Source organism: Tripterygium wilfordii, chromosome 17 (assembly GCF_013401445.1).
Source record: "Tripterygium wilfordii isolate XIE 37 chromosome 17, ASM1340144v1, whole genome shotgun sequence".
Taxonomy (NCBI): domain Eukaryota; kingdom Viridiplantae; phylum Streptophyta; class Magnoliopsida; order Celastrales; family Celastraceae; genus Tripterygium; species Tripterygium wilfordii.
This window is the reverse complement of record NC_052248.1, coordinates 5,965,781-6,037,869: the sequence shown is the minus strand read 5'-3', so window position 1 is coordinate 6,037,869 and position 72,089 is coordinate 5,965,781. Positions and strand designations below refer to the sequence as shown.

General features: G+C 37.8%; 3 protein-coding genes across 3 annotated transcripts; 2 read left to right on the top strand and 1 right to left on the bottom strand.

Moving 5' to 3' along the window:
• The first annotated feature begins 27,652 nt into the window (after positions 1 to 27,652).
• On the top strand, positions 27,653 to 29,508 carry LOC119981670 (F-box/kelch-repeat protein At3g23880-like). The gene has a single exon (XM_038824755.1). The coding sequence runs from the start codon at positions 27,783 to 27,785 to the stop codon at positions 28,938 to 28,940; it is 1,158 nt and encodes a 385-aa protein (XP_038680683.1). The 5' UTR covers positions 27,653 to 27,782; the 3' UTR covers positions 28,941 to 29,508.
• Positions 29,509 to 51,964: 22,456 nt separating this feature from the next.
• On the top strand, positions 51,965 to 56,528 carry LOC119983073 (PHD finger protein ALFIN-LIKE 7-like). Its single transcript, XM_038826730.1, has 5 exons — positions 51,965 to 52,361; positions 52,499 to 52,531; positions 54,452 to 54,680; positions 55,820 to 55,958; positions 56,039 to 56,528. Exons 1-5 carry the CDS (start codon positions 52,265 to 52,267, stop codon positions 56,309 to 56,311), a joined length of 771 nt encoding a protein of 256 aa, XP_038682658.1. The 5' UTR covers positions 51,965 to 52,264; the 3' UTR covers positions 56,312 to 56,528.
• A 730-nt stretch (positions 56,529 to 57,258) lies between these two features.
• On the bottom strand, positions 57,259 to 69,144 carry LOC119981744 (delta-1-pyrroline-5-carboxylate synthase-like). The gene is made up of 20 exons (XM_038824858.1): positions 68,912 to 69,144; positions 68,581 to 68,652; positions 68,213 to 68,316; positions 67,841 to 67,943; positions 67,574 to 67,735; positions 66,812 to 67,089; positions 65,849 to 65,999; positions 61,005 to 61,169; positions 60,841 to 60,918; positions 60,504 to 60,593; positions 60,046 to 60,132; positions 59,854 to 59,940; positions 59,663 to 59,759; positions 59,455 to 59,558; positions 59,234 to 59,309; positions 58,418 to 58,568; positions 58,212 to 58,280; positions 57,905 to 57,971; positions 57,752 to 57,822; positions 57,259 to 57,600 (listed from the first exon to the last, which is right to left on the bottom strand). The coding sequence occupies exons 1-20, from the start codon at positions 68,960 to 68,962 to the stop codon at positions 57,519 to 57,521; spliced, it is 2,145 nt and encodes a 714-aa protein (XP_038680786.1). The 5' UTR covers positions 68,963 to 69,144; the 3' UTR covers positions 57,259 to 57,518.
• Positions 69,145 to 72,089: the final 2,945 nt, after the last annotated feature.

The window sequence follows — 72,089 nt, the reverse complement described above, 5'->3', positions numbered from 1 at the left end:
ATGAAGGTTATTTTAGGAATATCAATTGCCCCCTACACTTGTACCGAGGCATCTTAAATGATGAACTGGGTATGAGTGTAATAATGTTTAGACGTCGGTTCATCTTTGCGGATGAGATAGAAGGATATGAAGCGTCACCAACTTCTGTCCATTAGATCAGATCTTTTACCTTGTATAAATACAAGATTTGTTGTTCTCTTCGACTTTTACTAGTCCTTATTACTGTTTCAAGAGTCATCCATCAGACCGATCGACCGAAGCCTCTTTCATTCGACCGAACATACTTCTTTCCAGTCCCTTCAGTCTTCATCAGGTCAGTCCCCTCTTCCTTCTCATTTTAAAGTGATGTCTTTAAGTTCCTCCTCCACCTCGTCCTCCTCTTCGGGGGATACATCCCCCTCTTCCTCTTCGAGTGAGCGGACTGCATCCGGCTCTGAGGTGAACATTGTTGATTCACCTCAGACTGGTCTTACTGAAGCTTCGGTACTTCAGTCGGCTCACCCAGAAGTTGCTGCTTCAAATGAGATTCCTCCCAATCAACAGGAAGGGGGAGACGAGGCTGATTCTGAACTGACCTGTTTATCGGGTTCGGGATTAGATGATCATGGGGTGTCCAACATTAGGAGAGAGTACGGTATCCCCTGGCCATGTCGTCACATCCTTCCAGACGAACACCCCCTTCATCCAAAGGAAGGGGAGTTCGCCGTCTCATTACACTCTTTGAAATACGGTGCTAGGATTCCGTATCCACCTACGTTGACCAGCTTCTTCCGTTTCTTCGGTATTTGTCCAACCCTCCTGACCCCAAATTCTTGGTTCTTCCTCAATACCATTATCAACCTTTGTGCCAAGTATAAGGCACCCTTCAATTCTTTTATCATTCAACACGTCCTTAGAATAAGTAGACATGGTAGGGAGGCCGGGCTGTACTACTTTCAGTTTCGGCCTCCCATTGAAGCCCCTCACTACCAAGCTTCCATTAAGGATTGGAAGAATGGTTACTTCTTCGTGAAGGCCCCTCTTCATCCCGAAGAGAACCTTCCATTCCGAACAACCTTCGGTATTCCACTCGTTCTTCAGTTCAATAACCCCCTTGAACTCAGACTTGAAACTGATAGAGAACTATTAGATCGACTGAAGTCTTACCTTCCTCCCAATCCTTCGGTCCCTCTATCATTCAGTAGAATTGATTCAGCTTATGCATATTCTTCGGTTATTCTCCAAAGAGGTGTGCTATATTTGGTCCTTTTGGACTTAGAGAAATTTTCTTGTCCATATTGCCTTTGCTAATATGTTCGGTCATCATTTTTTGCAGATATGGCGAGCATGGAAGATTATGTGAATATGTTCAGTGCGGGGGCTTCGAAAGGCAAGAAGCACGGCATTGGAAAGGGAAACCGAAGGAAGCCGAACCCAAAGCGTTCCCGAAAAAACACAACCGGGGAGACTTCTGCCGCAGCGGATGTTCTTAACGCTCCAACCACTGTTCACAGTTCGGTCAGAGTGACCCAACTAGGCTCGAATCCTTCCCGAACCTCTGATTTTGCCAACGTTCCTCTTCCAGTGACCCAACCTCCTCGAAGGATGGATATTGAAGACCTCACCATTCATACACCAAACTGGGATGTTCTGGTGAGTGACTCTGCCAGTAACCCAACTATCGCGGGTAGGATGGTTGCAAAGGCCCCGACTCCAGCTGACTTCAGTCGATATGAGGCTCTGGCTTTGTCAGACAAAGTGTCTGAGCTGAACGTCGCGGCCATGAAGGTATGCTCAAATGGAGTTAGCTTCGGTTCGGTCTTCTTTACTTGGACCATTTTTATGAATTTTAAATGTATGTGAAGTAATTAAGTCCACGTTCTTGGACGTGTAGGTAGTTTCGGTTCTGGCCACATTGCCTGGGGGAATAGCGAATTTGGCTCACAACGAAACAGCTGCTATTGAGCGAGCCGAAGCAGCTGCGTTGGCCAAAGTAAAGGCGGAAGCCGAACTAGAGACATTTCGGGCCGAACTTACTGAGAGGACCGAAGCTCTAAATGCGGCCAATGCCAAGGAGCTGAAATATCGGAAGGAGAAATCCAGGCTGGAGGCTAAGGTCACTAGGCTTTCCCAAGCTGCTGAAGTTGAACGAGTGAAAGCTATTGCCGAAGGCAAGGCCCTGGGGGTTCAAGAATTCAAAGCTTCTGAGGAGTTCAAGTTGACTCTTCGTCAAGAAGGCTACTTCGGTGGTCGTGGTGCCTTTAAAATGGCCAGGAAGTCTGTAATTGAGGCTGGGCAGGATCCAAGTGTTCTTGACAAGCTTTGCCCGGTTTTTGTTGGAAATGACGGATTGGAGGAGTCCAAAGAGGAGATATATGTTGAACTTGCTAGGGCTGAGGAAGAAGTTCGTCGACAGGCTGAAGATGACGAGAATTCTGAAGAAGATTTCGAGGATGGGGATGAACATCCTTCCACTATTGATCTTACCATAGTTACTTCGGATGAAGATCCCCCTCATGTCATCCCTACCGAAGGTGATTCTCCCATTCAATCAGCCGAGCTTGGCGAAGTTCGTCCCTTTACGCCAGAGGGTATTCCTCCTCCAAATCCTCCTGAACCTATCTTGCCAGAAGCTACCCTGCATGAGCCTTCAGACACCGAGCTGCCCCCTTCAACAGAAGACATTTAACTTACAAAATCCTCTTCTTTCTCTCTCTCTCTGTTTTTTTTTTATGTATGAACAATTTAGTACCATTTTGTAATAATATTTCTCTTTTTAGTTCTTTCTATTCTGACTTGTAAAATTTTTTTTTTTGATGCTCGAAGAGTACTTTATTACCTAACGTTAGTCCTTTGACTGAAGTAGCTTCTTTTGATGAAGAACCTTACATGGCCGAAGTGTACTTCAGGCATGGGGTATTTTTTTGTAGCTGAAGTGTTGGCTTCGGATGAAGTCCACTTCAAGACTTAAGCATACCCTAAGTGTTTATGGGCCAAAGGGCCTGATTGGACCGAAGGGTCTTAGTGGACCGAAGGGTCTATATTTTAGACTTAGAATATTTTTCTAAGTTTTGGGCCAAAGGGCCTGATTGGACCGAAGGGTCTTAGTGGACCGAAGGGTCTATATTTTAGACTTAGAATATTTTTCTAAGTTTTGGGCCGAAGGGCCTGATTGGACCGAAGGGTCTTAGTGGACCGAAGGGTCTATATTTTAGACTTAGAATATTTTTCTAAGGTTTGGGCCGAAGGGCCTGATTGGACCGAAGGGTCTTAGTGGACCGAAGGGTCTATATTTTAGACGTAGAATATTTTTCTAAGTTTTGGGCCGAAGGGCCTGATTGGACCGAAGGGTCTTAGTGGACCGAAGGGTCTATATTTTAGACTTAGAATATTTTTCTAAGTTTTGGGCCGAAGGGCCTGATTGGACCGAAGGGTCTAATTGGAGGACTGATTGTGACAACTTCTGAACTGTTGTTTTATTGAACTAATGAAAAAATTACAACTCTTTAAAAAATTATTGTTCAACTAAATAAAATATCTACGTAGATTGTCAGCATTCCAAGGACGCATCTTCTTCCCAGGGTTTTCTGGGTCTTTAATTCGGTATGTTCCTTCCTTGAATGCTTCAATTACTTTGTAAGGTCCATCCCACGTCTCCCTTAACTTTCCGGGGTTCTTTCTTGCGGCCTCCTTCTTTCTTAAGACCAGGTCCCCTAGGGTGAATTTTCTTTCTTTGACCCTACGGTTGTAATACTGGGCAGTCCTCTGCTTATACGCAGCAGTTCTGATTCGAGCTTCTCCTCTAACTTCCTCCACCAGGTCTAAATTATTCAGAAGTGTTTCATTATTTTCCTGGATATTGAAGTTAATGATCCTTGTAGTTGGGATTCCAATTTCTACAGGTATCACGGCTTCGGAGCCAAATGCCAGGGAGAAGGGTGTTTCTCCAATAGAAGTCCGTGCTGTGGTTCGGTAGGACCTTAGCACACTCGGTAGTTCTTCCACCCATCTTCCTTTGGTACTATCTAGTCTTGTCTTCAAACCTTGGAGGATCACTCGGTTTGTCACTTCTGCTTGCCCATTAGCTTGTGGGTGACTGACCGAAGTGACTCTGAGATCAACCCCCAACTCTTCACATACCTTCTTCATCTTTCCTCCGACAAATTGTCTGCCGTTATCAACAATAAGGGCCCTTGGTATCCCATATCTACAGACAATGGTTCTCCAGATGAAGTCTATTACCTTGTTCTCAGAAATAGTTGCAAGTGGCTCCACTTCTACCCACTTAGTGAAGTAGTCCACGGCTACTATCAGATATGTCCTTTGACCCGATGCTGGTGGGAATGGTCCAAGAAGATCCATACCCCATTGAGCAAATGGACAAGGACTCTGAATAGGAACCATCTGACTAGGAGGAAGGTGGGGTACGTTGGAATGCCTTTGACACTTATCACATTTTTGAACAAGCTTTTTGGCGTCTGACACCATTGTAGGCCAGTAGTATCCACAACGTAGCACCTGATAACTTAATGTTCTTCCCCCTATGTGACTTCCACAAATTCCTTCATGCACTTCCCTTAGGGCATAATCAGCCTCTCTGGGCGCCAAACATCGCAGGTATGGAAGTGTGAAGGACCTTCTGTATAATTCTCCATCAATCAGAGTATATCTTGCTGCCCTTTTCCGGAGACTCCTTGCTTCATTCCTATCTTCAAGAAGTTTCCCTTCAAGTAAGAATTCTCTGATCGGGTCCTTCCAGCTTGGTTCAGCTTCAACCGGAATAACTTCTAGTTCAGCTGAAATACTTGGTTGAGGAAGTACTTCAATTCTGACCGAAGTAGGCCCTTTGGCTGAACAGGCTGAAGCTAATCGTGCAAGGACATCTGCTTTTGCATTTTCCTCTCTAGGTATTCGATTGATCTCTACCTTGGGAATCTTGGCCAATAATTTCTTGACCGCAGCTAAGTACTTGACCATGTTTGAGCCTCTCGCCTCATAGTCTCCCTTCATTTGTTCAGTCACTAGCTGAGAGTCGATGTTGATCAACAAATTCTTAATTTCAAGCTCGGCAGCAAGTCTCAATCCAGCTAGTACTGCTTCATATTCTGCTTCATTATTTGACGCTTTGAAGTGAAAATGAAGTGCATGTTCAATACATATGCCCCCCGGACCGAAGAGGAGTACTCCAGCTCCGCTACCCTCTTGATTAGAAGAACCATCAACGAAAAGGTTCCATTTTGGGTAGTCCTCTTCGGTCAGTGTTATCATGGTTGGTCGAAGACATTCTACAACAAAATCGGCTAAGGCTTGAGCCTTAATCGCCTGTCTTGGTTTGTATTGAATGTCAAACTCACTCAACTCAATGGACCACTTTATCAATCTGCCTGATGTATCCGGCTTCTGAAGTATGTTCTTCAATGGTTGATCAGTCAGAACTACTACAGTATGAACTTGAAAGTAAGGCCTTAATTTTCGAGCAGCAGTGACCAAGGCTAAAGCAAACTTCTCTGCTTCAGTATAACGAGTCTCAGCATCTATCAAGACCTTACTGACATAATATACTGGCTTCTGTATTTTATCGTCTTCCTGTAAAAGGACTGCACTTACTGCATGATCAGTCGTAGCAAGGTACAAGTACAATACCTCTCCTTCTTTTGGACATGTTAGTAGAGGAGGATGTCCGAGGTATTCCTTCAAACCCTCAAATGCCTTCTGACACTCTTCAGTCCATTGAAATTCCTTGGCCTTTTTTAAGGCCTGGAAGAAGGGTCTACACTTATCACCCGACCTAGCAAGGAATCTCCCAAGTGCTGCTGCTCTTCCCGTTAATCTCTGAACCTCTTTCGGAGACTTCGGAGGCTCCATCTGAAGAATGGCTTCTACCTTCTCTGGGTTCGCTTCGATTCCTCTACTAGTGACAAGGAAGCCAAGGAATTTTCCTGAGCTTACTCCAAAGGCGCATTTATCTGGGTTCAGTTTCATTTGAAACTTATCTAAAGTGTTAAACACTTTTTGAAGATCTGAAGGGTGATCTTCCGCCATTCTACTCTTCACGACCATGTCATCCACATATGCTTCTACTGATTTTCCTATCTGCTCAGCAAAGACATGGTTTATTAACCTTTGATAAGTGGCACCAGCATTCTTAAGTCCGAAGGGCATAACTTTATAGCAATATGTCCCTTCTGGAGTTATGAATAAGGTGCTCTCCTCATCTTTTGGGTTCATCTTGATTTGGTGGTACCCCGAATAAGCATCCAAGAAGCTAAGGAGTTCATGGCCCGAAGTTGCATCCACCAATTGATCAATCTTGGGAAGAGGGTAGCAGTCCTTAGGACAGGCTTTGTTTAGATCTGTGAAGTCAAGGCACATACGCCACTTTCCATTCGCCTTCTTTACCATGACCACATTGGCCAACCAGTCTGGATATTGCACCTCTCGGATGAAGCTTGCTTCAAGTAACTTCCCCACTTCTTCCTTGATAGCAGCTTGTCTCTCTAGGGCGAAGTTACGCTTCTTCTGTTTGACCGGTTTAGTCCCCGGTATGATGCTCAAACTGTGGGAGATGACTTCCCTACTAATTCCTGACATCTCGTGCGCACTCCATGCGAAGTTCTTTATGTTAGAGAGGAGGAGCTTGGTTACCTCCTCAGCTAACTTTTTATTTAACAGAGACCCTAGAAATAACTTCTTTTCAGTTCCTTTCTCCACAGTTATTGGAAGAAGTGCTTCAACCAGTGTTGGCTTTAGTATATTCTCTTCTTCCCGAACATCTACGCTTCCAACTGATATGGAGGTCTTCTTCTTGTCCTTCAAGTCCGTATAGTACATCATTCGAGCTAACTTCTGATCTCCTCTCACTTCTCCTATCCCATTAGAAGTTGGAAACTTCATTTTGAGGTGGTAAGTAGAGACCACCGCCCGAACCTTGTGCAGCAATGGTCTGCCAATGATGGCATTGTAGGGGGATTGAACATCTACTACAAGAAGATCGATCATATGCATAACTGTCCTTGGATAGGTTCCCAGAGTAACAGGTAGGGATATGACTCCCTTGGGAATTATGGATTCCCCTGCGAACCCATATAAAGGAACCGAAAAGTTCTTCAATTTTTCGTCTAAGATCTTCATCTCTTTGAAGGCGTGATAGAATAGCACTTCCATTATCCACCAGAACCTTTTTCACCGTGAAATTGGCAATGACTGCTTCTACGACTAGGGCATCATCATGTGGATCCTGGATATCTTCAGCATCTTTTTCTGAAAAAGTAATTTTTTCTTCATCCCTTCTTGGCTTCTTTCTTTCCTTACTTACTTCATTTATTCGAGCATAAGCCCTTCTTGCTGAGGAGCTTTCTCCTCCTGCGGCCAGACCTCCTACAATAACTCCAATTGTCCCAGTAGTCCCCCTTTGGTGACGAGGAGACCTATCCCTTCTTCTTTGTCTCCTTCGGTCGTTATCCTTATCATCACTATCGGTTCTTCTCCTCTTTTCTTCTCTATCTGAAGTGAACTGCTTCAGGTAGCCTCTCCTAATGAGGCCTTCAATCTCATCCTTGAGATGCCTACATTCTTCAGTGTCATGACCATGATCCCTATGGAACAGACAATACTTATCTGAAGTACGTTTTTCTGCCGGGGCCCTCATTTTCTTAGGCCACTTCAATATATCCCTGTTACTTATTTCAAGAAGGATATTATGCAATGAATTATTAAGAGGAGTATAGGAACTATACCGAGGGACTGGACCCTGGTCAGTCTTCCTACCAGACTGATCATCCTTCCTCTTGTCATTCTTTCCTTCTACTCTTCCTTGCTTCTTGCTTGGAGGGGGTAAGTCTTTCTCAGTCTTTCCCAAGGCGCTCGAGCCTTTTTTGGCAGGGGCCGAGGAAGAATAGAACTGGGAAATTTTCATCATGTCCTCAGACTGCATGAATTTATCCCCCCTAGCGTAGAGTTCTCCCATGCTCTTCGGGCGCTTCTTCGTTAATGAACGTACATATGCTTCATCCCTTACCGTTCTTACTAGGGCCAAAATAGCTACCTCTACTTGGACATATGGGATCTCCAAGCATGCTCTGTTGAACCTAGCAAGAAAAGATCGAAGTGATTCTCCTGGCTCATGGTCTAGATTCATCAGGTCTAAACTTGTCTTTGCTGTTCTACGTGCGGCGGAGAAGTGAAGGGCAAGTTTCTCGGACAAGTCCCCAAAACTAGTTATACTATGTCTTGGTAATTGATTGAACCATGTTCTTGCTGGCCCGAAAAGGGTTGATGGGAAGATCTTACACATTATGAGTGCATTTGCCCCCCGACACTCCATCATTGATTTGAAACCCTGGATATGGTCACAGGGGTCAGTCAACCCTTCATACTTCTCCAGTTTTGGAACAATAAGGTGATGTGGCATTTCAGCTTCAAGTATCTCCGAAGCTAAGGGTGTTAACGTACTGTCCCACACTCCCTCCATTGGGGACACTCCTTGTAGTGCTGCAATCTTTTTGTTCATTTCATCTAGGTGTCGACCGACATCTTCATTGTAGTTTGTTCCCCTTCTAGTACTTTCTCCAACAGTACCCTCGGGGTTCACTCTCCTGGTTGTTTCTTTAGATTTATCGGAGTGCGAACTTCTTACTTCCTCATTATCCCGAATTTCTTGGTTTTGTGGGGGAATTTCTTGTCGACCTCCAGGCTGATTCGCTTGTGACTGCTGGTTCATGATTAGTTCGGTCAACATTTGCACCTGATGAGAGAGTTGTTGGAACTGTTCCTGAGTGTAAGGTACTTGGGACGGTCCAGCTTCCCGGTTATGCCGGTTGGTTCGGTCAGCAGCATCCCCCTGGCGTTCTACCTCCTGACGGGGGTGATCACCCTGTTCCCGGTCGGGATCATTAGGGTCAGCAACTCGACGGCTTGTTTCTGAAGTAGTAGCGGCGTTCCTTCTCGATCTGACCATTGTGAGTTTCTTTGGGAAAGTGTACCTTCTTTCCCACAGACGGCGCCAAACTGATGACGTCCGAAACAGGTCTACCCTATTAGACGGATCAGCCAAGTCAGACTGAGCAGGAATAACTAACTTCTCCTTTGCGGGTACGTGATCTCTTCCTTCCTTCCTGCACAAGAAGCGAACGTAAGCTTCGGTAGGGCCCCGAGGGTGTACTCGGGGGGACCTCTCCGACGCTCAAGTCAGTACAGTACTAAACTTGGGAGGATGGCTCGTTGCTTCGAGCGTTGCCTCTTGCTCAGTAAGTATTTTAGAGTGCAGGAGTTAGATTGATTACCTGAGGGCAGAGGTTCCCCTTTTATATGAGTTTGAAGTGTTTGAGTTGTAGTAGGAGTCAGACTCTCTCTCATTGGTTTTCCAGAGGGTTTCTCGGATGGTAAATTCCATCCGTATCCCTTTCCAAAGGGGAGTAGGACTCTTCTATAACTGACCCTTGTTTACCGAAGTAGCCCCTTTCGTCATGCATTGAGATGGACACTTCGGTTGAACCGAAGCATCTCATTGCTTGTAGTACCGAAGTGTATACTTCGGCTAAGAACCGAAGTACACCCTTCGGTTCACCTTCAGCCACAGCTTTTCTGGCGTTCTTTCCGCCACGTGGCCTTCATTGATTGATGAGGGTTATTTTAGGAATATCACATGGAATAACGGAGTCTTGGGTTAGGCAATGGAGTATTGAACCCTTTGTGAGGCCCTTAGGATTTTTTGGAAATTTTGGTCTGTTTTTGGAAGGTTATGACCAGCAGCCATTATTGTATGGCAAGAATACTCATGTGTTGAAAAATCTCGGACTTTATGCGCCTGAAGATCAGACGCACGTTGGGAAGTATGTGGAAAGTCTAATTCCAATAGATGGTAGACAATAGTATGATGATCAGGTTAAAGCTTTATACATATAAACTTTTGTTCCTTTTAGTGTAGAGAAATTGTGGTCTGTTATTTATCAGGTTACTGCCTTTGGGTAGGCTCATATGAAAATGGTGCTAGGGTTGTGGTTTGGTTCATAAGCTTTTGGGTTGTCCTTCTGTGTTTGCGTACCTTGGATGTCTGCTGTTCTCTGCTTCTGCAGTTCTGTTTCTCCTTTCCTGGTGCTTTCCTTCCTTGCTCTCCTTTGCACGATTGCTGAGGCTGTTTTGGGCTGAGCTTTCCTTGTTATTGTTGGGAGGGTTATCTCTCTTCCATGGTGTTTCTTTGACGCATTTGGCTTGGGCTCCTGTTGAACATGAGACATCGGATTTTTCTGCTTTGATGGGTTTGGCTCTCTCCTTGCTCTCCTGGATAGTAGATTGGTTTTCTTGCGCACACCATTCTAATTTAGGTTTTCTATTGACTGTTAATTGTTAGTCCTTGTATCACATTCTCCTTTGGGAGTTTCCTCTCTAAATGCCTTTTGCTTGTAATTATCTCAATGAAATAGATGGTTTGCCTGAAATAAACGAGTTAAAACTTCCCCAATTGTGTACTTGATTTACTTTACTTAATTGTGAGAATGTGCTATCTTGTTGTGGTAATTTGACAAAGGTAGCTGCTTTGTTCATTGTTGAGTAGAGATTGTTGATTGCTAAATCTACTTTCATATTCTTAAGGTGCAAGGATCGATGCCCTACTAGTACTACTTATGAACAAAAAAAAATTTCTCAAAGCATTTGGCATGGAAGGTAATATCTTGGCCACATATTTGAAGAAATTTGAAGTAAAGCTTGGGAACAATTATGTCTGAACTTGTATATAGAACATTAAGGGAACAGAAGTGTCCGTTTTTAACTAGAGATTGAAGACAACATGAACAGCTAATGTATGCACGGGAAAATAAAAAATAAAAAAAAAAACAGTTCGTCATCCGCATTTTGGACAACCTTACAACAATATCCTCAGAAATTCATCTGTCAACTAGAAAATGATCCCACTATGAGTCAATCTACACCCACAAATTGCTCAGTGGGATTTATATGGGAAGACAACCTTAACTTGAGCCAGTCAAGAAATTACATGCCATTCGACAACTCCTCTATTGATAAACAAAACTTGATTTAGATATAGAGGATTAGGAATATATAAAATGTTAAACTTACATGGAATATTCCTCCATAACCATACATAATCAAGGTGGCAAGCCAGGTTAGTATGCCACCTCGATATTTGGAAAAAAAAAAGAGTATATTCAAGCGCAATGCGAACTTCCCCCTCCTCATCTCTTTTTCTTGACAGATCCGATCGGGTGTTCATAATCTGGAGCAAAAAGGACCTCACTGACCATGGATAAGGAGGATGATCTTTGGTTGTCGTTGGTATCCCACTACCTATGGCTGGAGACCGGTGGAAGGTATGGAGGAGTCAGGGCATGGATGTCGCTGTTGGTTTTGAGAAGGGAGAGAAGTAGAGAGCCGAATAAAAGTTCCTTCTGCATGGCATTGAAATCTTCTGCCCTTGAGATACTATATCATGAGTATCAAAGCCATAAAACTTCACTCTCTCTCAAAACCCTTCCTCATGAGGCTATTATAAGATCCTGGAATTTCAGATCATTGAAGTTGATAAATGTATAAAAGTCTATATATAAACAGTGTTATAGGTAGATATATACATATATAAGTCTATATATATAGTTGTATATATGTGTGTGTGTGTGGTACGAAAGTCAAAGTAATAGTTATATATATAGATATATATATGTATGTGTGTATATATATATGCAAAAGTCCAACGTAATAGTTATACGTATAGATATATATGTATATGTATATAAGTTTCTGACATTAATCTTTGTATTGATATTTCATGTATGCAGCCCAACTTTCCTCTAAAGTCTTCAAAATACGACATTCGTGAAACTTATCAGTAACTTTTCACTTCTATAAAAGGACCAGACACTGAGACAAAAAGAGAGGAGTCTCTCTGGAGAAAGAAAAGAGCAAGAGAAGAAAAAATATCAGAGAGTGAGCTAGAATCATAGAGAGAGTTCTGGAGTTTCATTTTCTCTTTTACAGCAATTCTATCACATACTCTTTCTAGAATTTTGTGAGATAAATTGCTGGTTGTGTAACCTAGTATGAGGAACTAATCCTCTTACTAGGGTGATGATGGATCCACTCTATTATGTTTAAATAAATTTGGTTTGATTAATTGTTAGTTTATTTATGCTATGTATTCTTTATTGATAATTAAATCCTGATGCTTAGCTATCATCTAGGGTTGATTACCATGATGCAACTTGAGACATATGCCCATGTCCAATTTGAGACCAGCTTCTTGCAGTTGACACCGGAGTTACTCAGACATAAATGCCATATGCTAGGATCTCTGTGATCGCTACATAAGTTACCATAGGTCCTAATGCATTTTTTATTGTCCTAGCCAATCCATATACCCATGGATGGTTGCAGTTGAGAATAGACGTGGTAAGTCAGATGCCCATGACTATTACATAAATTAGGAGACTTGATCTTTGACATGCATGACTGAAATGAGAATTATTGGCTAAATAATTTAAATACAATAGAGTTGGTGAAATCGGATCCCTAGTGTTTGTCTAGTTGTGTTAATCTTTATTCATTTTGTTTCTACTGATAATTACGAAGAGTTGGAATTGCATATATTTAATATTCAGTCCTTGTGGGTACGACACTCGTATTTACCACTTCTATGCTACAATTGATTCGTGCACTTGCGAGTATAATTTGGGTTTGAAATCGCTATATTTTTAGTAGGTCTTAAATTTCATATCAAGTTTTTGGCGCCGTTGTCGGGGACTGATTTAATATATTGTTATCTAACTTTTGTGTATATATATATTAATATTAGTATCCTACACCTCCTTAATGGAAGGTTTTTCAGTTTTTTTTTGTGGATGGCTTAACCGCCCCATCTAACTATATATTATTGGCTGGTTCTACTGCTACCGCCTATATCTGTTTATAATAACTGTCACTAACACTTACTAACTTACTAACATTTAAATTTCTGCCACTAACAATAACGTTTATTTATTTATTTCTTTTACAGTATTATTTATATTTGTGGTTGGCTTTACACTGCCCCACCTTTATATATATATATATGCTTATGTGGTCGGCTGAGCCGCCTAATATAACTTTTTATTTCTGTTAATACTTATGGTTGGCCTATATGCCCCATTTTATTGTTTTTTATATTAATTTCTTATTTTGTGTATATTCACTCTTTTAATTTTGTTAAAAAAAAAAGGATTATTATTGCTTACATTTTCTTTTATGCAAGGACGTCGATCTCAAAGTTCAAATCTTCTTAAATACAATCCAGAGATTGAACAAACTCTTGCACAACTGAGAAGAGAAGTAAGAGGAAAAATGGCAGAAGAGAATCCTGAGAATGCTCTTGCTGGAATTGCAAATCCACCAATCAATGAACCTGCTCGGAGGCCAATGAAGAATTCATTTGTACCTCAGAATATGGAGCAACCATCCAGCATAGCATTTCAACCCAATGTTCAAGGCAATGTCACATTCTCTCTAGTTCTACTCAATGCAGTCCCACAATTTCGAGGCACAACATTTGATGACCCTTACCTACACATCAGAGAATTCTTTGAACTCTGTAAGACACAATCTGTTCAAGGTTTGACGTCGGAAGAAGTACGACTCATATTGTTTCCATTTTCTCTCAAAGACAATGCAAAACTGTGGTTCAATTCTTTGACCCCAGGATCGATCACTACATGGGAGGAAATGGCAACAAAATTTTTGAAGAAGTTTTTCCCAGCCCAGAAGACGAAGCAATTAAGAAGGGAAATTCAAACATGGCAGCAAAAAGATGGAGACTTATTTTATGAAGCTTGGGATAACTTTAAACAGCTACTGCTCAAGTGTCCACACCACAACTTGTCACAAGATGATCAAGTTCAAGCTTTTTATGAAGGACTCGACGCAACAAACACAAGCATTGTAGATTCAGCTTGTGGAGGCATATTAATGGAGAAAAGCAGTGAAGAAGCTTTTGAACTATTTGAAACTTTAAATGAAAATTCTCAACAATTTTCATCTAGAGTAAAGCAAGGGGTAAAGCTTCCAAAAGGTGTGTATGAAGTTCACACCAGAGCAGAAAATCAACCTCAGATGCAAGCCATGGAGAAGAAGATTGACATGATAATGAATGCAATTTCATCTTCCCAACAAGCAGGCCAAGTTGAGATGTGTGCCATTTGTTCTCAATCTAACCACACCATGGAGACATGTCCTATGTCTTCCAACTCTGAACAAGAACATACCAATTATGTGGGGCAAGGTGGTTTCCAACCCAACAACAATCCATTTTCAAATACATACAATCCAGGATGGAGAAATCACCCAAATTTCAGTTGAGGAGGACAAGGCCAGAGTAAGCAATACAATCAGAAGATGACGCAACAAGTCCCTGCCGAACCAAAGAAGTTTTCTTTGGAGGAGCAAATGGCTTTTCTAGCTTTCAACACCAACAATTTTATTCAGAAAACGACGGAGCAAAATAGCAGGTACGACCAACAATTTAGCAACATACATGGATCTATTCAGAAACTTGAAGTTCAAGTTGGTCAAATTGCTAAGCGATTAAGTGAAAGAGAACTGGGCAGATTGCCGAGTCAACCAGAAGTCAATCCAAAAGGAAAGGAACAAATCAACGCCATTACCACCAGACGCGGAACAACTGTGGGATTTTTAGAGAATGATGGTGAAGAGGCCAAGAAGAAAACAAAAACTGATGAACAAAAGCCTGATGATGCAACTCAGCCCAAGCCGGCTGACTTATCAAAGCATAAAATGAATGAATCTCATGTGCCCTTCCCTAGCCGGTTGGTGAATGAGAAGAAGATTGACCAGATGCGGCGAATAATGGATATATTCAGAAAGGTGGAGATCAACATTCCTCTCCTTGACGCAGTTCAACAAATTCCTTCCTATGCAAAATTTCTCAAAGACGTCTGCACCAGAAAGAAGAAACTGGCACCATACGAGAAGGTTATGCTGTCTGAACAATGCAGTGTCGTTCTAAATAAGAAGCTACCACCAAAGCTGAAGGATCCAGGGAGTTTCACTATCCCTTGTGTTGTTGGGCAAGTTTCTTTCGAGAAAGCTTTTCTAGACCTGGGTGCTAGCATCAACCTGATGCCATATTCAGTTTTTGTGCAACTTGGTCTCGAAAAGGAATTGCAACCAACTTCGATCACTTTGCAATTGGTGGATCGGTCAATAAAATTTCCACAAGGTATCATAGAAGATGTTCTTGTCAAAGTTGACACATTTCTCCTTCTAGCAGATTTTATTATCCTTGATATGGAGGAAGACAGAAACATACCAATCATTTTGGGGAGGCCTTTCTTGGCCACTGCGGGAACTATTGTGGATGTACAAAAGGGTTGTTTGTCCATGACTGTGCAAGGACAAACGGTGGAATTTAATCTGTTCGAAGCTACTCGACATCCTTCAGATATAGGGGAGTGTTTTAGCATTGAAGTTTTTGATGGCTCAATTTATGAATCATTTTTGGAGCATCAATCTACTGACCATTTGGCAACTTGCCTTGCGTTTCCTGAACTGCAAGTTGAAGAAGATGGTGAAGTTGCAGAATTTTGTGTATATTTGCAAACACACGAACCAGTGAATCATAGGTGGATCCGTACATTTGAAGCTCTCGGTCCTCCACTTCCGAAAGTGGTTCCTTCAATTGCAAATCCACCAAAGTTAGATTTGAAGCAACTTTCGGAGCATTTGAAGTATGTTTATCTTGGTGCTGAAGAAGCGTTACCTGTCATTGTAGCCGCTAATCTTACCAATTCGGAGGAAGAAAGTCTCTTGCTGGTGCTACGGCAATACAAAAGTGTTATTGGCTGGTCCATTGCTGACATCAAAGGCATCAGCCCTACTATGTGCATGCACCGAATTTTACTGGGAGATGATTCAAAATCCTCACATGAAGCACAAAGACGCCTCAATCCAGCGATGAAGGAGGTAGTTCGATCTGAAATATTGAAGTTGTTGGATGTAGGAGTCATCTATCCTATTTCCGACAGTCAATGGGTCAGTCCTGTTCAAGTGGTTCCCAAGAAATCGGGAATCACGGTGATTACTAATGACAACAATGAGCTCATTCCAACAAGAAAACAGACAGGGTGGCGTGTTTGTATTGATTATCGGAAGCTGAATTTTGCCACAAGAAAGGATCACTTCCCTTTACCATTTCTTGATCAGGTGCTGGAAAGACTGGCAGGTCATTCCCATTATTGCTTTCTTGATGGCTACTCTGGCTATAATCAAATTGTGATCGCACCGGAGGATCAAGAGAAAACAACTTTTACATGTCCTTTTGGGACATTTGCGTACAGAAGAATGCCATTTGGGCTTTGCAATGCACCAGCTACTTTTCAACGGTGCATGACAAGTATATTTTCTGACATGGTGGGCCACATTATTGAAGTATTTATGGATGATTTCTCCGTGTCGGATCATCTTTTGATACTTGCTTGTGCAATCTTGCCTTGGTTCTGGAGAGATGCCAGAAGACTAATTTGGTGCTTAATTGGGAGAAATGCCATTTTATGGTTCACGAAGGTATTGTTCGTGGTCATCTTATTTCCAAGAAGGGGACGAAGGTATTGTTCGTGGTCATCTTATTTCCAAGAAGGGGATTGCCGTTGACAAAGCAAAAATTGAAGTTATTTCTAGATTGCCACCTCCGACTTCTGTAAGAGGTGTGTGATCTTTTCTCGGACATGCGGGGTTCTATCGTCGTTTCATCAAAGACTTCTCGAAGATTTCCAGGCCATTGTGCAATTTGCTATCCAAGGATGCCACTTTCCACTTTGATGATGAGTGTTTGCAAGCATTCCGCAAATTGAAGCAATTACTTACATCTGCACCTATCATGATGGCACCAGATTGGAGTTTACCATTCGAGCTCATGTGTGATGCCAATGACTATGCAATTGGAACGGTATTGGGGCAAAGAGTCAACAAGCTACCACATGTCATTTATTATGCAAGTCGTACTCTCAATGATGCCCAACTCAATTACTCAACAACAGAAAAAGAATTGTTGGCAGTAGTTTTTGCATTGGAGAAATTCCGATCATACTTGATTGGATCCAAGGTGATTGTTTATAGTGATCATGCGGCTCTCAAATATTTGCTGTCTAAGAAAGATTCAAAGCCGAGGTTGATTCGCTAGGTGTTAGTACTCCAAGAATTTGATTTGGAGAGAAGAGATAAAAAAGGAGCAGAAAATGTTGTAGCGGATCATCTTTCTCGTATTGTCCAAGCAAATGATGGTGAGAAGACGGAGCTTCCATTGAATGAAAATTTTCCGGATGAACAGCTTTTCTCCGTACAAATTAAGATACCTTGGTATGCTGATATTGCCAATTACCTTGCAAAAGGTGTTATTCCCAAAAACTAGACTCACCAACAACGGAAGAAATTTTTCTCCACAGCCAAGCATTATTTCTGGGATGAGCCTTACTTATACAAGCATTGTGCTGATCAAATCATTCGGAGGTGTGTGCCACAGGAAGAACAACGGAGTATTTTACAATTCTGTCATACATTCGCCTGTGGTGGTCTTTTGGTACCCAGAGAACTTCTGCAAAGATTTTACAATCAGGGTTCTATTGGCCAACTCTTCACAAGGATGCCCACATTTTCTGTTCCACCTGTGGAAATTGTCAGAAACTTGGCAACATTTCTCGCAGGAATGAAATGCCACTCAACAATATTTTGGTGGTTGAAATCTTTGATGTTTGGGGAATAGATTTCATGGGGCCATTTCCCAAGTCTCATGGGAATGAATATATACTAGTGGCAGTAGACTACGTGTCCAAGTGGGTAGAAGTTGTTGCAAGCCCAACCAACAAAAGTGAGGTGGTAATCCGGTTACTTCAAGGTGTAATATTTCCAAGATATGGCACTCCACGTGCTATAATCAGTGATGAAGGGAAGCATTTTCTGAACAGGAGTGTGTCTACACTTCTTGCCAAGTACAATATCACGCATAAGATTGTCACTGCTTATCATCCTCAAACCAGTGGACAAGCAGAGATTTCTAACCGAGAAATTAAACGAATTTTGGAGAAGACTGTGAATATCAAAAGAACTGATTGGAGTATAAAATTGAATGATGCTCTTTGGGCATATCGCACTGCATATAAAACTCCAATTGGCATGTCTCCGTATCGTTTGATTTTCGGCAAGGCTTGTCATCTTCCTGTAGAGCTCGAGCATAAGGCATTCTGGGCAATAAAAAGGTTGAATTTTGATTACGATGCAGCTGGTGAGAAGAGGAAACTGCAGCTCAATGAACTTGCCGAGCTACTTGACGAGGCATACGAAAATGCGAGGATTTATAAGGAAAAGACAAAAAGATATCATGATCAGTGCATCACAATGAAAGAATTTTTTCCTGGTCAAAAGGTACTTTTGTTTAACTCTCGTCTAAAACTTTTTCCAGGGAAGTTAAGTTCAAAATGGTATGGCCCATTTCAAGTTGTTCGAGCATATCCCCATGGAGCTGTTGACATTAAAAACTTGGAGACGGGAAATGAATTCAAGGTTAACGGTCATCGCGTCAAACCTTATTTGGAAGTTAATTATGACACAACAATGTCTAGCATTACTCTCCAAGACCCAGGTAATTGAGTGTTGGGAACACTTCGTCTTGCCCAGACGATAAATACAACGCTTATGGGTGGCAACCCATATTTCTGTCTTATTTTTGTTTTTTTTTTTTTAATATTATTATTATTTATTTGAAAAACAAAAGTATTTTGGTCTTCATCGAGCGTTGAATTGAACAGCGGAGCGTGATGGTAAATAGACTGGTGATGTGACAGGCACCCCAAATTTCTTCCATACTTGTAGTACGTTTTTCTTTATTATTCTCGATTCATCGAAATCTCAAATCAATTGTTTTTTTTTGGAGTGTGTCTTTTTTCTCTCTCTAGCAAAGATAAGAAAATATGCCGAGACGCCCACGCACCATCTTTTCAAAATCCCAATCCAGGTTTGCATTATTCAATGAAGCTGAAATCATTCCTGAGTGTAGAATTGATGAAAAGATACAGCGAGACGTCATCAACAGATGAGCGATGCACTACCTGAGGGAGCATTCCTTGTTGTTTCTCGTAGATCCAGATCCAGAAGATAATTTACTAGTGTATCCTCAAATCATTCGTTCTTTCTATCACACTCTCATCGAGCTACCACGAAGTGAGCGAACTGGGAATCAACCTGTTTACCAGGTTGTTATAGCTGGTGTGACTGTTCAATTCACAACAACAGATCTGTGTTGCTGCTTAGGGTATCCACCAGCATATGATAAGACCATTGGATTTCGACAACCAATCCTTGCTTCAAAGCAGGAAATGATTGATGATATGTGTAGCGGAAAGAGGAATAAACACACCAATGCTACACGCCGAGCCTACTTGCCACCAAAGATGTGGTTGTTGGATGATGCTATCAGGGAAAATCTGTGTCCTATTGGCCATGAGCAAGAACGACGGGGAAAATTCTTGTCAGTTTTATACTCTATGTATAAAGGGTATTGGTTTGACATTGGGAAGATCTATCTGGCCATAATTTTCACAGCCAAATCTTTCGTCGAGAAGAAGCCAACAAAGGTAGGAAAGTTATTTTTCCCACGGCTTATCACAAGGTTGCTTTCGTACAAAAGCATTCGACCTCCTTTGCCTCAGGCATCTTCGGGATATCAGGTCACCATGCTGGAAAAACAAGACATGGCGTCAAAGCATTAACCATTTGAAAACATCTTCTTCTAGAAAGAAGCAGCCCCAAGAAGAACCCTTAACATCACCACCTGAAGAGTCCTCCTCAGCAGTTGCAGTGTCTCAACAACCAGATCGAGTGAGTGTAGCGATATCCCGGCTCGAGATGGGGCTACAAACATTAGAGGCTGGACAACAGAGGCTGGAGCACATGTTGATCGTGCTCATGGATATGATACGGCATTGAAAACATCGCAATCCAATGATCCAAATTTTTTGCATCAGGTTGTATTTCTCTGAACCACAGTTTAGCATATTTAATTTTCCTATTTAGTTTTTTTTTTTTTTGTCTTTTCCCATTGAGGACAATGCGAAATTTTAAGTGGGGGAGGAAATGATTGTTAGATATAAAAAAAAAAAATGTAGCTAGAGGAGGCAAGTGCTGTGCTACCTTAGGTGCAAGCTTGAAACACTTGTAGTTGATCTCTTGGAGGGATGCCAACTCAACCAGCTAAGTAATTAGTAGTTTGTCCAGGAAACAACCACCGATAAGGTATTTGGGAGTCCTAAGCATGGACTGGACGAAATGTCCATAATTGTAAAGCTCCAAAGTGGAGATACAAAGGACTGTTGACCTTGGCTTGGGTTCCATTGAGCCAACCAGAAACTCTTAGAGAATGACAACCTATTGTAAGGCCTTGTTAGCCTTTTACCCTTTGCTACGGGGTATATCTCTTTAGTTAGGTTGATAGTAACCTAACATCCAGTCTCAAGGATCCTGGTGTTGAGACAAATTCCGTTTGTTTGCGGTGCTTTGGGAATATTGAGTCTTAGAACCGTTTGTTGTTAAATGTTTATTCCGTTTAGTTATTTGAAATATATATATATATATATATATATATATATATATTGTTTGTGATTTGGAAGTTATGATTTTACCGTATTTCTGAATTGGTCTAAATATCTCTGAAGTATGGATAATAATTTGAGTTGAAAACCCATAATCACTTGTGGATTATTCTGACTTTAGTTTTGTCTCACCTATTCTATTTAATAATTGGATCAATTGCACAGAATTACGTATTTGTGGGGTATGATATTTGAGATTAATTATGAATATTGTGATTTTCTAGAGTTGATTTGGAATTCTTTGAATATTTATATCTTGGGATATATATATATAAAAAAAAAGTAATTATAAATAACAGGCGTGTCTATGAGTTTCTCTACTGAGTAACCGGGCCTCTTGCCTCAGTAAGCAGTGAGTGTTCGCGTAAAAAGGTAGAAAAATCAAGACATCAACCTATGTGACAAGCGAAGTTTTGTAGCCTTTTTGACTCGAGTTATTAAACCCGTTGGGGTGTCTTTACACCTAATGCCCTGCGCCAACTGGATTGGGAGTCATTGGTTGAACGCTTGTTACAAGGGTCAATTAGAAAGCTTAATAAAACTGAGCATTGCACAAGTCACATAAAAAATATATATATTATTAAAAAAAATCACTTGATATTAACTGTTCATTGAGTCTGATGATTCTTGTGATATTGCAGTGTTTGTGTTAAGCTTAAATTAAAGCCACATATTTATGTTAAATTCGCTACGCATTACACCTCACGCTAAGAAAGAATGGGTGGTATGAAATTTAGTCAGAATGATTTGTTCTAGTGATAGTGGTTGATGGATTCTTGAATATATTCATATTATCGAGATACTTGGATTATTTACAGTTTTTGCATGAATTTTCCGAACGCTTGAATTACTAGGGACTAGCAATAAGCTGGTTGGGGTTGTGATAAATGTATAAAAGTCTATATATAAACAATGTTATAGGTAGATATATACATATATAAGTCTATATATATAGTTGTATATATGTGTGTGTGTGTGGTACGAAAGTCAAAGTAATAGTTATATATATAGATATATATATATGTATGTGTGTATATATATATGCAAAAGTCCAACGTAATAGTTATACGTATAGATATATATGTATATGTGTATAAGTGTCTGACATTAATAAATGATCTTTGTATTGATATTTCATGTATGCAGCCCAACTTTTCTCTAAAGTCTTCAAAATACGGCATTCGTGAAACTTATCAGTAACTTTTCACTTCTATAAAAGGACCAGACACTGAGACAAAAAGAGAGGAGTCTCTCTGGAGAAAGAAAAGAGCAAGAGAAGAAAAAATATCAGAGAGTGAGCTAGAATCATAGAGAGAGTTCTGGAGTTTCATTTTCTCTTTTACAACAATTCTATCACATATTCTTTCTAGAATTTTGTGAGATAAATTGCTGGTTGTGTAACCTAGTATGAGGAACTAATCCTCTTACTAGGGTGATGATGGATCCACTCTATTATGTTTAAATAAATTTGGTTTGATTAATTGTTAGTTTATTTATGCTATGTCAAGTGTTAATTAGCTATTCTTTATTGATAATTAAATCCTGATGCTTAGCTATCATCTAGGGTTGATTACCATGATGCAACTTGAGACATATGCCCATGTCCAATTTGAGACCAGCTTCTTGCAGTTGACACCGGAGTTACTTAGACATAAATGCCATATGCTAGGATCTCTGTGATCGCTACATAAGTTACCATAGGTCCTAATGCATTTTTTATTGTCCTAGCCAATCCATATGCCCATGGATGGTTGCAGTTGAGAATAGACGTGGTAAGTCAGATGCCCATGACTATTACATAAATTAGGGGACTTGATCTTTGACATGCATGAATGAAATGAGAATTATTGGCTAAATAATTTAAATACAATAGAGTTGGTGAAATCGGATCCCTAGTGTTTGTCTAGTTGTGTTAATCTTTATTCATTTTGTTTCTACTGATAATTACGAAGAGTTGGAATTGCATATATTTAATATTCAGTTCTTGTGGGTACGACACTCGTATTTACCACTTCTATACTACAATTGATTCGTGCACTTGCGAGTATAATTTGGGTTTGAAATCGCTATATTTTTAGTAGGTCTTAAATTTCATATCAGAAGTCATTCTCTTTTCGAATAGAGAAGTTTCATGAGACCAGCAACGGCAATAACTCAAGAGTCTCAGACACAGAGTTATCCAATTGCCAATCACCATAAGCAGTAAGTCAGAACCAAACACTAAAATCAAATCAAAAGGACTCTGAAGCATGAACATACAATGTTATTGGATTATAACCAACTTACCTTGACAATAAGGCTACAAAAAGGCTAACAACAGTTAACATCTTCACCAAACATCTCACAACTTATTCCAGAGCTTTAAGCTTAGCTTTTTTTTCACAGCTTAACAGCTAGTGTTGAAAAACAACACAACCGCTTTACCAAACGGGCACGTAATTGGAAAGTTCTTGTTGGTTATGTAGAGAGTTTTAACATGAAGCGTCTTGGTGGTCATGAGTTATTAAGAAGCTCTTGGCTTAAGAGAGAATTCATAAACAAAAGCATCAAGAGAATTCATAAACAAAAGCATCTTTAGTTTCCTACATCTTTTTAACATATTTGATAGGGCCTCATCTGTCTTTCTCATAAAGCAAAAACATGGAAGCGGAAAACATTACTTAGGCTCTGTTTGGCAGAGCAGAAAACTGAATTTTCAATGTTAGCGGAAATGCTCTAGGAAATATGCTGAGCTTAAAGCTGTGAAATATGTTGTGAGGTGTTTAGTGAAGTAAAAGTTGACGCTAGCGGAAAACTGTTTAAATAAAGTATTATAATATTAGATTTTAAAAATTTAACATTAAAATTTTATATTAATATAAATCTAATAAATATAATTCTTAATTAAAATTAAATTTAAGTGTTAATTAATAAATATTTTCATATTAAAATTTTATAATGAATTTTATATAATTTTAATTATTAATTAATAAATATTAATTAAAAAAATAGGACCCACATTTGATGTCACTATAAATAAATTTAATATAAATATGTAATATTTAAATACATAAAGAATTATAAAGGCATGGGTCCCATGCAAAAAGACATGGGACCCATAGTTAAAAAATTTTAAAAAAATAAAAAATAACATAAAGGTGGGACCGATGCAAAAAGTCATGGGACCCATGCAAACTGTTTGGGAGCTTATTAGAAGCTAACGGATCCGCTGTCACCGCTCTGCCGTTTGGCAGAGCATCGAACATCAGCGTTCCGCTAAGCGGAAACGCTGCGTCTTCTGCTCTGCCAAACAGGCAGTTAAACTCAGTGGCCAAAAACTTGAAGCGGAAACAGAGGCGAATATAGTTACACCGGTGAATCATCTAATCTTGAGTTCTTAATCCTTGCAATTTTATCCCTTGACGATGAATCAATGGGAGATCATAAGGTCGCACCAATGATTGTGAAATATTCAGTCTCAGTCCTACAAAAGATTAGATCAGTCAATCTAACTTAACTATTCATCAGCTTGTAAATTAGCATGTACATATGAAGTCATTTCAAGTTTTCAACATCTAAAAGCACAAGAGGGTAAACGATAACAACAGAACTGAGCGTAAAAAATATCAGATGCAAAAGGATTTCCATATGCAAATTGAAGGGGAACATAGCTAAAAAATGTTAAGTTGAAGCAAGTTTCAAGCACCAAAACTAAAATCCCATCTTAAAATTGCATTATTAGTGTCAATCCAAAAAGATTTTGAAGCCATGTACTGTTACAAGTGGTCATTTTTTTTTAAAATGGAAAATGCCCAGTCTCAACAATTAAGACTAAACACCATCCAAGACATTACAAAATTTGATGTAATAGACCATGAACACACATACAATGCAATAAGATATGACCTACTTACTTTGACAAAAAGATATAACATAATCAAAAAATTCCATTCATTTACACTCACTCTTTAAAAAAAAAAACCCTTTGAAATTAGCATAGTAACAACAAAAGCCTTCCCCATGTCATATACCATAACAAATTATCATCACAAGAACTATTGAATATCGAAATCCACAAATAAAACCTGCAAACACCAGCAATGAATAGCTCTTTCAGCCGAATAAAAGTTCCTTTTACATGCCATTCAAATCTTCTGCCCTTGAGATACTATATATATCATGAGTATCAAAGCCATAAACCTTCGTACTCCCTCGAAAAAGGGGAGGGACGACCAAACCTTGCGGGTGATTCTTTGCTAAAATCAAATCAAACAAAAAAAAACATAATTTAGAGATAAACTTACCAGTTCAAACATGTCTCTAAGTGTGAAGAGGCGCCAAAGAAAGAGAGATGGAGACGACAATCGCCGGCAGTGGTAGACCCATGAATTTGAATCAATGGGGGCACAAAAGTATTGCGGGGATCTGGGGGCAAAGTCCCCAGTATTTTTTTTATGGGTTATATATGTAATCGATTTACGATTATTGATCGTAAATACAAAAACACATTAATAATAGTTCAAAGCAATAAGAAGATACATTTTAATTATCAAAATTGTTCTCTACGAGTTTTCGTATTTTGAAAACGCGATATTACAACATCATTAGTAATAGTTTCAAGCAATTCCTTTTTCATGTAACATACAAAACAATCATTCAAAAATTGATCACTCATTCGGTTGCGCTAATCCGTCTTGACAATATTCGATCATTTCAAAAGAGCATATTTCAACATTTGTTGTTGCTATAAGCAAAATCAATGCTGACTTTAGAAGTCGATACATTAAAGGATACTAAAGATGCTTCCTTGTAGACACTAGTAGTCTAAAAATATCACCAAGCCCTTCTAACCTTCCAAATCTGACATTTGCGGGGCTTGGATGTAGGTGAGCTTGATAAATGACAAAATAATTTAGGACCTAAGATTTATGAGATTGGGTTGGGTCTAAGCTAGTTAGTGGGTTGGGTAAAAATTAATGGATTGGGGGTCTCAAAATTTTTGATTTGATTGGAGGCTTTGGCATGTAATTATAGTATATTTAGTATTAAAATTTTGAATAATGCTTGAGACCCTTAAAATATGACCCCAAAATACCACCATTTAATGTGGAGTGTTGGATGTGAAGTGGGTCTACATATTTGTTTTTAATCAATGACTATTTTAATACACCGTGGATTTGAAGGACTTTTGATGGTCAAATTTTTAGGTCTCTAAGATTGTCCTAAAATTATTTTTTGAATGGCAGCACGTGCCATCAGTCCCTTGCACTTCGATCCGCCATTGATCGCCAGTGGCATGCTCCAAAACTTGTGAGTCTTCTGTAAAATATCAATCTATATATATATAACTGAGGATCCACAAGGCTTCTCCTTAATTCATGGTACCACGTGGACGTCTTTACAAAAAAGCCTACATAGACAAAAGAAAATTTTAAAATATATTAAAAAACTTTAAGACCCACAACCACACACATAAATATATTGCAAAATTTTAATACCCATAACGACATTCATACACTTTAAGACCCACAACCACACTCATACGGTTAATAGTATTCAAATAATTTTAAAATTATATTGAATTGTATGGGAATTTAATGTTTCATAGGAGTGGTTTGATGTTGTTTTGGTTCCTCAAAGGTCATGTATTGTTAATTATGAGAGTCTTTTGATATTACTCAATTAATGAAATTCATTTGTAGTATTTAGTTTGAAAACATTTTGTGTGTTTTTGGCATTAATTACCATCATTTTGTGGGAATTTTTGTGTGTTTTTGATGTATTTTGTGTGTTTTTGTAGTATTTAGTTGATGTTTTGTGCATGTTTAGAGTTTGGTCAGGTTTAGTAGTCTGTTTGGATTGCAACATACACAACATGAGAGGCTTTTCTCATGCTATATTGTTCTAATGTGTAAGTAAATTCAGCCCATTTGGTATTGGAACATGTAAGTGGTGACAGGAAAGCACGGTAGAATTCAATGAGTTGTTGAAGGTCAAAGTGATTATAGGCACAAATCTACCAGTCATACATAACATTTCAAAAATATAAATTCAAAAATCTTATTCTAAAAATATTAAGAATTTTATTCCAAAAATATCATTTCAAAAATACTACTTATGCTACATTGTGCTTCTCGATATTAAATATCACTTTGTAGAGATTGTTGTACTACCTATACAATATTGTCTCATAAACATGTCTTTGGTGACCTATAACACTTTGTAGATACTAGCGACGCAAATAAAAATTGATAAACTCTTAGCATACTTATTCCTTATGCATTAAATTTCTTACACCCTATTAGAAAATTTTTTTCTTAGCAAATTAAAAAACAAGTATTGTACATATTTTATCTTCATCTCACAATCATCTCTATTTTCTACAAGGACAATGCTAGAGACCCCCAAAATATCACCCCCAAAAGTCCCCCAAATCTGTGTGACATTAAAATAACCATTGATTAAAAATACACATGTAAGACCCACTTCACATCCAACACTCCACATTAAATGGGGATCTTTTGGGGGTTACTTTTTTGGGGTCTCAAGCATTATTCTTTCTACAATTAAAGCTCTACTGCTCTTCATGTTAACAAAGTATCGAAAAACTTTCACATATCTCTATTTTCCAATCAAAATACGTGCTGCGCGAAGCGCGGGCATGCAACTAGTATGGATAAAAATCGGATGCGTAACGTCGCCTGTAATTCAATCGATACATAGTAACTTGACAGGTTTTTTTGACTACACTGGTCATTAAATGGGATTTAAGCAGTTTTTTTACATCATGAATAAGGGGAATAGGCATGCAGAAGGAAGGATAGAAACATGGGGAATGGAAAAGTCGAGTACGGGAATTAACAATTCAGCCATAAAGTGAATTTAATTAAGTCAATTAAATTTTAAACATATAATTTACGTGACTAAATACTACTCCATAGTTTTTCATCTGATGACGTGGAATGAATCAACACCGATAGTTCAAAAAGGAGGGGAAGAGTCCAAACAGAAACATTATTGAAAGCCCAAGCCCATAGACACATCGCTATCCATAGACACATCGCTATCCATCTTGCACAACGCTTCAATTCGTTTCCCGTGTCATTCCAATTTCCAAGCCCTAGATTCAAAAATCGAAGCGGAGAGAGGAACAACATCTAGGAAAGCAAAAATCGATAAGCTGTTATGGCGCCAAAGAAACTCAGACATATCCCGGATGACTTGGTGCTCGACATTCTAACTACGCTTCCAGTGAAGGCGTTGAAGAGATTCAGGTGCGTATGCAAAGCTTGGTGTGATCTTTTCGGAAACACTGATTTTATCCACGCACACTGCATCAAACAAACCACTCTAGAAAAAGAACGTTTCTTTGTGAATCATTATGACAAAACAGACGACGAGTGTAACTCAGTAATCTCTATATTCGAGAGTGATTGTGACGAAGTATTGAATTTTACAGAGACTATTCGCATACCATTCAATGAGGTTTTCTTGAATGACCCATTTATCATAGGTTTCTGTAATGGCATAGTTTGTGTGTCTGACGATGTGAAAAATATTGGTTTCTGGAACCCGGCCACCAGAGAGTACAAGCCTCTCCCTCCCCTTATCCCTTCCATTGAACCCCCTGATGATGTTGATTGGAACATGCACTCAAAGTGGAAACTTGGGTTCGGTTTTGATCAAAGAACTAATGACTATAAGGTGCTATCATTTGTCCTCACGTATTTTGAGGTATATGCCGTATCAGTAGATGAAGCTCAGTTGTATTCACTAAAAAGCAATTCTTGGAGAGAGATTCCTTCATTCCCAGTGTTTGCTGGTGATTTTGAACGAGGTAGTGTATGCTTTAAGGGAAACTGTCACTGGTTAGGTTATAGGGATGGTCCTGGATATGTCTTTGAAGAAAATCCATATATACTCTCCTTCAATATGGCCGATGAAAAGTTTGAAGAGTTTGAGTTGCCAGTTTTTGGCCCTTTAAATTATTACATTGTAAAATTGGTAATGGTCAGTGGTTCTCTTGGTGTTATCCTTTACACACTGGATCCTCCAGGAAGATTGTTTGATATTTGGGTGATGGGAGAATATGGAGTAACGGAGTCTTGGGTAAAGAAATGGAGTATTGAAGCCATTTTAGGACTTGCGACCATTTCAGGGCTTGCGTGGCCCTTGGGATTTTTGAGAAATTATGGTGTGTTTTATGAAGATGATGGCGGAGAGCTGGTATTGTATAACAAGAATACTCATGTGTTTAAAAATCTTGGACTTTGTGGGGCTAAAAAAGAGCTACAGATTGTAAAGTATGTGGAAAGTCTAATGCGAATAGATGGCAGACAATAGTATGATGATCATGTTAAAGCTTTATTCGTATAAAAACTTTTGTTACTTTTAGTGTAGAGGAATTGTGGTCTGTTATTTATCAAGTTGCTGCTTTTGAGTAGGCTCGTATGGGAATGGTGCTTGGGTTTTTGTTTGGTTCATGGGTTTTTTGTTGGTACTTCTGTGTTTGGGTGCCTTGGGTGTCTGCTGTTCTCTGCTTCTGCAGTTCTGTTTCTCCTTTGCTGGTGCATTGCTTTCCTTGCTTTCGTTTGCACAATTGCTGATGCTGTTTTGGGCAGAGCTTCCCTTGTTGTTGTTGAGAGGGTCATCTCTCTTCCATGGTGTTTCTTTTGACGCATTTGGATTGGCGTTCTGTTGAAGGGGCGACAGTGGATTTTCTGCTTTGCTGAGTTTGGTTCTCTCCTTGCTCTCCCTAGATTGATTTTCTTTTGCACATCCGTTATTGTTTTTGGTTTTTTATTGACTGTTACTGGCTAGTCCTTGTCCTTTGGGGGCTTCCTCTCTAAATGCCGTTAGCTTGTACACTCATCTATAATTATCTCAATGAAGTAGGTGGTTTGCATGAATTAGACCAGTTTTCCGGTTAAAACTTCTCCAATTGTGCACGTGATTTCCTTTATTAGATAGTGAGAATGCAGCAAATACTGTTTGGACCTTTTGCTTGAGATGTTGAACTAGTTTTCCATTACTTCTTGTGGTAATTTGACAAAGGTAGCAGCTTTCTTCAGTGTTGATTAGATTTTTCTGGGTGAACTTTTGCGTAAGGAGGAAGATAACATGTAATCTGCTTGTGTTGTAGAGATTGTTAATTGCTAAATCTATTTTCTTATTCTTAAGGTGCAAGGATCAACGCCCCTCCCTCAAAAAATGAAGGATATAACATCACATCACTACTTATGAACCAAAAAAATTGCTCAAAGCATTTGGCATTGAAGGTAATATCGTGGCCACCACATATTTGAAGAAACTTTAAGTAAAGCTTAAGAACAATTATGTCTGGACTTGTATATAGAACATTAAGGAAACAAAAGTGCAGGTTTTTAAATTCAATGAATAATGGCTATGCTGAAGTGCGGTTTTTCAATTATTTATGCAGTGTAGCTTTTAGTACTAGTTGCAGCCTTGCAATTTTCACACATTTAATCTTCCTAGCTTCTCACACATTTGCAGTTGTAGATATGTGACATAACTAGCAAGTGTTATGTATGGTTTGTGAGGTGGAATTGCCATTGCAGAACTGTAAATGCTTTGTTCCTTTAGCGAAAAGACTTGAGATTGAAGACAACAAGAACAGCTCGTGTATGTTGGTGCTATGTTCTCTTTATGCCACAACAGCAACTCCTCCTGTTCTTCCCTCAATTTTACGACCATTACTGTAGAAAACTGGCAATGCCCTTCGAGAAAAGCCAAAAACGTGCAAATGGGACTTTTAGTAACTAATTACGGAGAAACGAAAATGGTGTTATGGGCCGAAGGCGGAGAAAGACCCAATCGGACAAACTAGGGCTAGGCATTAATCGGGTCGGTTTATTGTTGGCCAAACAAATGACCCATCTGACCAACCGACATTGAAAAATATTCAAAACCATTATTGCCCTGACTTTGTCGATCGGATTGGGTAACGGTTGACAATTGGTTTTGCAAGTTGCTTGCTAGGTCGGGTAAATGATAACATCCGACTTTAATCATATTTAATTATCTATTGATTTTATAAGTAATAAATGTGTCATAGCTTATTAAAAACTTGAGACTCAAATAAACCAAAGCATACATAACATGAGTGAGAGCAATTTTCGATAGCTTAAAATAAGCAAACAAAAATTTTAAATTAAAATACTCGCAAGCGCACAAGACCGTAGTATAATAGACTATGCAAGAACGAGGTCGAACCACAAGAATTGGACAAACAGTACGATTAACTACTATACTAAACTTACCAAAAGAAATAATTATTGGGAGATGATTGATTTTGGATAGCAAGTAACGAAATTAAAGAAACGAAGTAAAGGAAACACAAACTTGTTGATTTTGGTTGTGAAAACAAATTTATGAAAGTACTAGGACAACGAATCCATCTTAATAATCCTCTCTAGTTGTTGATTACCTCACCTTTAATCCACTCAATCGATGTTGTTGGCGAATCCACTAAGGCGTGAATTACCTATGGTATCTAAGCTAATTCCTTTATCTTAACATGCAATTTGGTTATGGTATCTAACTCAAATATGAACATGCAAGATGTCCTTAAGTTCAAGAATTCATTAACATGCCATGTAAACCCTAGGAGTATGGTATCTACCCTAGGCGTTCCCAATTCCTAATCACAAGAAGGTGGTCTCAAACCCCGTATGGTATCTACGTGAGCTTGCATCAACTTACTTAGTTGAAAACTTAGTTAGTGGCCAATCATCCAAGCAATCAAACAAGTATATAGCACAGTGATTAGAAATCCGACATCAAAAGAGCAATCAAAGATAAGAATAATAAACAAACTAGAGAATCATATTAAGATTTCATCACGCCCTAGCAAAAGCGTTTAGTTACACATAGTCAAGAATGAAAACCACAAGAAAGGTTGGAGAACATCCTAGAAAAGTCGACTGAATATTTGAGTGTCTGAACCCCCGAAAGTTCCTCTGAATCCTATGAAGTCCTCCTTAAATAGCTCTCTCAAACCCTAGACTTCCTCTACAACAATTACTAAAACTCCAAGGAAATTTACCCTTGGTTTCCAAAACAATAAACCCAACAAAAAGGGAAGAGGTTGACTTCTTCTATGATTAGGAAACTGCACTGTTGGATGTCGTGGAAGTTTTTCCCATGTTTTGCCCTTCATAAAAATCTCCAAAAATATGTAAATTGAAGCTTGATCTCTTAGCTTTCCAGGGCCATCTCACACGTCTCTAGCAAAATTCTGTAGAATTTTCTAGACCCACTTCTTCACAGATAGCGCAGTTCTGCCAAGATCATATTTTAGCTCAACTTGTCTTCAAAATCTGGGTCAATTGGCTTCACCGAAAATTCCCAAAATATTCTCCAACATTCTTCAAGGTCTTAGCTTTATTCTCCAATTGACAGTTCTTCAAAAATACTCAAAATATACCATTTTCCATCAAAAATCATCCAAGTGCTCGAGAAAACTGAAAATGAGGAAAACAAAGTAATCAATCCTTTTTAAAGCCAATCCTCTAACAAAAACCAAGTTTAGAGAGTATTAAAATGAGAGAATATATGAACTTATCAATGAGCAAACCTCTTATTAGCAGTGGTATAGTTTATGCCTCTAAATCATCAAGAATCCAAGATATTGAAAAGAAAAAAAACTATATATTTCTAGGCCTATGCAGCCTATGATTACAATGCAGACAAATCTTGCTTCTTATCCTCTCGCAAACTTTGCCAGTGTTTCTTGGGCAGCCAAGGTTTGTGCATGGCTATGCCCCAGCAACCAGTATTACGATTCGTATACTAATACAGATACATGTTTTGCAAAGCTCTTCGCCACTGTCAAATCAACAAATGAATCCTTGACATCCATAATTCCATATTACCGACGAAATTAAAATCATCAGGAAATCAGAACAGCAGATTCAGCACACTGCAGATGTGTGAGAACTAAGAACAAGACCGAATAGACAGAGAAGCATTCAGCCATTCACATTTCACACACCCACACACACACACAAACCAAGTTCTCGATGTTGTACCAGAATCTCCCAGTCCCATATACTCTCTCTTCCAAACTTCTTTCTGAAAATTTAAATTTGGGATTCAAACAAGTTTGAATAAATACGTCTGAGGCATCTACTTTCACATGATGAGTTGAAAGAATGTGCACGGTATCATCATTCGCTGGATCATAGCATTGGATTCCCAATTCAGATTGAATTTTTTCTTTAAGAGAAGCCATGTACTAGAATCACATGCTTAGGAAGGAGAAATTTGACAAGATCCATGATCCCTTTGCTGTCTGATGAGGACTGAAAGACAACTGATGTATCTGACAATATAAATGTACGATCAGGACAGGCCAATGCATAAATAAGACATTTAAGACAAACATTTTGGTCTCACTGAAGAGGTAGAGAGCTAGCTCCATTGTAGAGATCAAACAGAAAGCATAACTATGAAGGATGACCCCCAAACACGTCTTCCTGTATCTATACTCTCATTGGATACAATATGCCTGAAGAACTCCCAAATAGGCATTGATTCACCTGGGGATGTGCTTAGGATATGAAACCCCCTTATATACAACCAGAATCGGAATCAGAATATGACCCATAAAACTGCAGCTTCCACGCTATGGCGAACTAGAACATATTTGTTTAACAAAACAATTTCAAATCAAGTTGACACACTAAAGGGTCATGAGCTGTGAAGATGGCTCCAAGAGTTTGATGACATGATTTTGAAAATAATTTCAGCATTTAAAGGAACATGAAGTTCACCAGCAGGCACGATAGATATTTTCATCTACCAACAGCTAAAATTGCATTAGATAACGAAGAAGTTTAGTGTCCCCACTCTAATTTTTGTCAGTTTTAACAATGCCAACAGTTTTGTTATCTCAATCAGAAATTAGAAAATAAGCCACAAACCACCCAGAAAATTTGAAGTAAATGAAATGGATGGGAGAAGATTATGTACCTCGCATTGCACATTAATATGGGTGTCCCTATCCAAATCAATCTAGGTAGGTTTACTTGACATCAATTTATGTCCAATGGTTCTGGCCACACAATACCTAGAAAAAAGAAAAAAAAGAGCACATTATTTAAAAATGAAAGCTATGAAAAGCATTCACCCTTACTGTTAACTAGAATATTCCAACCGAAATGAGAAGTCCAATTAGTGTTACTGTTAACTAGAATATCCCAACCGAAATTCTTATTAGTATTCATGTTCATGTAACTTGGAGGAGAAAGGCTTCAGATATAACTGCAATTCGAAAAAGCTCCTATTATAATAAGCCCAAGGGCAGCGCCCACTGTGGGGGAGGGGGTTGGGTGTAATGGATTTAAGCAACATGCATCTATAATTGTCATCTTCACACGAGCGACAACCAGTTTAAGAACAGGGGTTTTTTCTTTGGTAAACTTTGATTGAACAAACCAAGAAATATATATCCACTATTATTTGTAAAGAAACATCCCATAATTTGGTCACCCACTGTCTATGAAGACTAAAATTTTCTGAAAACTAACGAAAAAAATGGAAGGATTAGATTTATTTTTCATCAACAGGATGACAGTTTGAAATAGAGAGTGAATAGTTTCACAAGAAATATGAAGACGACCGTTGATTTGAGTCTTCTAAAAAACAAACATGTAAGCGAAGAAAGAAATCAATGATGAGCCATACCTCAAATGCCTTTTCATATATACATATACATGCACATACACATACACATAAAAGTCACAAATATATATTAATGGATTCATGTGCACTTTTCAGGTTTATCCTATATTTGAGTTCCAACCAATTGACGCTTCAAACCATTTTATATTCCAGGAAGCTCCAGGATTATTGAGTTTCTTGACTTCAAATTTCAGATAGAAAACCTTGGAAGTGAGCAAGTTTGACTTGAAAATTAGCTACATGACGACTTTCCAGATTCCAGGACTACTAAACAAGGCAGTGGCTAATACCACAAAATTCTGTCTATACTTTTTTTTTTTTTTTTTTATCCCAAGAGGATGAAACAAGCAATACCAAGTACAGTTTCTGTCTACAAATGAATTTCACACAGTTCTAATCTAATCAGTTAAAAATGTTATTAAGTCTCTCACGAATGAAATAACAATGAACTTCAATATGTTGTGTCCTCTCATAGAACACAGGATTAGAAGCAATATGGATGGCGGCTTGACTATCACACCGTAATTGCATTACAATGTAGTCATTAAGTCTCATTTCGTTGAGCAGATGATTAATCCACATAAGCTCACATGTGGACTAGGCCATGGCTCGATATTCAGATTCTGCATTGGACCTCACCACAACAACTCTGCTTTTTGCTCTTCCACGACACCAAATTTTCTCTAACAAACAGACAATATCATGTAGTAGATCGTCATTCTATAGGAGATCCTGCCCAATCTGCGTCACATAATCCCTTTATTCTAATGTGGCCATGATCTCTGTAGACAATACCACGACCTAGTGCACTCTTCAGATATCTCATAATATGAACAACGGTATCCCAGTGAGACGTTCTAGGAGAAGACATGAACTGACTAATCATACTGACTGAAAAAGCAATATCAGGACGTGTCACTATAAGATAGTTCAATATGCAACCGCCTATATCGCTCAGGATTAGGAAATAATTCTCCATGTTTAGCTGTAAGTTTTCACGTTAGGTATCATAGATGCATCACACGGTTGTGCCCCAATAATACCTATCTCATCAAGTAAATCAAGAACATATTTTCTTTGACACAAAAAAATATTTTTCCTACTTCGAGAGACCTCGATGCCTAAGAAGTACCTGAGAGGTCCAAGATCGTTTGTCTGAAAATTGGTATGAAGAAAGGAATTAAGAGCAGCAATTCCCACACTATCACTCCATGTAATCACTATATCATCACTTCCACCATAAGAAGTATACACCTCTGTCCGCTGATAGAAAACCGAGTGATCAAGAGAACTCTGTTGCAGCCTAAATTCAATTACCACCTCACTAAATTGGCCAAACCAAGCATAGGGAGATTGCTTCAAACCATACAATAATTTTCTTAGATAACAGACTTTCCCATACTGCTTCTGAGCAATAAACCCTGGTGGTTGCTCCATATAAACCTCTTCATGCAGATCACCATGAAGAAATGCATTCTTAACATCCAACTGGTGAAAAGCAAATTGAAGAGCAAAAGAACCCAACTTGGCTGCACCTTGAGCATTTGTGATGCAAAATCACACGAGCAATATGACGAACACCTTAAGCGAATCGGTATCACTAGTCATCCCTAAACAAATATCCCTAAGTGTACATAAACACATGTGGCATGACACATAGGACTATGACATGACAAATTCAAATGAAAAAAAAATTGCTCGAAATTTGGGCTGGGCTTCTTAAACCTTCCCAATATTTGTTCACCTTTCTCCAAAAAAGTCAGACATGATTTCACTCTCTCTCACCAACAATCATGAAGCTTCTCTCTCCTCCAAGAATGACATTCTCTCTCTGGTTCTCACCATCTATCCGTCTCTCATCTACTGGAAAACACGATGGTGGCCGCATCAACAGTGTCGTTTGATAGTTTAAAGCGGCAAGGGAGAAGCTCGTCTTTCGTAAGTAAATTTTTGAACCCATTTCTCACATAAACGAAGCAATCATCATCTCTCAATTTCTTTGGCTTGGAAGCTTTTAGAGAGAAGAATGATGAAAGAGAAATAGCTTGGATGAAGATAAAGGAGAGAGAACTTCCTCTTTATGCGTAATAGACAGTAATGCGCATATTATTGTACACCTTTTTGCTTGTGTTTTTAGGTTGAATTGATGTTTTGTTTATTGAAATAAGATCAGATTTTGCTAATGATTTCTGATATGCTATGATTGTGTTCATGTTGAGTTGTTATTGAAATCCCTATACAAGTGTTATTTCACATTCCATAAGCACGCTGGATATAATGAAGTTTGCGAATGAATGCTTGTATTGAAAAATGTTGCCCTAATGCTTGGTTTGTTGGTGTGAATTTGAAAGCAAGATTGTATTCGCATGTTTGTATTAGTGAAATAACTTGGCATTGTGGTGTCTTATAATGTTTGTGGGTATCATTCTGGTAAGCACTCACAAGACTATAACTCGTCCACTACGGACACCAAGGGGTTTAAAGGTTTGTGTCATGTGCTAAGTGCCACCGTGATTCCTGCGACAGTGAGTTAGTTTGTATTTTAGCTTCCCTCTTTGTTTTTTTCCTCGAGGAGGAACAAAAAGATGAGTGCGGGGGTATTTGATGCGCATATTATTATACACCTTTTTACTTGTGTTTTAGGTTGAATTGATGTTTTGTTTATCAAAATAAGATTGGATTTTGCATAAATTCTATTTTTTTGAGCCTTTCAGCTCCTTATGCTCAACAGTTGCTCAACCCACGCTCGAGCATAGATGTCATCATATTGGCCAACAGCTAGCGCTCAACAGATGCTCAACGAGTGTTCAATAGCTGCTCGACATAATAAAAATGAGGTTTACGTGTTTTTTATTATTGAAGGAAACCCTAGGAGGTTGGGAGAGTTTCAAACATATATAAATACCTCATTACAAGTCAAAAAGGGGGATCTTTGGAGGTTGACGGGAGAGAAAGAAGAAGAAGGGATTTTGGCAATCAGGTTCCATCATTCTTGTGTTTTCTTTCCTAGATTTCCATGGATTCTATTAGTTTTATTTTCTTTTGTTTTGTCACCTAAGTAGCTAAACCTTTTGCAAGGGGGACGATGTAGCCTCTTTGATTGTGCTTAACGAATTTGATTTGATTAATTATTAGTTTCTTTGTGCTATGCCAAGTGTTGATTGTTGTGCTTAATTGATGATTGAACCGTGATGCTTAGCTACCATCTAGGTTTGTTCTGATGCAATTCGTAGTAGACGCTATGCTCGAATTGGGAATAGCTTCTTGCAATTTAACACCATGACTGCCTAGACATAGACGTCATATGTTAGGATTCATGTGATCGCTACATAAGTTGTCATAGATCTAATTGCATTCTTGTTTGTTAAACTAGTTTAGACGCCATGGATTGTTGCAAATTAAGAATAGACGTAGTAAGTTAGACGCCACGACTACTACATGAATTAGGGGACTTGGTCTTTGACATACATGAAAGAATTGATAATTGACAACTAAATGATTTAAGTGGAATAAAATGGTGAAATCGGAACCCTAGTATTTTCACCAATTTGATCTTCCATACAACCCTCTGATTTGTTCTTTGCAATTCTTCTCATCATTTTTGTCTTTCTTTCTCATAATAAACTATCAACAATTTTTGTCTTCTTATTCGGTGATATTTTTAGTGAAATTTTGGAATTAGGATAGATTAATACTCAATCCTCTTAGATTCGATACTCGTATTTGCTAAGCTATACTATCATTGATTCGTGCGCTTGCGAGTGAGTAATAAACTGAGTTTTGAATCGATTAATTTAGTGGTTTGAAATCTCACATCAACAGCACACCGATCGATGTTGTTCTCCAATATCTACGTGTTTATTATGCAATTTCTTAAACAATTATTTATCTATGTGGCAAGTATAGGGATACTTAGGGATAAAAAAAGTATAGGGAAATTTAGTGTTAGCGGTTCCCTTCATTACAAAGTCATAACAAGACCACTCAACCCATTATAACCACCGACAAGCAAAGTAAGATACATGATAATAGTCACAACTGAAACACAAGAATCCCAATAGTTATTAGAGATCTATTTGTAATAGTTATGAGAAATTGACTCAAAAGTTTCACAAAGCTTCAAACACCATCAATGACGCATACACTTCAACTAAACAAAGCATACAATTTTCAAAGTCTGAAAACTTCGTAGAAGGTACAAGAAAGATTAGTATTGATGAAATCTCTCCACCACAAGGAAATCTCTTACTTTGCAAATTATCCATAAATCTTCCTTTGCTTGGGCAGCTGAACTGGTTGTGGATCCAATTCCATGAATTTCCACAACTTTATCCAAACAAATAACCCTCCAATCTAGTGAGTTTGAATCCACAACCAGTTGAGCTGAACAATTAAGACCAAATAAAAATCCAGGTCCAAACTGTAAATTACCAAATTAATGATAAGCAATCAAAAGGGGGAAAAAAAACAAGGGGCGGAAGAGAGAATGAAAGGGTTTCTTTTATTCTACTGCCATTAATTCTTAGAGAATTAAAGGTGGTTGGTTTAATTCTTACTTGGCGGCTAGAAGAGGTCTCAAAATTGTCAAGCACTCCTCTAATATTATTTCGTGTGATATCCTGTGTCTCTGAACCGTAAAGTTTCCCCTGGCGACTAGTTTGCATTTACGCCCCGGCAAAATGTAGAACAAATGAAGGGCTTTTTAGGCTGAGTCATGGAATAAATGGAGGGCTTTTTTGTCATATACATATATATAGAAGTTTAATTTTGACCCAACATAATTTTTCATTTTGACCCCACTTGTCTTTTATATTTCTTAATGTTTACATTAATTGGACCATACCAAATCTAAAACTAAAATGTCCAATCTAAATTAAATGGGTCTTACTTAGTTACCCACACCCACTTATCTTTTTTTATTGGGATTTTTGAAGACCGGTACATTATATTGTACTTAATTGTAAAAATGTACAACCACTAAAATATCCTTTTAAAAAAGTACACTGGGGACCAGCTTTTACCAAAATAACCTCAAATTTGATTTTTCCTCTCCACGAACTGCGATACAATAGTGATACTTTTAAACATAAGGTCAAATTTAGTATTCAATTTATATCTTTTGCTCATAAAATGACGATACAAATGTTGGAATGTAAATTTGATTGCATTACATGTTTTTCTGGTTCAATTATATCATTTTAGTGGATTTTTAGTGTTGGTGATACTATAGTGATACATCTCTACAGCTGTAAATGTTTTTCCAGAACGAGCGAGAAAGGTACAAACCAAGAAAAGAAAACCAAGAAAGGAAAAGTAATTAGGAAAATGAAGTATGCATACTGGTTCAATTGTATCATTTTAGTAGATTTTTGTTGTTGCTGATACATAGTGATACATCTCTACAGCTGTAAATGTGTTTTCAGAACGAGAAAGAGAGGTACAAACCAAGAAAAGAAAAGCAATAAATGAAAAATAATTAGGAAGAGGAAGTACGCATATTGGTTCAATTGTATTATTTTAATGGATTTTTGGTGTTGGTGATACTATAATGATACATCTCTGTAGCTGTAAATGTGTTTTCAGAACGAGCAAGAGGGGTACAAACCAAGAAAGGAAAAATAATTAGAAATAGAAAGTATGCATATTGGTTCAATTGTATCATTTTAGTGGATTTTTGGTGTTGGTGATACTATAATGATACTATAATGATACATCTCTGCAGCTATAAATGTTTTTCCAGAACGAGCAAGAGAGGTAACCAAGAAAAGAAAATCAAGGAAGGAAAAGTAATTAGGAAGCGAAAGTATGCATACTGGTTCAATTGTATCATTTTAGTAGATTTTTAGTGTTGGTGATACTATAGTGATACATCTCTCCAGTTGTAAATGTTTTTCCAGAATGAGCAATAGAGGTACAAACTAGACAGAGCGAGGAAGGAGAGAAGAGAGAACGAAGCATAGCCCAAATCGAGCAACGAAGCACATTCCAGATCGGCCAAAAACGGAGACAAGAGCAATTCGACGCAATCCAAATCGAGCAACGAAGAAGAAGGCGATGAAGAGAGGAGAAGCTCGGCCAAAAACGGAGAAGAAGGCAACTAAGAACAATTCAGATCGAGAACCAGAAGAAGAAGAAGAAGGAGAGAAAGAGGAGATAGCTTTTAGTAGAGAAGAAGGAGAGAGAGAGGGGACACACTAGAGTTGGATAGTTGGAGGGAGAAGAAGAAGAAGAAAGGTATTGTAGGTATAAATCAAAAAATGTCTTAAGCCAAATGACCAAATTACCCTTTTTTATAATTTTAAAAAGGCTTAGGTCCTTTCTATAATTAAGTTGTCCTAGGTGCTGTTAGTGTCAATTGTCTGTTTCTTTATTTATCTCTTCACCTTAGGCCTTAGCCTATTAGCTTGCTTAGTGATAGCGAGTTAGCCTTAGCCTGTTAGCCCGCTTATTGATATTTATTACGTAAATATTTATAGGAAGTGAGTAGTATATGGTAATTAGCCCCAATAGTAAGCCAGCTTATCAATTTTCGTATCTAGTTTGTTTAATTTGAATTCTTATTTATTTGTCTAAATTCGTAACTCTTTTTTATGTTTATAGCTCTTGTCATGCACACTTGGTCAATGGTTAATGACTTAGCGTTGTTTTTCGTACTTTTGAAAACATAATTAATAAATAACCAAAAAAATTCAGAGGACGAACCCCCGCAAAAACTTTTCCTATCCTAAATATTTTTAGATTTTTTATTATATATCTTTATTTTATAAATCTAACCCCATATCCTCTGAATGTTAGATCTACCCCTGATAGTGGTGTACATCTATCAAGTTCTTATTATCAATTCGGGTCAAGCTCGACCCAATAATTTTAGAGAAGTATATGGCCCACCCTTAACTCAGAGATTAAGAAAAATACAAGTTATTAGGTGTTGGATTTAGGGTTATCGGGTCCGAATAACATGTACACGATTAAACATATTCTAACACTAAATCAATAACTCTAAAATATTAATTGAGTTTTTTAGATTGTGGCAACCTTTAAATATTTGAAATGTAACAATTCCATAATATTTTGAATATAGTTTCATGACGTCCTAAACATGCTCAGTCTTGCTGACATATCAGGTGGTTAGTTAGCCTTTTGGAGGTAGCTTCTCGACTATTCTTCGGTGACCTACCCATGAAGAAGAGTGAGCTATAGGGGGCCTCAAGTTTGTTCTCGAAGGTATCTCTGTGTCGCTCAAGTCAGCTTGGGTGTACTCGATGTTGGAAACTCTCATTTTCTAACTAATAAAGAGTTAAAAGTTTCAGGATCGTTTAACGCTTGAACCCCTCGTTTATATGAGTTTTAGTAGTCTAATTTTGATTAGTGTTTTGAAAATTGAACAAGTCTCCGGTCAACATCATAGAACCAATTATGAGTTTGATTAGTCTAATTTTGATCAGTGTTTCGAAAATCGAACCAGATCGATCGATCTGGCCGGTCCAACCGATGAACTTCGGAACTGGCATTTTTCGTGCAAACTTGCCTAGCCATGATCCGCCCCGCCCCGCATGTCAGGGCAACATTTAACCCCTGTCCACGCCCCGTTACAACCCACGGGTCCCTACGGATCGTTATGAATTTTTTTAAAATGTTTTTTTTAAGAATAGAACTTAAGACCTCTCACATATTAAACTAGTACTCATACCAACTAAGCTACTAAATGTTTTTTTGATTGAAGAAACACAATAATTCAATATATTGTATTAAAATAACCATTACTATTAAAATGAGATCTAAAAATAAAACTATCTTACGCGTGTGGAGTGTGTATATATATACATATATAATTATTTTCTATATATATATATGCATGTATAGCGGGGCGGGGTGTGGGTGTGGGTGTGGGTCGGGTTGGGAGGCAAACCCGTCCCTGCCCTCCCTGCATGCGGGTTGAGATTCTTTGCCCCGTTCCTGCCCCACACAATCCTCGGATCGGGAAAAATCCGCACGGGTAGAGGCAGATCAGGGCAGACACAAATTGTCATCGCTAGACTAGCCAATTCCCGGTTGAACCATCCGATTTGAACTCATAATATCTCATTCATAACGACAATATTTAACCAATTAGGTTATGATACTTTATTTGTCTAATTGAATATATCAAAACTTGTATTAGTACATTTATTAATTTATTTTTATATTATTGTGAGTATTATAACATATGAAATATTTTTAATTATAATTTATATTAAATAAATACTTATAATAATGTATTATGTTGAACCTAGTTTGAACCTTTGAAAAATGAACTGAAGAATTTTTCGATTTGATGACGAGTCTGATTTTCAAAACCTTGATTTTGATAAGGTCGTGCAATATTGGGTAAAAAGGGACCCTCAACCCCCTACGTAATGGATCATACGTGTTGCACTAAATTTTAAAGGTCAATTTTAATTTTACACACTAGGGGGCATGCCTACGTTTCGTGCGGCTTGTAATTATAATTTTAACTATATTGTATCATAAATGCAATTCACGTATTCAATTTTATTTTATGATTTTGAAGTAATGTAGAATGTAGATGGAAGCCTATGTAATTGAAATTGCATCATTTTTTTGGACAACACTTTTATTCATATTACATTCATGGTTTGAATAGTCGTTGGCGTTGAAAAAATGAAGTACTCTAAAAATAGGCGCATGATACTGTCGAAATGTTGAAGGCTGCGGGCAAAATTGGAGGCATGTTTCTCAAATTATTATACGTATATATAATGTCATCGTTTTGCGTCACACTTTCCACAATATTTAGTTATAAATGCTTCAATTTTAATTTTTTATTTATATATGAAGAACTGTATGAAATAGTGTATTGGTATGGGCTTACAATTTCATATTATTATTTCCCGTTTGTTAAATGTTATTTCTAGTCAGCAACACCAAAAAGGAATGTGGACAATATCATAATTGAAAGTCGAAAACTCCTAAGGTTAATCACTTGTTGGGTCGAGACTTAAGTTCCAATTGGAATTTAAGGAGGTCAATTTATAGTACCAATATGTTAGGAAGTTCATCTAGGCCTGTTTAGTGTGTGGGCTTGGCCTGTGTTTATTTGGGCTTGTTTGGTTTTATGGTCCGATTAGGATCTGTCTGTAAGGGTTATATGAACCCCTCTCTTATTTTGTTGGGTATCTATCAAAAATCAAGACCTTGTGTTTGTTGCTTAGGGTTTCCCTTTGCTGGTATTCCTTGTGTTGAGTCTGATAGTTCAATACAAGTTGTGTTTCCTTATCAATTGGTATCAGAGCCACCCAGCCGGGTGTTTGTGGGCTTGTGTGCAGCGCCTCTGTCCCTGGAGGGCCGGGGCGGGGCGGGGCTGCGTTTACGGAAGGGGCGACCTGTGATCCGGGTAGGGCCACGGGCCCGGGCCTGGTGCCACAGAGTAGGCCAACGTGGGTGTTGGCCTTGTAAGAACGGGGGAATGTTGTGCACTTGTCCCACATCGCTCAGATGTGGGAGTGAAGTGCAGTTTATAGGGGGAAGTTGGGCTTCCCTTAGTAGCCAAGGTTTTCATGAAGGTAGGGCCACGGTCCCGGGCCTGAATGAGGCCTTGGTTACAGTCGGCCCACTAGGTGGGAGTCCTGTTGGGCCTTGGTTGCTGAGCGTGTTTAGGCGCGACCTTATCACAATAGTTTTGAACTTACCCCAACCTTCGCATTCTTGTTCGAAAGATCTACCGCAAGCAAAATACCCGTCGAAAAGATCAAGCCAAGAATTGGTAGAGCGGAAAAAAACTTCAAAAGTCAATAAATTCAATATCAAATTTCCAAAAAAAATCATGATTATCTAACAACGAAAGAGATAGGGCATTCCATTCTTCATAATATACAGCTCCTTTTTCCAGAACTCAGCAAAATAATGTAGGTAACTCCTTGAAGGAACAGGGAGACATACTAAAAATTAGAATATTACAGAGGCACAATATATATGCATTAATTCTTGTAAAAGAAGAAAGGTGAAGGGACAGATAAAATTAACTACGAAAAAATAAGCACTTCATGTACAATAGATTCTTGGTTAGGGCAAAAACAATTGTATGTTCATCTTTGGATTTTTTAAAAAATCCATAGAAATTGGGATCAAGAAGAAGCAGGCCCCTGGAGCTGGCCAAGCACCAGAGCCCAAGGTTGAGATAGAGGCAATTGTTGTTCTTAATCTCATTATCGATTCTTACAGGTAATTGGGTTGCAATTTGAGACCATTTGATAGAAATAGCACAATCCCAGAAATGATTATACCATTGCATGTATATGCTGCAAGAAAGAAAGAAAGCAACAATCTTTGTGGGAAGAAAGAATTAGAAATAACATGTTGCCAAGCTCTGTATGGAGTTCAATAATCAAGTTCTCTTCCTACTGTGAAAATGCTCATGTCTTTCAATCAGGCCTCAAGTAGTTGACCCACATTAACCTGCAACTCTTCCCACACCTTTGTGGGCTTGCGAATGAATGCATTGTTGGAAACGTGCAATGCAGCGGAAGCGTATAAGGACCTCATAGACATAAACGATAACTAGACAAGTTTCAAAAATTTCTTATCAAATACTAATCACCATAGCACAAGTCATATATTAATTAATTGCAAGAAGATTATATACCTTGAGATCTCTCTGATTTGATCTCTAATAATCAGGAACAAAGGATGGAGTCAGCGAGTTTGATACTAAGCTCAAACCTGCGGATCTTCCACCGTATGCACCAATTCCCAAACTTGGATTGAGAGGGTGGTCTCTTTTCTCCAAGAACCTGAAGAACACAAACCAAAACTAGTGGAAACGATTAGAGAGTAGAGAGGCCAACTGGTGTCTCAAAACTTGTGTTAACAAAACACACACTATGTGTGTATTTATAGGGTTTGGCCACACCTAGGGTTTTCTCCCTAGGTGGGCCAGCCCCTAAGCCTCTCCCTCTCCTAATTCCGGTCCGTTTTTGGTTTTCCTGTATCTTCTAGTATTGAGCTTCTGGGCTATAGTGGGGACCAACTAGGAAAAATAAAACATGGGCTTCCTATGAATTTAATTATCAGCCCAAACCCATGGACATAATTATAATATATTCCACTAAAATATTATAATTGCACTCCCCGTTTTATCTCAAATTAAATCTGAGTCTTTCGTTATACTTGTTCATAAATTCCTCACGTTAAGTTACAGATACCCGTCAATTAAATATGCCACTGACATATAATATTTAATTGACATCTTTAAATATTTCCTTGATCTCACCGCTTAACTTATTTGAATGTGTCGGATTAATTAAAATCCACCTGCAGGGTTTTGACACAATCTCATATCCTATAAGCATTCTCAAGAGGGTATCATCAATCCATAATTGGACGTGAATTTTATTAACAGTTATTTTCCATCGTACAATTAATGCGGTGACCCAACTCACTTGGTGTTTGTTGGCCTGTACAAAAAGACCTCACCCTTTAGTAAATCAAAGTCCCGTACATTAAATGCACATGTACCAATAATCTTTAATAAATTAAGAATATGAACAATTCTATAACGTTTGTGTGAGTGTACAATTTTCCATATAGTCAGACTGGGAAAATTGACTCACCCGTAGTCCTAATCAATACACTCCAAGTGTACTGGTATAGTAAGTTCAAGCTTTACCGCTCTCCGTAACCAAGATAGATATACTTAAATACTATACCACAGCCAAGCCGACGGTTTGTCCAATTCCGTCTTAGCTGTGATCGCTTACTTATATTCGATAGAACTTATGAATTGATCTTCCGTGTGCAAGCTTAGACTCTACACACCAATTCATATACCATATAGAATAAAAGACACTGATGCCAATATGTCTTTTCTCATTTTAAATGCTAAATATATTTTATTCAAATAAATAAATCGAGTTTGAATATTACATAAAATAATGGCCTTTAGCATACTATTCCTATCATGCATCACATAATGCCATAATCAATTAAAGAGTCTGCTCTGCTTTGCGCTTACAGTTTGACACTAGAAAGACGCAAACATATTATGCAAAAAAAGAACAAAGAAACCTGCAAGTTTGGGGGCAGAGCTCCAACAACCATGTCCATGTTTGGTTATATATAATTCAAAAGTTTCTCATCTTCCTCTAGAGACCATAGGCCTTTCCTTTGTTTGTGCTTTTAACAGCTAGAGCGTCCCTCCATGCGGAGCGCAACCAATTCTACCCAACAGGGTGTGTTCTACCCAAGAGCCATAACTTGGTATCCTTGAGGCTCTGTAGTGTTCTGGAATCCCATGGACTTTGCCATAATGTGTTTTCAACAATAGCTGCATGAACACAAAAATAACAAATACTAGAAGCTCGATAACTGTTTGCTCTCTCCCTAGAAATAAAGATACAAACCCAAAGCAACGAAGTCAATGGAATTGGCCATCAAAAGCAAGAAGCCATCCACTATAGGCTTTAGGCTTTAGCAACACCAATTTCTCAAAGGCCAATGAAAATGGAGTAGAAACCTAACCTGGAGCCACCGCAACACCACTAAGGAAAAGAACCCACCAAAAAATTATTTTCCAAACTCGATAAATTTATCTGGTAAACACTCGAAAAGTAATAACAACAAGTTTTCATCATAAAAGAAAAAAAAGGTAAAAAAGTATTCAAGAATCTACGTGACGAAAATGTTATAAAATAATTAAAAAAAAAATAGTCGAAAATCCTCACAATTAAAAAAGCGAAAAAGATAAGAAGTTGTCCTATTGAGAGAAATTTTTTTAGGGTAATGTACTTACAAAAAGTAGTAGCTTGCTTGGCGACAAAGTTCTTAGAAGACTTGTTGTCAATAATAATGGTCTTCCTAGATCCATCATCATAAATGAACACATTCACCATTTTCTTGTTAATAGTAATGTACTCGTGGTAGATTTTAGCCTTGAGATAATATATCGACCCTAGAAGTTCTTGGGGTATGTAGCAAGGGCTTCGCCAATGGTCTTGAATTGACCACTACCATCCTTAGCCACAACCCTATTAGGCTTGATAGGTCCATTGTCAACTTTAGCCAACAACTCACAATCTGCACCTGAGACCCAGCTTAGGTACTTGTCTTCTTCAAGAAGCCTATGGCTAGTATTAGTGCCATGGATGTCGATTTTGAGATTGAATTTCTCTAGAACAATTTCTAAACCATCAACAATAGCCAAAAAATTGATGGCTAATTGTCTTATATTAAGCATACCATTACTCAATTGATCCTTAATTGGGTGAGACTGGTTGGGATCTTTCTTTGTGGGATCATCAAATCAGTCCAAGCAATATTGTTGGTAAGATATGATAGCTCTAAATTAGTTCTTGAGATCAACTACGTGATAGTGCATTGTTTGTATTTCGCTATCGCTAACATAACTAAACAATGCTTCAAGATCTTGAACCGTAGACTCCATGAAGTCCTTGCAATCATCCACAGCAATCTTGACTCTTGGCTCATTTGTTTTATTAATCACAAGTGAGTCGATAATGTTGAGCGATTTCTTGACTTCCCCTTTTGTGGCCATGATTGCAATCTTGAAGAGCTATTTCAGGTCGGTGTTGTTTAGTGAGCTCAAGCTCTTCATGTGTGGTGTATCATCACTTTTGGAACTGCCAAAAATGGTACCAAAGATGATCCATACTACTAAAATGATGGAAGTTATTTTGTCAACCGTCATTTTTACTCTCTCTATAGCTTTTTCTTTTTGACAATGGAGTTATGTTACATTTGAGTTTTCATGGTGATTTTATATTGTTTGAAATAAAAATGATATTGTTTGAAAAGACATTGTGAGGAAGAGGGATATTAGATGTTTAGGCTTTGGCAACTCTTTGTGTTGATCATTTTCAACGAAGGCATATACATATCACGTATGATAAAACTTAATGTATCCATGACAAACATGTCAACTCTTTGTGTTGATCATTTCAATAAAGGCATAAATATATAATAAAACTGTAAAATTGTATTAAGCCGTAATAGCTTTCTCATTGAAGGATAGCAAAGATATATACAACGTCCCCTACAATTAGTTTCCTAGAATTACATTACAATTCTTATAATTTAGATGTACAAGAAAAGAAACAAAGTATATATAGAGAATCAATCAACAATTATATCTCTATACTAATTGTGAGATACGGTACCTAAGATTGTAGGATATCATCATATCATTGACCTCTTAACAAATTCCACAACCATGGAACATGGTTCCTTGATTGCAGGAGAAGATTGTCATCTCAACACTCCCCCACAAGTTTGGGGAGTGAATGTCATTAACTCCCAACTTGACCAAAATTGTTGGAAACGTATCTTTTCCAAGAGGCTTCGTGAATACGTCTGCAAGTTGATTTCATGAAGTAACATATTTTGTAATGATTGAACCATCTTGTGTCTTGTCCCTAACAAAATGACAATCCATCTCTATATGCCGAGTTCTTTCATGAAAGATGGGATTTCCAGCTATGTGCAAGGCTGCTTGATTATCATAATGAAGTAACACAATAACTATGTGAGTGACTCCCAAGTCGTGCAAAAGATATTTTAACCAAGAGATTTCACAACAAATTCCTGCCATTGATCGATATTCAGCTTCGGTTGAAGATAATGAAATTGTTTTTTGCCGCTTGGTTCTCTAAGAAATTAATGACGTGCCCAAGAACACACAATATCCTATGGTTGACCTTATAGTGGTTAAACATCCTCCCCAGTTCGAGTAGCAATAGGCTTGTAATTTTCACTCATTATCTATAGGAAAAAATAACCCTTGTCCTGTAGCATGCTTGAGATAATGCAACAATCCATATGAGGTTTACGAAGCTCATGCATAAATCGACTCAATACATTTACAGCATAGGTGATGTCGGGTCTCATTATAGTGAGATAAATTGAAAGACCCACCATCCTTCTGTATTGAGATGGATCTTTGAGAAGATCACCAGAATCGGAGAGCTTGAGATTTTGTTCCATGGGGAAAGTGGCAAGCTTCACCCCCAATGCACCATCATCTCTAAGTATGTCTAAGCAATACTTCTTTTGAGAAATGCATACACCCTTTTTGGACCGTGATACTTCGATTCTCAAAAAATATTTAAGATCTCCAAGGTCTTTAATACGAAACTTGGTATGCAATAAGCACTTGAGAGATTGAATGGCCTCATCATCATTACATGTGATTAAAATATCATCCACATAAATTAATAAGGCTATATAAAAGACTTCCCTCGTTTGCAAATGAAGAGAGAGTAGGTTGCTTTGGATTGAACAAAACCAGTAGTTTGGATAGCTTTAGTGAATTTTGCAAAACATTGTCGAGAGGCTTGTTGAGGTGACATCGAATTCTCCCCCTATCGTTGAAGACCACGAGGCAAAGACATGCAAATTTCTTTATGGAGGTCACCATGGAGAAATGCATTATGCACATTTGCATCCAATGGAGAAATGCATTACGCACATTAAGAGTCCAATGTTGTGCAACGGCAAGAGCAAGGATGCAACAAACTGTAACCATCTTTGCAACAGGAGAAAATGTGTCGTGGTAATCAATACCCTCTGTTTGAGTGTATCCCTTAGCCACTAAATGGGCTTTGTAATGTTCAATGGTTCCGTCAGAACGACATTTGATCTTATATACCCATTCGCATCCAATGGAATCCTTTCTGGATGTAGAGAGGTGAGAGTCCATGTATTATTGGATTCTAAAGCATCCAACTCAGCCTTCATAGCCTACTGCCAATTTGAATCATTAGCAACCTCTGAAAAAGTAGAAGGTTCCACATCCTTACTAATATTCGAAATAAAAGAGAAATGTGATGGTGAGCAACGTGTATATGAAACCAAATTACAAAGGGGAAATCTTGTACCTACTAACGTTCAATGGTTCTTAGAGGGATCTCTGCGTCTCTCAAGTCAACTTGGGTGTAATCGATGCTTGGAACTCTCCTTTTCTAACTAATCAAGAGGTAAGAGTTTCAAGATCGTTTAACGCTGGAGACCCTCGTTTATATGAGTTTTAGTAGTCTAATTTTGATAAGTGTTTTGAAAACTAGATCGGATTGGCCGGTCCGACCGATCCAATTGGTGACCGTCCTTGCATTTGGTATGGTCAACATCATAGAATCGGTTATGAGTTTGAGTAGTCTAATTTTAATCAGCTGTCAGATTAGCCGATCCTATAGATGAACTTTGGAACTGACATTTTTTTCATGCAAACTGGCCGATTCCCAGTTGAGCCGTCCGATTTGAACTCATATTATCTCATTCATAACGACAATGTTTTAACCAATTAGGTTATGATACTTTATTTTTCTAAATGAATACATTAATTGAATATATCAAAACGTGTATTAGTACATTTATTTTTAATTATTATTTATACTAAATAAATACTTATAATAATGTATTATATTGAACCCGGTTAAACCTTGAACAACGAACCAAATCATTTTTCGATTGGATAACGAGTCCGATTTTCAAAATCTTGATTTTGATAAGGTGGTGCAATATTGGGTAAAAACGGGTTAATACAATTTGTGGCCACCGAAAGATGATCAGTGTTCCAATTTGGCCACCGATCTTTCAATTCTTCCAAATTAGTCACCGACAGTTCAATTTGTGTCAATTAAGCCATCCGGGTATAATTGACCAATTTCAATTAGTCAACCTACTAAAGTGGCAAAATCATAAGGGACAAAATCACAACCCATCACTTAAAATTTTAAAATTAAAAGTTAAAATAATGAAATACTTTCAAGAACTTCAGCTCCTAGCCAAGCGCTCATTAGTCGGTATACAAATCCAATGGCATAGTTTCAGACGTACCCAAGGGCTTGGCTTGCCATAAGGAGCCGTTTTTTATACTGATGCCGCATCGAGCTCTTGATCTGCGCGGTTTGAAGCAATCATGCAACCCATTTCAAAACAAACCCAAATCTGCTACAAAGTAAGGAAGAAGAGACCTCCCCCAGATCTGCGATAAACCCATCCTGGCTCTCCAAGCCTTCTTTCTTGATTTTGATACCAATCCAGACCTATCCCTGCTCTCCAAGCCTTCGTTCTTGATCTGCAATAAACCCATTTTCTAAGGGGACTGAGTGGGTCCAGTTTGGGGGGTCTAACTCAAGTGAGATCGGACTATGTTGATTGACTACGGGACTGAGTGGGTCGAGTTCGGTGGTTGAAGAACAAGGGGAGGAGATGGCTCTTATGGTGGATGTCACTTATGGTGAGTTAGGGTTTTCAAGTAGAGGTGATTGAAGAAGACTGAATTTTGTTTGAAAAGGGTTGAGATTATGTGTATTACAATTATTTGACAACCTTTAAATTTTTTGAACAAAAATTTAGTAATATCCACATTGGATAGGATTTTCCACTTGACAACAATGGTTTAACGGTCAACATGCTACCTCAATAGGTTGATTGATCGAAATTGGTCAATTAACTATCAGGAATCAATTTTAAACAATTGAAACCTTGATGGTCAAATTGAAACACTGACCATCTTTCAGTGACCACAAGTCATATAAACTCGGGTAAAAACCAACCCTGAACCACCTACATAATGAATCTTTCCTGATGCATCAAATTTTGAAAGTCAATTTTTAATTTTACTTTACACATATCGACTAATTAGTGGGGTGGGATCACCTAATCCCTCTCCCTCTCCCTCTCCCTCTCCCTCTTCTCATTTCCCAAATTAAAATCAGGCCCAACACCCAAATCCTAGGCTCCCAATCAAAACCCTAAAATCAAGATTCTGCCTTTCAATTCCTTGTTTGTCCTTTTCCCCCTTTTGATTATCAATTGCATTTCTTAAATTCTTCCAGCATTACATAGACGGACACACATCCGCTGTATAATGTGTGTTGACATTTACGTGGATATAGTGTGATTCGAGGAGTAGTTGCTTTGAAAAGGTAGAGAACAAAGCAAAAGAGACAATGGAAGGTATACCGCACCCAATACCTCGAACTGTAGAGGAGGTCTTCAGCGACTTCAAGGGCAGGCGGGCTGGTCTCATTAAGGCTCTTACGATTGGTTCTCTTCTTTCTTCTTCTTCTTTTCCCCCAATTTCGCTTCCCCCGTCTCTTTCTCTATCTATCTATGAACTCGGGCGTTTTCATGAAGACTTTATGGGACTCGCTTAATTTCTCTCTGGATTTTCTTTTTTGCAGATGTCGAGAAGTTCTACCAGCAGTGTGATCCTGGTGGGTTCGGTTTTTCCTTGTTGATTTAGCTTAGCTTCACGTTTTTTCTTGCCTTTTTCGGGGTTTCGTGGACTAGGTATTACTGGGTTCGCAATTCGTATGGCTGTGATTTCTTGTTTGCATTTTTGCTGCCTTCGATATGTAAGCTGAAAAACAGTACATATAGAACCATTGTATCCGATTCATTCTCTTACCCTGCTTGAACAGTGTGACACTAATTGTGTTTTTGTTTTATTACTTGTGTAGAATTTGTTACCATAGCAACTGGAAATCATTCCGTAGAAGCTATGAAAACAACTACAACAAAATTCATTTTGTATTCACTTTTTAACACTCTAAGCATATCTATTTAACTTGCGTTATGGAGAGGTAGAGGGTTTTCCTTGGGAAGATCATGCTGTTTATTACTGTTTGTTTTTGTTTACAAAATCGAGGTGGTTTGGCCGTCAGATTGGACATTATTTGCTCATCCTTTCATCTTTAACTTAAATTAGCTCTAATTTAAATGTTATTCGCATTGTGTTTATCTAGTTGTATTGTGGATTTTGTCTTTTTGCAATTATTGCATTTTATGCTTTTTATCCATAAATTTGCTATGCTTACAGTTTTGTCTATATCGATATGTTAGATCGAAAAGATTCGCGATCTAGTTCAGTTATGATCAATTCACGTAGTATGGTAGCCCAGTAATAAAGGAGTGGAGTCAGTGGACCTGTTGAACTGGTCTTGATTAGGAGATCTTGGATTAAATTACATATCGGGAATCTTTAATTTGACTAATACTTGTGGCCTGCTATTGATTGTCAGTGTCTAGGGTTCACTGTGGGTGATCCTGAATGCCCTTACCTTGAAGAGATTATGTGTCACTAATGAAGGAAAAATGATAAAGGAAAAGAAAAGGAGGAGAGAGAGAGAGAGAGAGAGAGAAATCCATGTATTATTGTAGCAGGTCAGTCTTAGTGAATGAATGAGTAGGTGTATCAAAATTGGGTATTTTGTCTCAATGTGTGCTGCTTCTTACTTCTCAAAAAAGTTCTATATTTTATTCATTATTGTTTTGGGTAATTGTGAAATATATATTTCTGGATTTGTTAAATATTTTCTTGCTTGCAAGATATGAAAAATTGCAATCCCTATTTGTTTGTACTCAAGCCTTGAAATATGAAATTTTGTTTTCCTAACTAGAGTACCATAGTTGTCCTTACTGAGTTTTTGGTTTATACTAAAGTCTCTTGATTTTGGGGTGAAAGTAGAACTGTAATGGTAGCGATTATCTAAATTTTTTCTGTAACTTATATTTAGAAAAATTCTTATATGCTTGCATCCTTCCATATATGTTCTTCTTGATTGCATTGGTGTCATTCCTATTGAAATCCAGAATATTTTCACCCAGAGTTACACTGGCTGTCCAGTTTCTCATTTCAAATTTGTACTGATTGTCACTCGTTCTTTCAGCAGTTGTGCTGCTGCATTCTTTTTCCTGGAGAAAAGCATCATATTTTTGATCCCACATCATAAGAGGATGAGTTTAGCTGGCTTTTTGCCTTGGGACCACTGCTTTAGCTTTTAGGTCCTTAACAATTGTCTTTTTTGCCTTTTGACTTTACTGGAAAACAATTTGTTGATAATTGTAATATTCATTGCTATTCACTTTACCTTATGTTCTATGTAACATTTCTTCCATGGTGTCATTCATTTTCGTATATTGCTTGAAGGGTTCAAGTTTTCACAGACTTTTTTATATTATAATCGTGTTTTCTGAACGAGTTACAAATAATGATTGTTCTAATGATTTTTGGTGCTGGTATATACGAAAATGGTTTCTGTGTGGAGAATCCGATATTGGAAAGTGACTTGTTTCTGAATGTCTCTTTATTGTTTTGTGGAAACTGTTTCTGAATCTAAAATTTCTGTTTACAGAGAAGGAGAATTTATGTCTATATGGACTTCCTAATGAGACATGGGAAGTTAACCTACCTGTTGAGGAGGTGCCTCCTGAGCTTCCTGAGCCAGCTCTAGGTATAAACTTTGCTAGAGATGGAATGCAAGACAAGGATTGGTTATCACTCGTTGCGGTTCACAGTGATTCATGGTTGCTTGCTGTTGCATTCTACTTTGGTGCACGCTTTGGGTTTGGTAAGAATGAAAGGTATGAATAGTTGATTCACTTTTTAAGAGGTAAATTACAGCAACTTATTGCCTTGCTGATGTTTACATTACATTTTCACTTCTTGATGGTACTTGTATTGCTGACGCACTCTTCCACAAATACATTTTAAAGCATGGTCACACGTGCATGCTCGACTAATTATCCACTCAGTCTTAAATTCGTCATTTATTGTCATTTGTTGTTCACATTGTAAAGCTATGCTGTTTTGTTCTTTACTCGATTTTGGAGTAATTTCCTTCTTTTCCTCCCTTCCACGGGTCCTGTTTTCCCTGTTAGAATAGTAAAATGTTTGAAACATATGGGGATTACCTTTTATTGCTATAGTTGGCCTTTTTCTCTACACTTCACATTGTTCACATGTTTCCAGCCTAGTGAGCCTACAATTTAAAACCAGTCCAGATTGGGCCATTTGAAAGTTAAAATTTTGGAGCTTGCTTCTTATCTGGCTGGTTCACTCTCCCATTGAGAAACTGGTATGAACAGTCGCATACCCCGTTTGATTGGTACCCAAGATCTAGTTTGAATGTGGTGGTCATGTAAAGATGAGCTTCTGGTACCATCATTGATGATATTGCTTCTCCATCAGCTATTTCATAGTGGCCTTTTGAATGAAGGTTCAATTTATGGTCCTTCTAAGTCGGGCACAAACCAGCTAACCAATCAATTGTTTTTTTTATTCTTTGGCCTCAATATTTTGGAAGGTAATAACCCTTCTTTCTTCTTTTTTTTCCATTAAGAAAGTAGTGATAATTTTTGAATTCAATCACTGGTTCAACCACTGATGAGCTACATTGAACTTCTTGAACCAAAGCATAGCAAGTATTTGGGTCAGTTGGCAGTTTGAATTTTAAAACATTAGTTCGCACTTTCTTTTGTGGTTGTTTATTGAACAAGGTCTTACCATTCTTCATCTATACATTACACCCAATGCATGCCATGTGGTATGGAAAGAGAATTTTAGCCCCGTTTTATTGGCCAAGATCATGGCCACATTTGAAATAGAGTTATATATTAGAAATTGTTTTGTTTTGTGACTGTTTGTCCCAGACATGCTAGGGCCTGCTTCATGAATTCATGGGAAGAAAATTGTTTCCTAATGTTTGAAGTTGGAATTATAGGAAGAGACTCTTCCACTCGATAAATGAGCTCCCAACCATTTTTGAAGTTGTGACTGGAAACGTCACTGGAAACGTCAAGCAACCAAAGGACCAATCTGCTGCTAATAACAATAGTAGCAAAAGCAAATCTAGCGGAAAGGTGGTAATCAGTTGAACATATTGTTATTTTGTTTTGTGTCTGCTTTGATCCATATTTTTTGTTATGTTACTGTTATGCAGTCTCGACAGCCTGAGTCCCAAACTAAGCCAGTTAAGATGTCTCCACCACATAAGCACGAAGATGAGAGTGGGGAGGAAGAGGAAGACGATGAACAGGGTGCAACTTGTGGGGCGTGTGGTGAGAGTTACGGAGGTGATGAATTCTGGATTTGCTGTGATATATGTGAGAGATGGTTCCATGGAAAATGTGTGAAGATTACCCCTGCTAAGGCTGAGCATATCAAGCAGTACAAGTGCCCAGGTTGCAGTAGCAAGAGGGCTAGAGTCCAGTAAATAGCTGAAGTTGAAGTTAGTAAAACAGTTGGACAAAGTCAAATCTGACGAGGTCTAGGACTTCTGGTAAACAGTTTGGAAAAAAGTTTGTTTCCATATTAGTTAATGATATTGAAGGACTCCAGATGAGATTATTGACAATTGTGGTTTTAAGTTAGTTCCTGGCAGCTTGCAGTTTTATATAAATGTTTGCCCAGTTTTCTGGTTTTGTTCTTGATGATCATTTTTTTACATGTTGATGCATAATTGCCATGTGGGGCCTCATTTGCCTTGCTAATTTTCCTTCTAATTGCTTGAAGAAAGGAATGGAGGAGAGAACACAAGCACCACCTTGTCACTCCCAGGAAATGCCCAGGGCACATTAGAATTAGAAATCAATATTATTATTGTTGGACAGTCTCCTTATATTGAAAGCATTCTCTCTATTGTTTTGGAAGGTTGATATCATTTTTGCCTTAATCGTCCACATTGTAGACGATGCCCATTTACATATGATTTGTTACCTTTATGTACAAAATACATTTCCTCAATCCAGGAAACGGTTTTAAATTTATCTCTGGGCGTTGAAGGTGTTCTGGTTGTAATTGGCATAGAAAGTCTTTGGAAACACTTCGAGTCACCGAGTGTTGTGGGTCTTTGATAAGATCCTACATTGGAAAAATTAAGGGAGGAGTAGTAATAGATAAGAAGAACCCACAATCTAACACATCAAAACCGATTTTCTGGGCCTAAGCGAGAACTTTAGGCCTAGACGAACAAATCCATAAGAGCTTCAGTCAAGAGCGAACGATATCCAAATGTGGCGCTACAAATCTATCCAAACTCAAACCAAACCAAAGGTCTTCATCATTGTTGAGAAACATTCATGTTTACTTCCTTTTCTCCACTAAGTATAAGTACAGGCTCTCCCAAGCAGTTTCTGAAACATCAACTGCAAAATAACTAGATTTTGGAAGTCCAACCAACAAAGTTCTTTTAATATATTACTCTCGCATTGTTATGGAAATAACACAGCAGCAATTATAAATACCATATTGTGAAGGGAATGATACAGCAATGATTGCTAGTTTTCCCAATCTAAAACTTGAAAAATACAGAATGAAGCAATTGCCAACGGATGGAAACAAATACTACAGAAAACCCTAAACCTCATCGACATCATTCTTAACCTCTTAACAAAGTGCCGAGCTTCTAAATGTATAATAACCTAGCAGTCAAGAGGGACATCCTTGTGGGTGTAAATCACCCCCTTATCGCCATCCACCACTTGTCCGCTACCTCTAAGAATCCTGTACACAGAAAGGGGAAGAAAAAAAGAGCCCTAGCAAAATCAGCATTTTAAGCCGAGAATACTATGTAAATTTACTTAGCTAATAATTGTTAAAACTGGTTCATTTGGGAAAAAGAAAAACAGGATACGCTAAACAGTCTGACTCATACCATCGTGTTGTTAACAATCCTTCAACTCCTACGGGACCGCGAGCATGGATCCTGCTAGTACTTATTCCAACCTATTCAGCAGTCAGAGAGGGACAAGTCTAAGAACCTGAACAAATTCAATAACCAAAATTTAGTTGCAAAATGACATTCTACCTCTGCGCCTAGTCCAAATCGAGCTCCGTCACAAAATCTTGTGCTAGCATTGTGGAACACAGCAGCACTGCAAATGCAAATAGCACACCTTCATCAGAAAGCTACCAACTTTAAATGAGCTTACATTTGAAAATTTGAGTTACACAGTAAATGATCGCAGAGAATGACAAAATTTAAGCCATAATTTCACATTGAATCTGGAGGTCCAAATAACTTTTAACAAAGAAGTGCAATGAACATGGACATGGCATAACCTGAGACTGAACCATTTTTCAAGGGATGCAGAACTTTTAAGCTTAACACATACCTATCAACCTGACATAGAAAAATTTCTGCAACCTCACGATCTTCTGCTATGATACAATCAGTGTGCGCGCTGCAAAAAAGAAAAATAATACAACCCCATAAAACTGTAGACTTTGATTGTGTGTCATAGAGTGTCTCAAAGTGTTAACAGGATTATCATATACAAAGAAATGCTCTTTTTTTAATGAAAAAGAAACATGCTCTTGCCTTCCATGTTGATGAATATGATCAACCGCTGCATATACATCATCAACAATTTCAACAGTGCAAGCCATCAAATTGTACTCGTGATGAAATGTGTCTGCTTGTGGAACATTCAGCTCCTTGCTTGCCCTGGGTCCTCCATATAAAGTAACACCTGCAGAAAGATAAACAAGTTGCAATTCAGTGTACTCTCAGGTGACAACCAGTAACCTTAAGCAATAGACACACAACAAATGGAAGGTCCACACATCAACATAGTTTGTAAAGAGAGATTCTGTAAACACAAACGGGCAAAACTTTGGTAATTTTATCATCCACTGATGCCCTTCACAATCTAAACCAAATATACAATTTAAGAAATCGTAAACTCAGAGTGGACAGCCTGAGGAAAACATATCCTCAGATATCTCCCGCTGAAAAGTCAGAAAGAACATGAGCCAACTGGAAAAGGGCCATCAAAGAGTAAGAAAACAAGTAACACAGTTCTAACTAAGCACAGGAGTTGTGACATCCAGTTTCTAGTAAAGATGCAGAAGAGCTCGCAATCTGGTGGCCATAGTAATAACATCCACTGATGGGAAGTAAAATCTTCATCAACCATTTGTGTTCAATTATAAGACACACTAATATATCAGGGTTTTTTTTAAACTCACTATCATCAATTACTTGGCAGCCAATTGACAATTCTCAAAACAGGGAACGAAGTAAATACACACTATGGACAGAAAATACAGCTCACATGAGAAGAAAGATAACAGTTCAAAGATTAACGTCCAATCCATCCATGATGCACGAATAATAAATATGACAGAAGTGTACCTTCAGTGCAAAGCTCAGTAGTGAGTTCAATAAGCCCACCAGTCTGCACCAAATCCTTGTGTACAAGGAGTGTTTCCTGAAAGTAGCAGAAAGAACATTCCTATAGATGATGAACATCCATCTTAACAAGCAAAGGGCACTAACTAACGTTATTCAAACCTTGTGAGTATTACTCGAGGAAGACATAAAATAAAAAATAATCAGGCAGTAAGTGCAGATACCATCGCATTACAGGCTGCTGGATAATCAACTTTTGCATCCAAAACAATGCGCTTTGCCACATCCATATTGGCAGATTTGTCAACATATACATGGCAGATTCCATCTGAGAGGCAAAGAATGCAGCTAAGCTTTACGATCCACTATCATGATCTCACTACAATAAATAACTGGAACATCAGTTACAGCACCCAAATATAACCATCTCACCAGCATGACCAAGAACAGGAATTTTAGTTGAACTTTTTATTTGGGAAACGAGTTTATTGCTGCCTCTTGGGATAACAAGATCTATCACTTCATCAAGCTGCCACATAGAAGAAAACGCTGAGTACCTACTTCAGTTCAGGTACCGAAATTAACATTTTAAGACAGTCAATTGAGATTCTTGGTTCTACTACCTTAAGCAGATCAGGGATCTCCTCTCGTGTAGTCACAAGTCCAATAAGTCTTCCACCAACACTGTCTGGGATAGCTGCAGTGATAACCTATACATTTAATACAGGTGACTTATTTAGACAACTTATAACTGACTACAAGATAATAAGAAACAAATATAGCATCTAAATTCTAATCATTTAAATTTAAGAAACCTTGTGCAATATGGCATTTGACCGCTTGGCTTCCTTTCCACCTTTGAGGAGAAGTCCATTCCCACTTCGGATGGCTAATGAAGCAATCTATACATAGCATGAAAAAAAAAAAATTATAGTCAGCAATAGACGACGTGCCAAAATCAAAAGAAACATCATAAAACCATTATGTGATAAAAGGCATTCATCCAGTATAACAGAGAGGGGAAAGAGGAGTTAGACTGGGTACAGCTATCACTGTTTTCCGCAGAGCAAACTGAATGGCAACATAAGAGGCATTTATTGCCTTCTTTTCAAATTTATACTCTTCACTGGGCCCAACATATATTAGCCAATAGAGTAAAGTACCACTGGACTTAGTATAAAAACACAAACAGATATAAGAACACTAAATCAGCGTACACGCATTATGAGAATATAAAAAGAGAAAACAGGAAAGGAAAAGCAGCCTTATTCACCTGTACTAGTGCATCAGGTCGAGATTCGAAAACAATCAAGAGAACCCCCAAGGGAGACGATGTTTTCTCCAAGAGAAGTCCATCCGCAAGCTGGATGCCAAGAAAAAAGGAATATCAGGAAACTCTACATAAAATATTGTCCCAAAGGTATAACCACAGAAGGGAAATAAAAGATGTTTTGATTACAGAAAGGAAACAAGTCTCATTTTTTTCAAAAGAAATATCTAATAGTTAGGATGCGGAGTAAACGAAAAACTCAAGTTTTTATCACGAACTTAAGTAAAGTTTTCACACAATTTCCAACATACCTACTAGTTCAATAGCCAACTTGACTTACCTCAGTCTTTTTCAAAACACGACCAATTGGATCTTCCATATTTGCGAGCACGCGAATTGAGTTTGCAAGGCTCCGAATCTGCGAAGAAAATTTTCTTAATTTAAAGAAAAAAGACATAAATGGTTTATTCAACAGCCAACTTATGAAACATATAATTGTCTTGCCTTCCCCGGCTTTAAAGCCAACCGTGATATTAAGGATTTCTCCAGCCCTGCCTGTTGTGCAGCAGCAACATCAGCTTCATTTTCAAAAATGATCAGTTGTTCATTTGCTTCCAGGGCATTAGCTACATCCAACAAAATTTTTTTCCTCTCCTGTGAAGATAGGGCCTGCAGGAAACATTACCCAATGAGTTGTCACTTAAGTAGAATATACTGTTAATGGCATTGATTTAGGGATATTGATGGCAATAAAGTAGGATTGACTGTTATGTATATTAGCTGTGTAATTATATACAATTATTCGGTAGATCATAGAGAATATATATCTTCCTTATTAAGCAGATTCCAGCCCTGTAAATCAGCTATTTATTAGGCTGATTATAGCCCTGTAAATTAGCTAATTGATTTCTAAGAATCATCATTGTAAAGTCACATATAATGAAAGACTCCAAAGGAGAAAGGACAAGTTTTTCTTGTCACAAACTACTGTGTATTTTACATGGTATCGGAGCCTATGTCCTGTGTTTAGTTCTTGCCAAATTGCCTTCTGGAGTCCTGGGTTTTCTTCTTGTCTTGAGCAACTCTTGTGATTCCTCTTGTTTACTCCTTGGTCCTAATCCAAGTTCTGGATTTCTGTGCTAATATTCCTTTGTCTTAAACCAGCAATTCTTAGTTAAGCGTCTCTCTCTGGTCTTTGGTTAGTTTGTGATTTCTTCTTGCTCAAAAATCATGTCTTCTGAAAAGTCTGATTCTTTTTGTGTTCGTTTTACTGGGAAAAATTACACTGCCTGGGAATTTCAATTTCAATTGTTTGTCAAGGGAAATAATTATGGGGTCATATTATTGGGAGTGATTCAGCTCCTAAAGACACAGACAAGTATGCGAAATGGGAAGTTCAAGATGTTAGGATCATGTCCTTGATCCTAGGTTCTATTGATACTCATATTATTCTTAATTTGAGGCCTTATAAAACTGCTAAGGATATGTGGAATTACTTGAAAAGGGTCGTGTCTCCTTCATTGTCTACCAATCTTATCTCTGTTGGTCAATTTGTTGAAAATAATTGTAATGTCCTTTTTTCTCGTGCTAGTTGCATTGTGTAGGATCAGGCATCCGGGAAGATGATCGCGAAGGGGCCTAAAGTGGGACGACTCTTTCCTCTACACATCATTCCTATCACAGTTCCTAGGTTTCCTTCTTCTGTTGTTGCTTGTAATGATGTTAGTATTGACAATCAAGGGTGGCATAGACGACTTGGCCACCCTAATCCTCATGTACTTCGTACCTTGATGAATTCTGGTTTACTAGGTAATAAAGAATCCTTTTCACTTGGAGATATTACATTTGATTGTGCCACTTGCAAGCTTGGTAGAAGTAAAGTTTTGTCCTTTCCAACTCATACATCTCGGGCATCACATTGTTTTGACCTTATTCATAGTGATGTTTGGGGGATCCCATTGTCTCACATGCTCATTACAAATATTTTGTTACATTCATCGATGATTATAGCCGCTTCACTTGGGTTTACTTTCTTCGTTCTAAGGATGAAATCTTTACTGTTTTTAAGACTTTTCTTGCTCTTCTTGAGACTCAATTCCCAGTCAATATCAAAGTCTTACGATCAGATTCAGATGTCTACAAAGTTTCAAGAATTTCTTCAAAGCAAAGAGATTCTCTCTCAACGTTCTTGTCCTTCCACTCCGCAACAAAATGGTGTTGCTAAGAGGAAGAACCGGCATTTGCTTGATGTGGTAAGAACCTTGTTACTTGAATCATTTGTTCCCCCTCAATTTTGGTGCGAAACTCTTTCCATTGCCGTCCATCTGATCAATCGCTTACCAAGTCCCAATTTGCACAATACTTCACCTTTCTATCAGTTGTTTAAATATTCTCCATATTACTATAATCTTCGTACATTTGGTTGGGTATGTTTTGTGCATCTTCCAACGCATGAACGTACTAAACTCAGTGCTCAATATGTCAAGTGTGCCTTCTTGGGTTATGCTATCAATCAAAAGGGATATTTGTGTTATGATACTCACGCTCGTCGCATACGTGTCTCCAGGAAAGTAATTTTCTTTGAAAATCAATATTTCTTTCAAAATCATTTTGCAGTGTCTTCTCCATTTGCATCTATTTTACATAATTTCTCTGTCTCTCCTACGGATGTAGAAAGGCTTAAACTTGGTTTTGTGTATGAAAGGCATCCTCATCGGGATGATTCCATTTTGGATTCTTCTAGGACCCCTCAAGATCTTACTCCGGCCCCTGATCCTGCCTCAAAAATAGATGCCGATCCAGCACCCCTTCGTCGCTCTACTAGACCTTCAAGACCACTTGATTGGTATGGTTTTTCATCACCTGTCTCTCTTGTAGTTACTTTGTCTTCTCTTTCTATTCCTTCTTGTTACAAACAGGCCATGGAACATAAGTGTTGGCAGAAAGCAATGGATGACGAACTTCAAGCACTAGAGGAGAATCACACTTGGGATATTGTGCCTTGTCCTCCTTCAGTGAAACCTATACGGAGTAAATGGGTTTACACTGTGAAATTACGATCTGATGGTTCTCTTGATCGCTACAAAGCTCGGCTAGTAGCTCTTGGTAACAAACAAGAATATGGCATTGACTACAAGAAGACTTTTGCTCATGTTGCCAAGATGACCACGGTTCGGACTGTTCTGGCCTTTGCAGCTTCGCAATCTTGGAGTTTGCACCAGATGGATGTGAAAAACGCTTTTCTTCACAGTGATCTCAAAGAAGAAATCTATATGACGCTTCCTTCTGGGATGACTACTTCCTCTTCCCATTATGTTCGTAAGCTTAAGCGTTCTTTATATAGGTTGAAGCAGGCCCCACGGGCTTGGTTTGAGAAGTTTCGCAATACGCTTCTTAACTTCTCTTTCAAACAAAGTCAGTATGATGCTTCACTCTTCTTCCACAAAACTGCTACGAGTATGGTTCTTCTCTTAGTTTATGTGGATGACATTATCATTACTGGGACTAACGTTACTTTGATCACTAAGCTTCAAAAGATGTTGCATGAATCTTTTCATATGAAAGATCTTGGTCATCTCACATATTTCTTAGGCTTGGAGGTGAATTCTCAATCCAATGGAATTTTTTTGAATCAACATAAGTATGTTAACGATCTTATCACCTTGGTTGATTTGGAGGATACTAGTTCTGCTGATACTCCTTTGAAGGTGAATGTCAAGTATCGGAAGGCAGAAGGGGACCTCCTCTCTGATCCGACTCTTTATCGGAAACTTGTTGGGAGCCTCATCTACTTGACTATTACTCGGCCAGACATCTCATATGTCGTTCACACAGTAAGTTAGTTCATGAATTCTCCTCGGCATTTTCATCTAGCTGCCATTCATCGCATTATCCGCTACTTGCGTACATCTCCTACCCGTGTGCTATTCTTTCCAGCTGGTTCCTCCATTTATAGTGATGCAAATTGGGCAAGGTGTCCTGATACTCGCTGGTCAGCTACGGGTTGGTGTATGTTTCTTGGTGATGCATTGACTTCTTGGAAATGTAAGAAACAAGATTGTGTTTCTAAATCTTCCACTGAAGCTGAATATTGCGCCATGTCTGCCGCTTGTTCTGAATTGTGTGGTTGCTTGGTCTTCTTATGAAGCTTGGCTTTCCTCAAAATCATCATACTTCTCTTCATGTTGATAACACTAGCGCTATTCAGATTGCAGCCAATCCCGTTTTTCATGAAAGAAAAAGCACATCAAGGTTGATTGTCACTATATCCGCGAAGCTTTCGATCGCGGAGTGATCTATCTTCCTTACATTTCTACTAATCTTCAGGTGGCCGATGTATTCACCAAAGCAATGACTCAACAACGACATCAATTTCTTGTTGGCAAATTGTTGCTGGTTGACTCGCCAACATCAATTTGAGGGGGGATGTTAATGGCATTGATTTAGGGATATTGATGGCAATAAAGTAGGGTTGACTGTTATGTATATTAGCTGTGTAATTATATACAATTATTAGGTAGATCATAGAGAATATATACCCTCCTTATTAGGCAGATTCCAGCCCTGTAAATCAGCTATTTATTAGGCTGATTATAGCCTTGTAAATTAGCTAACTGATTTCTAAGAATCATCATTGTAAAGTCATATATAATGAAAGACTCCAAAGGAGAAAGGACAAGTTTTTCTTGTCACAAACTAGTGTGTATTTTGACATATACGACATTATATCTTGCTGGCTAAGATGTCACCAAGACAAATTGTGGCAAAATAATGTTTATTTCAGGGGTATTTTTATTACTTTCAGATATGATATTATTCTGTTGTTAGGAGTTTAGCTTATTGATCCTTATTGAACTAGGAAGTCTTTTCTTATTAGAACCGCTAGAGGTCTTTTCTTAATTGGTAGGGTATGTCTTTTCCAATTAGAAGTAGAAGTATTTTATTTCTCCATATAGGATTAGAACTTTGGTTCTCTATATAAAGGACCTTGTACTAACTCATAATACAGCTTTCAAATTTCTGAGTTTGAACTTTGAATCAATTCTCTTTTGAGATTGTTTTCTTTTCATGGTGAGACTTCATCAAACTTTCTTCTAGGAAAGATTCCTAGGAGGCCTTAGTGAGACTCTTAAGGTTATTGTCTTTCTTTTCATCCATCTATAAAACACCCAAAATCCATAAATCACTATTTACGTGCATTACTGTTCACAGCAATTTGAGCAGCAAGTTACTGGTTGTAAAGCAACTTCAAAAGTTGTCCTACATCACAAACGGGCCTCTATTATTAAAATAACATGACAAGTAAAGAACATATTTAACCTCTCTACGATAAAGTAATGTCACGTTACCTGAAGTCGCCTGGAACCTTCCCTTGCTGCAACCGCCATGTCACGTGCACTAACCTCGTTCCGTGGGGCCCACAAATGCGCATCTTGATGAAAGAGTGTGCCAATATGCTCTCCTTCAAGGACTTTAATTATGTTTTCAGGAGCATACCCACTACAACAAGGTAAAAAAGAGAAACCAGATAAGAGCTTACTTTGCCATGAGACAAAGTAATATAACAGAAATCATCATCAGGATATGCTCGTATGCAGAAAGCCCAATACAAAAATAACAAAGCAAATATACTAAATCACAATTCATGTTGATCGGAATCGCTTTGCGAGTGAGGGGTAACACTTCTGACTACATATTTACCCTTTCTAGCAAGTCAAGCAGCAAATAACATGCAGAAAGAAAGGATAAAATTATTCTATTGAAGAGTGTTCAGTTTTTTTTTTTCCAGTAATAGTGATATATGGGCCCCGTTTGGAGGAGTATTTTTTGTAGCATTTATACTACTTGCTAGTATAAATGCTACTGCCTTACCAAACGAGTTTTTTCGGCACATAATCCGAGACATTTTTACTCAGCATTTTATGCTACTTTTGACATGCTATTTGTATGAAGCATTTTAGTAGCATTTCACCGTCAAAAGTCAATATTATCCCCATTAATTTTTTTATTCCATTTATACCCTCACTTCATGTGTTATTATAAATTAATTAATAAATAAATAAATTTATTGATATTATAAAATATTTATCATTTAATATATGCTACTCAGCAAAAATGTTACCAGCAAAAGTTCAACCAAACACCACACAATAAACTTTTAGGCACAAAATGCTTCTGGATATCTGCAATGTAAGGACCACAACTTGCAGTAGAACCATGGAATCTCTAACATAAGTGGAGATACGAATACAATTAAGTTTTGGCAGTGGCATTTACAGAATTAGCAATCACAATATAGCATTTAAGTATACCTGGTGATGACAACTGGGATGCCAGCATCAGCTGCACTAACAGCAGCTTTTACTTTTGCAGTCATACCTCCTCTTCCCACCCTAGACTTTTCACCAAATGTAATTTCACTCTGATGTACTTTGTTGATGTAGGTATGGATTAGCTTTGATTGTGGTTCACTTGGGGGCCCACTGTAAAGACCCTCTACATCACTCAAGAGAACAAGAAGGTCAGCTTTGAGCTCCAAAGCCAATAGAGCAGCTAAACTGTCATTGTCCCAAAATATACCAGAAGAATCCTGAAACAAGTTCAATATATCAAACCACATGTGAATGGATGCACGCAAGAAAAGTTGCAATATATAAAGAAAAAGGAATCTAACTCTAAGTAATAAGATCTAAGAATACAGCATGAATTTGTAGAACAAACTGAAGGCGAATCATCTATCTGCTGCATGCTATTGAAACTGTTATCCACAACAAATAGAAGCAAGATTTAACCACAACCAGCAACTAGCCATGACCCGCTATCATATCCTAGCTACCAATAGCCAACCGCAACCAGCTAGTTGCCCCCAAAATTAATCTTCACCAATTAAAATATTTAGGCAATGTTTTTATACAAATTTCATCATATTATCCCGGACCAACTTACCTTAGTGGAATTGAGCCCTGTTTCTCAACCTTCTACCAGTGACAATAAATTGTGTATTTTATTTTATCATCAAGAAACATGGGCAATTAAATCATGAAAAGATACAAAGCAGTAAATGAACCACAGACCTCATACGGAGCCTTCCTTGTACTTATTGCATCATTCTCATTCAGTATCGGAACAACCTTCAGCGATAACAACGAGATCACCGTTTCATTGAGTTGCTTTCTAAAATCTTTATCCCTAAAATCACTATCTGTCACTAGAAGCTGTGCTGATGTTATATCAAGCTGCATGGAGGAAAAAAAAACCATCATTAAATGACAAGAACAGAAAGAGTAACAGTATATTACAAATATAAGTTGAGAACTCTGGATGGAAGATAATTTAACCACCTGACTAAACAATGTATCGTATAAAGCCATGAGACTGTTTTGTCCAACAGCTGCACATGCCTTCCCATCCAGGTCAACTTGAGGCTTCTGGAGATCAGCAAGACTGGAAGCACATACATTGATTAGAATTTCAATTAAATTGAAAAAGCGTGTAAGATTATCCCCTCTCCGTAACCACCAAAAAATTGATGGCAGCAATGCATATTTATTACTATCCTCATTTGGAATAATCAACGAATGGCAAGCAACGAAATTTATACTTGGTTCTTTCTTATACGACCAACATCATAACTAAAACAGAAACATTCTCTGAACCAAAATATCTCCCAAACTAATAAAGTAAAACACATAGAAAAAGACAACAAAACCTGCCTGCTATTAATTAATCTTCGATATCTGAGCCTTTGACGACCAAGACCAACAGCGCCAGAAGTCACAACAATAACTTCAAATCCTTGTGAATTCAATTCCTTAACCTGAATGTCATATTAGCTACGTCAGCAATGAGGATTTAACATTAATATTAACTGTTAATCTCCAGTAATAATTATCTGAGTCGAGAAGAAAAGTGGAAATACTCCTCGGTCTCATTTATCATCCTTACCCCATAAAATTCTGAGTTTCAGAACAAAGTGCCCGACAACAGAAGTTCAATAATTCAAAAAAATTCCAGATTACATTATATTACACAGATGTCAGAGGTTCACAAAATGGGGGAAAAGAAGTTCAAAAAAATTTACCTGCTCACATAGAGATCCTAGCCTCCCAAGAGCTAATCTTCCATCCCTTCGAGTAACAACAGCAGTCCCAACCTTGAAGGAACGAAAATCAATAAACACACATGTACTTTCTACAAGGCATTTACATAGAAAATTCGAATTGAAACAGAAGTCCAAAAATTTATACAAAAAAAAGGCCAACAATCTATGCGACCAGAACGGAACACAATTAAATGTGAATGCTACGAAGCGACTTCAACAAGAAAATTCACTCGAGCAGAAACCATTAACATTTAAAAGCAATGAATCGCATAAAAATATCGGAAGTACTGGTAAACAAAATGAGCCACACCTTGATAATGAGGCGCTTAACGCTCTTGACAAAAGCTCGAGAAGGATCCATGCCGTTGATGTTTGACCTCGTGATGCCGAGTTCGAGTGAGTCGAGAAATTCCTAAACGGGCTGAGTTCGGGTGGAGGAGACTCAGTGGGATGGACAAGGGTTTCAGACGAGACGAGCTAGGCGCACTACAGAAACGTGGCGGTGGCGCTAGGGACAATTTTGAAAGTAGCAATTGGTTTGAATGGTAGTATATATGCTGTAACCTAAAGGGTTGGTTTAATTTGTATTGGAAGTATACATGCGGTATAAAATAGAGTTAATTAACAATATGTCTCTCAAAACAAATTCGTATTTTAATAGGTCTACTCTAAATGTCTAAATTTTTTTACACTCATAAATTCCATAAGTTAATAATATTTATTACATTAAAAATAAAATATTTAAAACTTCTTTTTTATTAACCACATTATCCTCAATTATTGTTTTTAATTCTAAATTTTAACAATAAAATATTTCTCTGATGTTAATGTATTGAACTGAAACTCTGATTAAGATGGTTTTTTTAAAGATGGAAAGAAGACTCAAATACCCACATAATTGTATCTAACTAGTTGCATGCATGATAAACAATAGAGCTTGAATTATAGAAAATTGAGATAATTGTGAAATGAACAATTAACTACAATACATTTTAAAATATTTTAAAAGGTTTTTAAAAGTGACAAAGTTTGAAGTGCAACTCACTTCACAAAGATCTTAATTATAATGCGAGTACATTCAGCAGTAAGATAATAACACTGCTATATATAACATGACATTATTGAATTGTAACATATGGTTGATCACATGAGACGGAAAAAGACATGATGATTGAAAACGTTTCTTAATACAACTTCAATTTAATTTAATTTAATTTTTTTACATGTGGCAAGAGTTTGAGCCATACAGAAGCAAATGTGACAGCTTCTAAAGCACTTCAGTATTTTGTAATACACTTATCTTAATTATATGATTATGATTGTTCAATTGCTTAGCCATAACTTTTCATTATTTTACCTTTTTTAATCACTTTTTGTTGTTCCTATTAGTATTTATGCACATTTAATTGGTGTTTGGCCGTTACTTTTCATTATTTTACATATTTTATCACTTTTTGTTGCTCTTAATAGTATTTATGCACATTTAATTAGTTATCATTGAAATAGCATTGATTTTCCAACAATTAACATCTTTAATATTATGTTTATTTAATTTTTTAACATCTTTAGTATTGATGGTTTTCCTATATTTAAGGGGAAGCTTTTTACCCTTCTTTTAGCTATTCTCCACAATTCAAGGAGAGACATCCTTAAGGCTTCCATTTTATATATATAAATTGATGATATATTTTTCTAGATTTGAATATTGTAAAGGTTAAATCGAGACTCAAAGTTTATACATCGAAACTGTGTTTCTGTCATTAGTATGGTCGAACAGTCGTAACTCACATGTTTGAACTTCGATTGAGAATATATTTTTTATGGCATTCGAAAGAAGACTAAAAAATCCACAGATTTGTGTCTAATATTCATTTGGAGATTCGAACATTTTAGAGATCAAATCTATGCTCAAAGTTTATAAAACGGAAATTGTATTTTTGACATCAATGTGTTTGGATAGTCATAACTCACTTGTTTTAGCTTCAATTGAGACGATTTTTATGATGTTCGAAAGAAGACTTGAAAACCCATGAATTTGTATCTAATATTAATTTGGAGATTCAAAATATATGAATCAGAGTTATATTTTTTATATCAGTGTGTTCAGACAATCATAAGGGGTCAAATATAGGTTCAAAATGAGGGGATGGGCAAAGAGGGGAGAGAGAGAGAAAGAAGAGGAGGGGAGAGGCGGAGACGATAGAGAGAGAGAAGGTGGGGAGACAAGAAGATGATAGAAAGAGAATGAGGGGGAGGAGTGGAGAGAAGGGGTAAATATGATACTGAGAATAATTTTTAGGTTTTATGAGAGATGAGAATTTTTTTAATTAATGTCATGTAGGCATGCTTACTCATCAGTGCCACATAGATTATGAAATGTTATGCACATATAGGCCTAGTTTGGTAAAGCTTTTTGAAAGTAATAGATATACTAGCAGAAATGCTGAAGAATTTTAATAACAGATATGCTGCATGAATGCTGGATATGTGTTTGGTTATACTTTTGTTGGTGACAATTATTCTATGTAGTATATTGTGACAAATTACTCGCATGGCTATTAAGCATTCTAGTTATATGCAAGACATATAAATGGATCTAAACATCAAAGTTAAATATATAAATTAAAGAAAATTAAAAAAATATAATTCATAGAATTAATTGAAAAAACATAATTATAAATAATAATTTCGGTTAATACTATTAATTAATTAATTATATAAAGTGTAAAAATTGTGATATTTAATAAAACCCTTACTTAATAAGTGAAAATACGTCAATTGAACATCTTTTTGTCTTACAAATACATATAAATATATCCAATTAAATTCATACATGTTTTCATTACGTAATAAGTAAAATACATCACATGCTCATTAGTTGTTGCACCACTGATCGTATGATATTTTATATCTTTTTATATCTCACTTTACACTTATTTTTGTCTCTATTTATTTGAATGGACATGGATATTACATAAATACTCTTAATTTTGGATTGTAAATTAATTTGTACAAAAGTGAAAAAGGCTTCTTTAAGCCCATCATATAAACCCATGTTCAATGCTTGCCTTGAGATGAATCCATTACAAATAAGGAATCAAGAATACTTGCAGATCAAGAAAGAGGGAAAAAAGAAAATAAATAGAAGAACATAATAAAAAGTCAAGGCTTGCTAGTGCTAATCGTGAGAAATTGTCAAGGAAAGGACAAAGACAAGATTTTGGAAAGTGAAAGAAATGGGCCGGCTGTTGACAATAAGAAATGTGAGAGAATGAAGAAGCTTTGGTGTGAAGTTGAAGGAAATACTTTGGCAAGAAAGAAGGAAACAAAGAGACCAAGTCATACAATGAATTGGACTTGAATTTTGGCATTGGCATTGGCATTGAGCTATTATAAAAGGACAATGCTAGAGACCCCCAAAATTTAACCCCCAAAAGTCCCCCAAATCTATGTGGCATTAAAATAACCGTTGATTAAAAACACACATG

Excerpts from the sequence above, each read along its gene's own strand:
- LOC119981744 (XM_038824858.1), bottom strand. The coding sequence starts at position 68,962 with ATGGATCCTTCTCGAGCTTTTGTCAAGAGCGTTAAGCGCCTCATTATC. Across the intron at positions 61,170-65,848 it reads AAGGTTCCAGGCGACTTCAG|GCCCTATCTTCACAGGAGAG; the intron begins GTAACGTGACAT and ends TGTTTCCTGCAG. Across the intron at positions 60,133-60,503 it reads GACCTGATGCACTAGTACAG|ATTGCTTCATTAGCCATCCG; the intron begins GTGAATAAGGCT and ends TGCTATGTATAG.
- LOC119983073 (XM_038826730.1), top strand. The coding sequence starts at position 52,265 with ATGGAAGGTATACCGCACCCAATACCTCGAACTGTAGAGGAGGTCTTC. Across the intron at positions 52,532-54,451 it reads CTACCAGCAGTGTGATCCTG|AGAAGGAGAATTTATGTCTA; the intron begins GTGGGTTCGGTT and ends TTCTGTTTACAG. Across the intron at positions 54,681-55,819 it reads GGGTTTGGTAAGAATGAAAG|GAAGAGACTCTTCCACTCGA; the intron begins GTATGAATAGTT and ends TTGGAATTATAG.
- LOC119981670 (XM_038824755.1), top strand. The coding sequence starts at position 27,783 with ATGGCGCCAAAGAAACTCAGACATATCCCGGATGACTTGGTGCTCGAC.